This window comes from Coenobita brevimanus, chromosome 5 (assembly GCF_032717465.1).
Source record: "Coenobita brevimanus isolate Jiangsu-jjx chromosome 5, ASM3271746v2, whole genome shotgun sequence".
Lineage (NCBI taxonomy): Eukaryota > Metazoa > Arthropoda > Malacostraca > Decapoda > Coenobitidae > Coenobita > Coenobita brevimanus.
This window is the reverse complement of record NC_136958.1, coordinates 83,889-155,977: the sequence shown is the minus strand read 5'-3', so window position 1 is coordinate 155,977 and position 72,089 is coordinate 83,889. Positions and strand designations below refer to the sequence as shown.

General features: G+C 41.3%; 2 protein-coding genes and 1 pseudogene across 2 annotated transcripts in view; 1 reads left to right on the top strand and 2 right to left on the bottom strand.

Moving 5' to 3' along the window:
- Nucleotides 1–11,630, bottom strand: part of LOC145397479 (uncharacterized) — an 18,511-nt gene extending 6,881 nt beyond the window's left edge. Inside the window, exons 1-5 of the mRNA XM_080270533.1 lie at nucleotides 11,577–11,630; nucleotides 11,047–11,210; nucleotides 7,906–8,100; nucleotides 4,814–4,882; nucleotides 317–419 (exon numbers count right to left, since the gene is read on the bottom strand). Of these exons, the coding sequence (XP_080126659.1) occupies nucleotides 317–419; nucleotides 4,814–4,882; nucleotides 7,906–8,100; nucleotides 11,047–11,210; nucleotides 11,577–11,630 (585 nt within the window). The remainder of the gene's footprint in view (nucleotides 1–316; nucleotides 420–4,813; nucleotides 4,883–7,905; nucleotides 8,101–11,046; nucleotides 11,211–11,576) is intronic.
- A 6,141-nt stretch (nucleotides 11,631–17,771) lies between these two features.
- Tsr1 (Tsr1 ribosome assembly factor) lies at nucleotides 17,772–52,776 on the bottom strand. Its single transcript, XM_080270843.1, has 15 exons — nucleotides 52,768–52,776; nucleotides 49,570–49,679; nucleotides 47,571–47,841; nucleotides 46,919–46,997; nucleotides 43,713–43,853; nucleotides 35,554–35,751; nucleotides 34,720–34,953; nucleotides 32,675–32,837; nucleotides 29,887–30,114; nucleotides 27,623–27,840; nucleotides 24,498–24,761; nucleotides 23,411–23,521; nucleotides 21,937–22,023; nucleotides 20,400–20,520; nucleotides 17,772–18,234 (listed from the first exon to the last, which is right to left on the bottom strand). The coding sequence occupies exons 2-15, from the start codon at nucleotides 49,673–49,675 to the stop codon at nucleotides 17,978–17,980; spliced, it is 2,478 nt and encodes an 825-aa protein (XP_080126969.1). The 5' UTR covers nucleotides 49,676–49,679; nucleotides 52,768–52,776; the 3' UTR covers nucleotides 17,772–17,977.
- Nucleotides 52,777–55,298: 2,522 nt separating this feature from the next.
- On the top strand, nucleotides 55,299–56,808 carry LOC145397470 (uncharacterized; annotated as a pseudogene).
- Nucleotides 56,809–72,089: the final 15,281 nt, after the last annotated feature.

Below are 72,089 nucleotides of genomic sequence, written 5' to 3'. Positions count from 1 at the left end.
CCCTTAAGTACAACCCTTGTTCCAAGAAGTACCTGAAAAATTTCGGTCACAGTGGACAAGACATTGGAAATTAATATCCAGTAACATTTCATGTATGAGTATGTATGTTGTCTTTATCACTACAGCATAAAGAAATTTGTACAACATATGGAAAACAGTACCATAATTTTTCAAACAGCAAGAATGCTCACTGCAACATCAATGATCATCTGCTTTCAGATAATTTTTGGAGTGAGTGTATTTTCATATGGCGGCCTAGCCTAAAACCCCTGCACCAGAAACAGGTAAAGTGGGATTGGCTGTTACTGTTACTCACCCTAAAGGGCTGGTCAAAAGGAATGACAGGGAACTCGTCCTGAGCTAAGACAACACGCTCAATATACTGCAGCTCCCGATCTCTGTTGCCGAATACTGCTCGCCTGATGTCATCGCAACCATGGTAAGATAAACTCAAATTAAGTGTACATCACAAGACAGCTGGCCATTTTTCAATTTGGTAAATCAAACATTATGTATTGCAATATCCACAACAATAAAGTATCTTGTAGTTTGGTAAATAAAGGATATAAACTTGGTTCACTTGATGTATTAAGTGCTAGGGGAGAAGGAAAGACTTAGAAGAAAGTTATATAGTATTTCCATTTACCTTTTTATTTTTTTTAATGGACTTGCTCATGCATGCACATGTAAGCTTTTTTTTGACCTGTTGATAACAACTAACAATGATAATGGGTACCATACAGCTCCACCAATGCTGAAATGTCACTAACAGGGACCTTTTTTTAAGTCGATGTGTGCTTTTACTGTCAATAAACCCGACTGTATCTAAAGCCAAGGGTTTTCACTTCCACTTCTCCTCCTAGGCCACCTGCCACTTAAGGTTAACAATTCCAACATACACAGGAGAAATGGTTGATGTTAGCCATAAGAGATATTTGTATTGTAATCTCAGCCCAGACTTTGTGTAAATGTAGTTGAGTCCTCCACTTGGGAGGGTTGCTAAAGTAAACTACCAGGTTTTTGGCTCTACACCCTTCTCAGTGTCATACTTCCTATGGATGATGGTAATTATCCACCTCCTACTTATTTACAATTCCTACTTATTTATACAGTAATACTAATCAATATTTTCAAAACTTCTGTTTTCAACACAAGTTTATAGTGAATCAAAAAACTTTCAGTGAAGAATACAAGTTAATCAATCTGCAATTCAACCTTTGCCAAGCTGCATACCCCTCATATGAGGCTCAGTGATGGTATACACATGCCATGCTGCAAGCCTCACATGAATTACAAAGTCCTGAAACAGGGATGTGTCATGTCTCCATGGTTGTTCAATCTGTATATGGATGGGGTTATAAAAGAAATACAAGGTAGGGCAGTGGATGTTGGAGTGGCCCTAATGAGAGAGGGCAGTGTTTGGAAACTCCCTGTGCTGTTGTTTGCAGATGATACTGTGTTGTTGAGTGAAGACGAAGGGAAGCTGCAAGGCTTGGTGGATGAGTTTGGGAGAGTGTGCAAGAAATGGAATCTAAAGGTGAATATAAGGAAGAGTAAAGTTATGGTCTTCGAGAGAACTGAAGCCAGTGAATGTAGAGTGAGGTTGGATGATGAGGAAATGGAAAATGTGAGGACGTTTAAGTACTTGGGTAGTGTGATGAGTAAGGATGGAAGTTTGGAGGGTGAAGTGCTTGAAAGGGTATAACAAGGAAGAAATGTTGCTGGTTCCTTGAAAGTAGTGATAAGAAACAGGGAAGTGAGCATGGAAGTGAAAAAGTTACCGCATGACAATATTGTGAGGAAGGTGAGAAGTGTTCATATTGGGGGTGGGGTTATGAGGGGTAGACCGAGAAAGACATGGGACGAGGTCATTAAGTGTGACCTCAGGGTTAAGGGACTGAACAGGGAGGCTGCAATAGATCGTGTAGCATGGAGAGCTGCCATTAGGTGACCAAGGCTGATGCATGCAAGCATGTTGGAGCCTTTAAAAACGAAACAAACTCTTAACTTATGGAAGTGAAGCTTGGACGTTATTGGAGGGACACAAGTCAAGAGTTGGGGTAGTGGAAATGAGTTATTTGAGAGGAGCATGTGGAGTCGCATGGAGAGACAGACTGACAAATGAGGATGTGAAGGAGCATTGTGGTGTGGATGTGATAGGAAGTGTTAGGAGAAATGCATTGAGGTGGTTATGCCATGTGGAGAGGATGGTGAGTGAGAGACTGATGAGGAGAGGGTATGTGAGTGAGGTGGAGAGGGAGAGAGGGAGGGGGAGGCCAAGGATGAGATGGAGGGATGGAGTGGAGAGGCATATGAGAGAGGGGTGTGTGAATTGGGAGAAGGGCAGTGAAATGGCGGGGTACAGGGGGACATGGAGGCGATTTGTTTGTGGCCACCCCATATGGGATTAAGGCATCTGGCAATAGACAGATAGGTAGATGAAATAATGACTCGGGGGAGGAAAACAACTTTACAAAGAATGAAACCAGCAGGGGTTAATTATGAAACAGATTTGAGTGTGGTATGTGAAGGAAAGCATTGAGAAGCTGGAAGGAGGGAAAGGATTAACCATGCAGGAAAGCCTCTTGAGTATGTGGAAGAGTTTTGTTTTTTGGGGGGCATGGTGTGCTGGAGGTGGGGCTAGAGTTAGCTTGGTAGCAAGGTTAAGGAGTGGTTGGAAGACGTTTAGGGAGTTATTGCCCTTTCTAAAGGAGAGCATAACAAGCAAGCAGGAAAGATTAGAATAATCTTGCTGGAGAGACAATTGTGGAGGAGTTTTGTTTTTTGAAGGACATAATGTGCTGAAGGGCGTGATCACTTATACTAGCATTACTTCCATCCTCCACGTTCAACAATTCCTTAAAGTGTTCTCTCCATCTGCTCACTTTTTCTCCCTTCTCCACTAGTAATCTACCATTTTTATCTTTCACTCCCCTGCTAACTTCACTTCCACCCTGTCTTATTCTTTTCACCTCTTTCCAGAACATTTTCTTACAGTCCCTCCACTTTACACTCAAATTCCTTCCAAATCGCTCATCCACTCTCTTCTTACTCTCTCTTACTAATCTTTTCACCTCTCTCTTTCTTTCTACATATAACTCTCTCTTCCGCCTCTCAACTTCTTCCACGCCCCTATTTCTCATCCATTCATTGTATGCTTTCTTCTTTTATGCCACAGCCTGTCTCACCTCCTAGGGTTGCTGACATAATTCATTTTTCCCCATAAGCTCTGTTATTTGTCCAACACATTTTTGGTCCAACACAGGACCCATGCATGACAATATTACCATGTTGGACGTGAGGGTACTGTGTGTATATATATATATATATACAGTACCCTCACGTCCAACACGCGTTAGTCCAGCACGATTCGGGTCCAGCACGGAGAGCAATTAATTAGTATTATTTAATACGATTTAATTACTGCAACACGAGTGTGTTAGCATAACACGCACAGAGCTCCGAGAAGTGGGCGAAATCCGCAGAGTTCACTCTAGCACGATCACCCCCGGTCCACCACGCCCATACTGGACATTCCCATGATGATGATAGCCAGTGAAAACTTCTGATCAAGTAGCCTTCCCCGCCCGCTATCGTGACGTGGTCGTGATGACGCCCAATTAAAAACGCTTCTGGTGTCACGTGATGTTTTGTTTACATTTCTCCCGCCACAGAGCCACTTAGTCGCATAATTGCATTGGAAGGTGCTTTTTTCTTGCTGCATTTTCTGCCCTTGTTACTGCATTTTACCCTGCTCACGATGCCTAGGAAGCCTTCTGAGAACCCCAAGAAGCGTCGGCACCTCCCTCAGGCCACCAAGCTAGAAAGCATTGAGAGGAAGAAGAAAGGGGAGAGGAAAGTTGACATTGCCAAGGCCTACGATATGAATGAAGCCAACGTGATCATAATAAAAAACTTAAGACAAGATCCTGGCAGCCGAAGGCTATCACACGGCACTTCATACCAGGTTTGCTGAGGATACGATGGTAAATCGGAACGGTAACGTGGTAAAATTGCCGACGATACCACGGGCATTTGGAATTCATCTGGATGGATTCCTGCCGACATACGACGGGGAAAACAGTGTGACCAAAACCCAGGCGACTCGACAGAGAATGTATCGTACTACAGCATTGAACATTTAGCCTGACACTGAATACATATTAATATTTTAGAATAAATATCAATCGTTTTGAAACCCTTCTCATCGGCGTGCGTACCAGTTTATAAACAAAGTTGCTTCTCCTTATTCTCTACCGAGTCAGCGACAGCGATCACTTTCCACAGTCACGAGACGGGGCTCTGGCAACAGTGTGAGAAGCATGCACTTTGCCGAGGATTAATGGACGAAGATAGTGATTCTGAATGTGATTTCGAAGGATTTATGAGGGAGGTTGAGGAGGAGCAATAGCTATTACCCGCTAGTGACGCCAGTAGCCATCCTCCGGGGACCCAGTAGGACTAACTACAGCCTTGGATACCACCTTCCATTCCCAGCAAGCCCACCAACACTATCCTAAAAGGTTTGTTATCATTCATAGCACAGTACCATTTATTATAATTACAATAGTACCAATATATGCATACATATATGGTAGGTATTTAGGGTGACTTTTACGAGGGTTGCTGACATAATTCATTTTTCCCCATAAGCTCTGTTGTTAGTCCAACACGTTTTTGGTCCAACACGTGACCCATGCATGACAATATTACCGTGCTGGACGCGAGGGTACTGTACTTGTTTCAACCATGTTGGTGAGAAGGAAAGATGGAGAGCAAGACAGAGGAAAAGTATGAACAAAATGTAACTTACTTTTCATTAAAGTCAAAACTGAGGAAGAAGATTTGTTGTTTGTTGTCCTTAAGCAACTCGATCTGAAAGCTGAAACAGACATATATTATTTAAATTTGAATATTATTCAAAGCAGCATCTACAAGTCAAAGCATGATGTGTGAAAAATACTATATACTGTAATATATAAATCTGGTCTAAAATACAATTACATGAGGTGCTAATACATAATAGAAGAGTTTGTTGCCATTATTGTGGCTCCAAGCTTATCTGAAATGTAAACCCAGTGAAATGACAACAAATGCTTTTCTCATGGAGTCCTCCATCCTCCCTTTGGGGGACAGGGAGAGCTGAGGAATGTTTGTATAACTGGGTAGCAGAGCTGCCTGTTTATATTGGTGCCAGTGCATGAAGGCATCCCTTTCCAGCACCAATAATAATGTTTAAGCCTGGATTATTGTAGGTTGCTGTTTGTTGTTTGCATGTAAAATTACTGTTGACTGAAAAAATACTACCAGTACATATGTACATAAATAGTCATAAATCATGTACTGTTGGTAGCCAGTACCTAACTTCACATCTCCATGTTCATTACCTTGATCCAATCGTAACCCCTCACTCCACTGGAAGAAGTACAATACCAGTAAAGTTCATCATGAGCAACACAGAATTAATCTTTGTCTGTAATCTGTTGACCAAGTTTTTTCTTATTAACCAACTGACAACAGGGTGAAATCATATCACTGGTGTTAGGAAATGTTGTGGAGGCAAAAAGTATCTTGCATATCCTTCACCATAATTGCTTGAAGTATAACTGCGACACTGGTATTACTGCCTGAAGAAGGAAATTAGTATAATAAAAAAATAATCATCAACATCATCATCATCTGGACCTCCTTTCCCACCTTAGGGCAGGGTGAAGAGTAGCAGTGTCCAGACAGCCCAAATTTGCCCAATCCAATAGGCCATGCTTCCATTCGCTCAAAATTCAAGCCCTGGAATCCTGGCTTTATCTGATACGCCAAAAACATTCACCACGTTTTGTAGCTTCACATAAACTTATCTGACAGAGTCAGTCTGGATGCTCTCACGTTAAAAAGGGGTCCCAAATGCCTGATCATGTGCTTCTCCTCACAATATTCATCCAGCCAGCTCGATCTCTTGTCAGTCTCCTAGCCTCACTGACGTTCAAACCTCTCTTCCTCACACACACATCCACTGTATCCCTCCACCTTCTCCTTGGCCTACCTTGCCGCCTCCCTTCTTTAGATTTGCTTAGATATATCTTTTTCACCACTCTATTGTTATCCATTCTCTCCACATGACCATACCGTCTCAGTACACTCGCTTCGATTCTGGTGTCCACAGACTTCCTCACTGCACATCTTTCATGAATCACATTATTCTGTATCCTATCGACTTTTGGTACTCCATATACAATCCTCAGAAAAAAAAAAAAAAAAAGACTGACTGAAAGTTGTTTTAACAGTAATGCTGAAAAGGATGACCCAAGCCACATTTTTCACAAATGTGTACTGAATATCTTGTTTAATCCAACCTACACAACCCCAAGCATTTCTCAATAGCCATTTCTATTGCTCATGCTTTTACTTTTTATGCTCAAGACATTCAAATCTTTCACACATACATTAATGAGTGTAACAGAACACCTTGGTCAAAGTACATTTAATGAAGTGGTTAAGTGAAACCAAGACGATTAGTCACCATCATCTCGTATGTAACCAGCAGGTGGAGAAATTCTGAGAGAAATGGGTCTTCAGTTTCTGCACGGACACTGATCCCTTTACAAGATGATGTCTTTTTTGTATTATCTATTCTTAAAAACAATTCATTCATCCATTCATTCGCCATCCAATCCTACATTGCCCCATGAGGAGCATAGGAGCCCAGGGCTAGGCAGTTTGGTCCTGATGTGTAAGATGAGAGTGACCAGCCACACTCATCCCTGAGTGGCATTACATGAGCAATAAACCCCAACCATCCCTTGGATATAAACCTTCACCAGCTCAATCCAATTAGAGTGCCATAATTACCCACCAAACCACCAGGCACCAAAATTTGTTTATAAGGTTACCACCCAGTGAAGTAAATGGTTTCCTGGTGTACAGGAAATCATTTGGCTTGTAACTCAATGTAGAGTCACTCACAGGCAGAAGGAAGAGAACAGAATGAAGGAAAGACAAAAGAGGGAGAGTAAAGTCATCTGTAGGCAAAAAGACAAGAAAAGAATGAAGGAAAGAAAGACAGAAGAGGATGGAAGGAAAGAAGGATGGAGGAGAGACAAGGCAGACACCCGAGAGCAACAGCACTACATCGAGTGAGTGGATGGTTAAAAACAATCAACAATTTAATTAAGCTCAGGAAATATGTCTGATAGTTAAAGGTTACAAACAATAACCTTTGATCACTTCAGTATGATGTTTTGGTGTTTTATGCTTGATATAGTACTTGTACAAGTGCTCAAAAGCAGAATGTTTGGTTTCAAAAGCTTTATGGGATGTGGAATATTTTGGAATGTTAAATCATGAAAATAACTACAAGAGAATCATGGACTAAACAGTCTAGAGTATTGAGAACAGTAAACAAACTGAAATGCCTTGCATTAGTTATTTATCATTTGCTCTTATACATTTCAACAAAAGAACTTTCTCTTCCTATATGCATTGATTGTCTGGGGACAAGCGATATCAACATCCCTCTATAACGTGATAAAAACATTTTGGGAAGTGGAGGTTTTTTAGAAATTGAATGTTTGGGTTTGGAAGTCTATGAATTTGTACTGTACCAATGGACAAATGTTTTCAAAATTGGGTCTTCTCTTGAGGTGAAGAGGCTTATTAAAAAAAAAAAACTACAATTCTACTTAACCAACCTTATCCAGTTTCCACCTCCCCTCAGCTTCATTTCTGTCCATTTCCTACCCTGTTCACTTTTAATTTACAGACTTGTCCTACCCCTCTACTTCATCCTGCTTCTTTCCTTTGCCTGCTTACCTTATTCAAATGACTTGTACCATTTTCTCTCTTTTTAACCTTACTGCTTCTATTACACATTAAAATATTAATTTAATATTCAATATTATTTCAACTTACTTTTCCTGGCTGTGAAGCTTCATTGTGATCTCTATGTGGACTGATGGAAAGCAGGGTGGACAATCAATAGGTATTGGGACATGGAAGGGAAGTGATCGTGTCTCATCCACATCTTCCTCAACCAAATGTGGCAAGGCAGCTTTCTGGGCAGCAACTGCATTCGCATACAAGTGCCAGATTAGAGGTATGGCCATTCTGCAAAGAAAAGTGTGCCTTATTACATGCAGCTCAATCCTTACATCTCAGGTGAATGATTTACCTTCTTCCCTCCTATTCAGTGAGTGATGTGAAACACTGTATGGTGGCCCTGTTTAACTGGGTGGAGAGACACAAATGCAATGTCCATCCAAGAACCAAACCTCCACACTCTTCCCCACACCTTTTTCAGTCTTTTATGTCCCTTATTGGTGTGATTTGGGTCTTAAATAGGTGCTATGCATGTCCAGAGGGAATTGTATAGGTGTTTTTCTGAGTTAGGGTCCATAAGTACAAGTCCAGAAGGCTGGGGTCCAATATCCGGACGGGATCACTATCCGGACATGCTGTTGGCTCTATTACATCGGATATTGGAGGGACTACTTATATATATATATACTGTATATACACTCAATCCTCGTAAATCGCGTGTTTATAAATCACGGATTTGAATATCACGGCTAAGTGGCTGTCAGACTGCCGGCACCCTTAAATCGCTGTTAAGTCACGAAAATCACGGATCTAGGCACCGAAGTGGGCCTTTTCTGAGGAGAATCGTAAACCGCGGCATTTGAGAATCGCGACCCAACAACCAATCACCACCCGTCCCTGGTGGCAAGTGTGCTTACTAATGCCGCAGAGTTAATGAGAGACTTCAGGAACTCATCACCCACTATTTTGCCCGGGTAAGGGCAGAAGCTAAGCCTGAACCACAGCCTGGCTCTTCACACACTGAGGACATGGATGACGTAGCATCTGTCATCTCTGAGGCAGACTTTGAGGGGTTCCTGAGGGAGGCACAGGAGGTGGAGAAGGGAGAACAGCATCAGGGAGCACCCCCACCTCATGATGAGAGGTTCTATGTTCTTCCCAGCACCACCCCACTCCATTCACTTAAGCAATTTCATCATAGGATTAAGGTGAGATCCCTTAACATTGCTTATTTCTATTAAATACATGCACCGAATATTCCTAAATTTGTATGTGTGTGTTTGATGGTGCCTAGATAGGTGTAGGTAGGGTGCTGTGGGGGTGGGTTGGCCAAAGTCCAGACCGAAATTAATTTTTCACATAAGAGTTATTATTTATATGCCGCGGAATTTGTAAATCACGGCAGTGGTCCAGACCCAAATTGCCGCGATTTACGAGGATTAAGTGTATATATATATATATATTTCCATAATGGTTTATTCACTTTATTTCATTCATCCATTCATTCATCATCTAATCCTCTGTTGCCCCAAGAAGAGCGTAGGAGCCCCGGGCTAGGGAATTGGTCCTGAAGTTTAAGATGAGAGTGACCAGCCTCACTCATCCCTGGGTGGCATTATGTGAGCAATAAACCCCAACCACCCCTTGGACGTAAACCAGCACAGGCTCAATCCGATTGGAGCGCCTTAATTACTCACTAAACTAAATAATCCAAAATGGTAAACTTAAGTATTGTAAGTGACTAAAGTACTGAAAGGGTACAAACTCAGGGTAATTTACATACTCAGCTCTACAGAACCTTGGAAATGAAACAAAGAATTCAGTTGTTTACTTGAAGTTTTCACTACAAAACACAGGAAAAACAAGAGAAAACACTTCTTCATTTGCTGATTTCTGACCGTAAACTAACCGACTCTGCACAGAAATACCATTTATATACCCTTGTAAAACATTCTAGAAATTTCCACTACATTCTGCAAACATCTGTTTTTTTCAATAGCCTTCCATATATTCCATATATTCTCTTGAGTAGCAAAACATTCTAGGATCTTTGTGAAACTTCTTAATTTGTTCATTCTTATATATTGTAGAACTTATTAACTCTTTTTCTGTTATTTTTCTACCTCTAAATATTCTTAACAGGATTTAATTAATTTAATGAGTTGTATTTTTAGTATTATTTTCATTCAAATATTTCATTCTTTCCAAATGGGGGGGTTAACCCCCCCCCCATGTGCAAGGCCTTGTACTCAGTGCAGAGAAACATCACATTCCATGAGACAACAGAAGACATTACAACCCAAACGTTTAAATGGAGATTGTCAGCTTCAGTAGACAATATAACAGACTTAAAGACAACTACCTTTTCCCACACACACAAGACATCATCACAAGGCTCCAAGAACTAAACAGTAAGGTCAACAACAAAATTAGTACAAAGAAAATGGAAGGCCTTTGTTGCAACACTTCATCACTCCAGACACATCTTGACTCTACAAAATACTTGACTGTATCAGTAAATCACAAATAAGCACCTCGAAGACCCATGCCACCATCACCTTCAACAACTAACACATCCCTTCCCACAAGAGCAGGTGAAAATACTTGTGAATCATTATGCAAACATAAGCCACTTAACACCAATGCCTACTGTGTAAATAATCCTCTCAACATAGGCAGTGTTTTCCACTTGATCACAATGCAGCCCTCTTCACTCCAGAACTGACACATAACATTAGTGGTGTTCTAAGTCGGTGGGGTCAGTCTGCCCCAGGTGACAGCCATATAGAGATGCCATGGGACTGAATGGTAAATTTTGCATCCATAATATGCTAAAACATTCAGTATGAAAAAAAATTTCATTAAACAATTCAATAAGCTTAATTTCAGTCATATTAAATTTCCATCATGAATCTGAATTGCATATTTATTCATCTCTGGGAGGAAGGGGTGCCAGGGGACAGGTCCATCTTGGGTGTCAAATACTGGACTGGATGTCTTTTTGCAGTGTTGAAAAATACATGAACTGAACCACTTGCATTTCAGATTGTCGATGGCTGGATCATTGAATGCATGAAGCAAGCAAAGCACAACATGATGGTTTTCCAGGGTATGTACCAAATTCTGTATTGTCGATAGAACAAATCGTCAGTTTTTGAATCGTTGATTATCAGGGTACACCTGCAGTTACTGTGACCATGCAACAGTTATAATGTGACATCAGTATCTACTCACTTGCTAACAAAAAGTAGTTCCTTGAGCTGAACTTCATCAGTCTGAATCACCTTCTTGAGGGCAGAGTAGTTATCAAACCATAGCTCCCGCCTTGAGCTCAGATTTCCAAAGCTCTCACGTAGCACCGATGTCAGCTCACTTAGGCTTCCCTCATCACCACACACCTGATCATCATTAATGTTAGATATATTCAGATATTCAGATTCATGTAATACAGATACAACAATATGTCATACACCTTGATACAGTATGCACATGAATGTTGGGAGTAGGGTTGCATGAGGCACACCCCAAAAGACCTGGGACCAGGTCATAGAGTGTGATCTCAGGGATAAGGGACTGAATAGTTAGAATGCTAGAGATTGACCAGCATGGACAGCTGCCATTAGGTGACCAAGGCTGATCCATGCATGCATTCTGGAGCCTTTGTAAACAATATGAACAATGCAATACGATACACTATAATAGTACAGCAATTCATATTACAATACAGAAAATTCTTTACAGCAGAGGCTTTTGCCAGTGCTTACCTTTGGCAGAAGTGCAGCTGATATAACAAGTACAGTAACAAATATCACCTTCATTTCTTTCTCAAACAGTTACTTGGATCTGGAAATAAATTTAAAAGCTTTGAAAACTGTCAACCTCTTCCCAATCAAAGAGTCATGCCAGGGCAACAACTAATGTCTTGGAGGTTGTAAACAGTTTTGCCCTTCCCACTGAACAGTCACAGGTCAAGAACCCTGAGATAGTCATGATATCTGATGGTCATCATATCTCAAGTGCAGGACGACAAGTATCTAATCTCTCTCCAGGTAGCCAGATCTCAGGATAAATGATAATACTGTAATGAGCAATAAGGAATTATTATGTTTCTTACTGAATAATGTTTATTTACCTCTCATATATGTAATTCACATTAATATGGATTCATAATGTTCCAGAAATCACACCCAAAGTTTGGCAATAAAAAAATATATATATACAGTATAATAACAAAATATGAAAATTCCCCCAAACTCATCATCTTCATTTGCATACTTAGAACTATAATTCTGCCAAAAATAAACATTGTAGCCCAATTAATAACGGAGATACTGTTGCTGGAATTTTGCTGAACTTTGGAGATTTCTGGCATTTTTCATTTTTGGCACTTTGGGCCATTAGGATGCATGACCTACCAAATGTAATATTACAACAGTATAGAATTTATGATAATCACCAATCATGAGTCTTTGTTATTTCATCCATCATCCATTCCCATACTGCCCTTGAGAGAATCCCCTGTTACACTATTTAAAATGACCTATCAATTTATTCGTGTCATGTCTACAATATACAAGCACTATATATGTATATATATATATATATATATATATATATATATATATATATATTTATATATATATACACAGTACCCTCGCGTCCAACATGGTAATATTGTCATGCATGGGTCCCGTGTTGGACCAAAAACGTGTTGGACAAACAACAGAGCTTATGGGGAAAAATGAATTATGTCAGCAACCCTAGGAGGTGAGACAGGCTGTGGCACTAAAGAAGAAAGCAGACAATGAATGGATGAGAAATAGGGGTGTGGAAGAAGTTGAGAGGCGGAAGAGAGAGTTATATGTAGAAAGAAAGAGAGAGGTGAAAAGATTAGTAAGAGAGAGTAAGAAGCGAGTGGATGAGCAATTTGGAAGGAATTTGAGTGTAGTGGAGGGACTGTAAGAAAATGTTCTGGAAAGAGGTGAAAAGAGTAAGACAGGGTGGAAGTGACATTAGCAGGGGAGTGAAAGATAAAAATGGTAGATTACTAGTGGAGAAGGGAGAAAAAGTGAGCAGATGGAGAGAACACTTTAAGGAATTGTTGAACATAGAGGATGGAAGTAATGCGAGTATAAGTGGCTGGGGAATGGCTGGGAGAAGGAGGGAGGTGAGAAGACAGGAAGAAATCAGTAGGACAGAAGTTGTGGAAGCAATGAAGAAAGTTAAATCGGGGAAAGGCCCAGGAATTGATGGAGTGTGTGGTGAAATGCTGAAGCATGGGGGAGAGATAGTAGTAGAATGGATGTGGAAGATGTGCAGATTGGCCTGGGAGGAAGGTAGAGTCCCGGAGGATTGGAAGTCAGGTATAATTATTCCCTTGTACAAAGGAAAAGGGGAAAAAGAAGTGTGTGGTAATCATAGGGGCATTTGTCTTCTTAGTATAATAGGAAAAGTGTATGGTAGGATACTTATAGACAGAGTTAGAGAAAGAACAGAGGAATTAGTTGGAGAAGAACAGGGAGGCTTTAGGAAGGGAAGAGGTTGTGTAGATCAGATATTCATTCTTAGATCTTCAGTGGAAAAGTTTCTAGAGAAGGGAAAGAAGTTGTACGCGGCTTTCATGGATTTGGGGAAAGCATAAATACATAATTTAAAAATCTGCCTGAAACACAAACTATTTACAGACTTCAAAAGAAAATGACAAACATCACTCCATTATTATATTTTATTAACAGAAACTATCAGACAACAATGAAAATAGTTGTTGATAAAATACAGGTACAACACCAATTTTCCAGCACCGGATGGTCTAGTACCTCTTTCAACTGAGAGAAAATTACAAGGGAACACTTAAAATTCCCATGTCCACCAGACTAGTTTACCAGGCAGCCACAGATAGTGTTGAGTGTAGCATGTGATCACTTGGACTGCCTACACTGCATGTCATGATGGTGATCCCAGAACAGTAATTTTTTTATTCTTATTTTACTTACATTTAACACAAGCTAAGGCTTGGAAAGAATGATGCAAGTGTCACTGGTGGTGTCAAGCATAAGCACCAGTCTGCTGCAATAGTCAAACCACCATAACTGTCACTGATTGGTCTGCCAAACTACCATCATGACAAAAATCCATCAATAACCAAATAAAGCAAAAAATGTGAATAAATGTTAATTGGTTCAGGGCCCACAAAACTACACTCAACTTTTTGTATAATATCCCAATAATAACCCCTAAAATGACTGGAAGAACAGGATCAGCAATACTGTACTTCCATTGATTCTGCTGCTCTCGATCATGATACAGATGACCCTTCTCTTTCATATTTCTCCTAACTTTGTGCGCCAGCACTATTATCAATGCACTGTCTGTGAATACAAAATTCTCACAATAAACCATCCCTAACCATCAGTTTCTGTTCTTGAAAATATGATGCTTCTCATCAAATTTCTCGTTGTTTTAATTAAGTTTACTCTTAAATGAAGGTTTGGAAGGAATCTGAGTGTGAAATGGAAGGAGGGTAAGAAATTGTTTTGGAAGGAGGTAAAGTAAGGCAGTGTGAAAGGGGAAATAGTAAGGAAGTGAAAGATGGGAATAATAGATTGTTGGTGGAGAAGAGAGAGAAAATAAGGAGATGGAAGGAGCACTTTGAGGATTTGTTGAACGTAGAGAGTGAAAGTAGTGAGAGTATTAGTGGTTGTGGAATGGCTGGGAGAAGAAGAGATAAGAGGAGGGAGGAAGAGATCAGTAGGGTCGAGGTAGTTGAAGCAATGAAGATCAAAATGGAAAGGCCCCAGGAATTGATGAAGTGTGTGGTGAAATGCTGAAGTATGGGAGTGAGATTGTTGAGGAGTGGACATGGAAGTTGTGTAGATTGGCTTGGGAAGAGGGAAGGGTTCCAGAGGACTGGAAATCAGTTATAACTGTTTGTTTATACAAAGGAAAAGGGGAGAGAGAAGTATGTGGTAACCATAGGGGTATTTGCCTTCTTAGTGTGATTGGAAAAATATATGGTAGAATACTCACTGAGAGGGTTAGGCTTATAACAGAGGAGCTAGTTGGAGAAGAACAAGGGGGATTTAGGAAAGGAAAAGGGTGTGTAGATCAGATATTTGTTCTAAAATGTTTAGTGGAGAAGTATTTAAGAAAGGGAAAGTGTATGCTGCCTTCATGGACTTGGAGAAAGCTTATGACAGAGTAGGTAGGCAAGGTATATGGAAGATATTAAGAATATATGGAGTGGATGGGAAATTGTTGAGTGCTGTGAAGAGTATGTATGAGGGAGCTATGGCTGCAGTGCGAGTGGATGGTGAGCTGAATGAGTTCTTTGATCTAAATATGGGATGTGTGATGTCTCCATGGCTGTTTAATATATACATGGATGGGGTCGTAAAGGAGGTGCAAGATAGGGCAGAGGATGTAGGGATGGCTCTAATGAATGAGGGTGAGGTGTGGAAGATTCCGGTGTTGCTGTTTGCTGATGATGCAGTATTGTTGAGTGAAGGTGAATGGGAGTTGCAAGGTTTGGTGAATGAATTTGGGACAGTGTATAAGAAGAAGAATCTGAAAGTTAATGTACACAAGAGTAAAGTTAATGGTGTTTGAGAGGAATGAAGTCACAGAATGCACGAGACGTTGGATGGTGAGGATATCGTGAGTGTAAGTGCATTCAAGTACTTGGGTAGTGTGATGAGTAAGGATGGAAGTTTTGGAGATGAAGTGCTTGAAAGGGAAGGAAGGTTGTTGGTTCACTGAAAGCAGTGATGAGAAATAGGGAGGTGAGGATGGAAGTTAAGAAGTCACTGCATGATAGTATTGTTATCCCTACCCTGACGTATGGAAGTGAGGTGTGGGTGGTGCTAGAGAGGAATAAGTCAAGAGTGAGAGCAGTGGAAATGAGTCACCAGAGAGGAGTGTGTGGAGTGACATGGAGGGACAGGTTGATGAATGAAGAAGTGAAAGAATGTTGTAGGGTGGACATGGATGTAACTAAGAAAATTAGGAGAAATACACTGAGGGGGTTTGGATATATGGAGAGAATGGAGAATGAAAGACTGACTAAGAAGGTATATGTAGGTGAAGTGGAGGGAGAGGGAGAAGGAGACCGAGGATGAGGTGGAGGGATGGAGTTGAGAGGTATATAAGGGAGGGGGGAGTGAGTTGGGAGGAGGCCAGTCAAATGGTGGGTGACAGCAACTTGGAGGCATTTTGTCTGCAGCCAACATTTGTGGGATTAGGGCATTAGGCTATTGATGGATAGATTACTCCTACATACAATAATACCACCCAGAGACTTGGAGACGTTTTGTCTGCAGCCAACCTTTGCGGGATTAGGGCGTCGGGCTATAGATAGATAGATTACTCTCATATACAATATCACCACTTCAGGTTATTCTTAATTATTACCACAGGCAAATAAAAAGAGTTATTTACATCACTGGTATCTACTGAGACACTTTATGAGTGCAAAGCGCATAAAGTGTTGTTACCTTTCAAGTCTGTTTTGTGTGTAGAAGTCAGTCGTCACAAGGCACTTCATTACCACAGTAAACGGTACTTAGTGACCCAGTGATCCTACCGCATTGGCCACCCGTATCTTCACATATGTCTCGCGCACCTGTATGGTCACGATGGTGTACTAACAGCTATTTCGGAGGATTGAATGCAGTAAGACATTATTATTGTGCTAAAAACAAAACCAGTAAAGCAGGATAAGCTAGAACTGTTGAAAAACTGAACGGTGGTGTTCCCATGTGGAAGCTGAGTGACACATTTGGTACTGGTTCGTCCACTGTATATGATATACAGAAGAAGAAAAAAAATACTGTACTGAAATCCTACACAGACAGTGAGTTGAGGAAGCATATGAACATTAGAAAAACTATGAAAGATGGTAAGAGTCCTGAGCTTGATCAAATGATGATGGAATGGTTTCAACAGAGTTGGATAAAGTGGACTTGTCAGGTAACTTGATACTGAACCAGGTTCAACTGTTCCATAAAGAACTTGGATTAGAATATGACTGTGATTACACTGAACAACAGTGGGTCAGAGGTGCATTGCTGAATTATTATACGTGACCTCTGCTAGTCCCCGTTGAATTATTATATGCGACACATGTGGCTTTGCTTTGTCTGGCAAAACAGTTCATCCAGCAAGACTCTGGAATCAAAGGTGTTGGATAATTGGTACTGTACCTGTACTACTATTCTACCATTCAGAAAAACAGAAGACACAACAACAAGACAGGAGATAGTTCAAGATAATTTAGAATTTCTGTACTAATTTATTATCTTACTATACAATAAATAAATGTCACTTACCAATGACATACCCATTACACATACTGGATTCTAAATACAGATGAGGAAAATAAGCAATTGACCTCAGATTAGCTGTCACCTGGAAAAGGACCTCTTGTATCAAGCGCTCACTAAAAATTTTTAGTCCTCGTTTTTTTAAATCAGTCTGTTAATCTCATTTCAGTACCAGTGTAACATACTTTTAAAATCACTCTGTCAGAATTGGTCATATTATGCTGCACACTGACCCATCATTTAGGCTGATGTAAAAGTTGGAGGAAGAACATCTCATTTCATATGGCCCAGTTCAATGCATTTTCGTCCTCTTTTATCATATCCAAATGTAGTCCAACACAACTGGGTGTTCTTCCAAGGTTTAAACCACCATACATGACTAGATGACTTGAGTCAAAATATGTACAATTCCAACTTCATTTCGATGAGGATCGAAACCTCACACAGTACTAAACTTGCTGAAAGATGAGATATATGGCTATCATAAAAGAGAAATCAGATCACTGCCATGAAGGTATCACCTGTAATTAAAGTATTTCAGGCTTATGTGATTTCTCATCCCAAGACGGTAATTATGGTTGTATTATATTTTTAACCACAGGATGAAGTGTACAGAATTTATTAAACTATTGGTACTGTCAGATATTAATTACTAATAAAAAATATTGTTAAGGAGAAACACAGGCACGCAGATATGATTACTACATACAGCTGTAACAATGATGACGAAGCTTACTATGTCTCTACACTTACGACTCAAATACTGAGCAGTAATTATGAGGTATGAATAATTCAGTTTCTTAATAAATAAAAAATTTATTACATACTGCTACATGCTTGAGTGATGATCAAACTCTTGATGAGAAAAACCCAACATTTTTGGCTCTCTTCATGGCTGGTTCATGCACTTCCTCTTTCTCTTCTATATCATCCTTTTCCTTCTTCTCTAAGGAATACCCAGAGTGGAAACTGTAGAGGGGTGGTGGCCGGGCAACATGTGGGTCAAAGGTCCATTTAGGAAAGACTCGCTTGTATAGGTTGAGTAGTACTGTGTCTTGGGACTTCAGCTGACCATCAAAGTAACACTTCATGTGACCGTGGGTACCTGTTTCAACATGAAATCAATACATGTTGATATCATGAAAATATCTTAAATTGCAAAAATGCTGCACAGCCATGCCACAAGTAGTCTCAGAGGCAGCAAAGCTATGCTGTCAGTTTATGTAGGTGAGTAATGCTTTGGAAATATTTTCATATGAAACCTTTGTTTCTTAGTAACTCTGCCTGCTTCAAACTGATACATAAACAATGTTACCTATCATAGCTTTGGCAATAACTGGCAGCCAATTTGCATCACACAAAATTGAACAAAATGAAACAACAATTTAATTACTGTATAATTAACTCTTAATTGCCACTTTTGCCAGAAATAATTGTTATAAATTTTATGCAGTTCTAGGATATACCATCCATCATCCAATCCTATGTTGCCCCTTGAGGAGTGTAGGAGCTAGGCAAGTTGGTCCTGACATTTAAGATGAGAATGACCAGCCTAACTCATCCCTGAGTGGCATTACGTGAGCAATAAACCCCAACCACCCCTTGGATATAAACTGTCACTGGCTCAATCCGATTGGAACATCGTAATTACCCAAGACACCACCAGACGCCAAAATTTCGTTATATGGTTACCACCCAGCATAGTAAATGGTCCTAGACAAAGGGAATACAACTCCTAAAACAAAATGTCAACAGACAGGACAGTATGAATTAGACAGTAGATACATGGCTACCACTGACCCACAGAGGTACTACCTGGAGAGTGAAATGTGGCTGCAAACGTGGCAGCTAGCCATACAATCATCACTTTGGCATGGAACATTCAGCCACATGCAGTCACAAACTGATCCTTCTGAGTGACTGTTCACAGAGTCAAAGTCCAAGATGAGACTCTCACATTGTGACATATCTTATTAAAGTACACATCTCAAATTCTCTTCCCCACAGTTTCCAGCAAATCTTGGGAAGTAATCAGGTGGTTTTGGGACTTGGTTTAGCTCCCAGTCCATAGAAAATACCTGTACCATGGCCAACCCAATACAGGGATTCTTATAAAAGAAAATGTGGCACCATTTTTGGATTAGATTAGTATGATGATAAGCCTCAAAACTTCATCAATCTATACAAAGCCCATGCCCTTACACTAGTTACAGTTTCCAAATAGAATATAACTACTCCCAGTACTCTACACCTAATATCTCCACCTCTAACTGACTGAGGTCTAGCCCATTAATAGAAACTTTTCTTCCTTCCAATCACAATGATGGCACCATCCTTTTCTTTGGACTCACCTTTAGCTCCTACATCTTATTTCCTGAATAAACTGATCTAGTATCAGTCAAAGTAAACATCATCATCATCATCATCATCATCATCCAGAACTCCTTTCCCACCCTAGGGCAGGGTGAGGAGTAGCAACATCCAGACAGCCAAAGTCTGCCCAATCCAATGGGCAACGCTTCCATTCACTCATCATTCAAGCCCCTGGAATCCTGGCTCTATCTGATATGCCAAAAACATTCACCACGTCATCCTCCTCACCATCAACTCCAATGCTTGCGCTTTCCTCGGAACTCCCAAAATGGGGATGGCTACAACAGAAATGCCTCCAGGCTACTAGTAATTATGCTTTAAAAAGTTTACATGAACTTCATAATGAGTTCTGTGGATTTCCTCAACTACAATACAGTAGGACACAGGCCCTGCAATGAAATTACTTGACTCAAGGCTACAACTCCAGTCCAGTTGTCTGCCAGCAACAACTGGATTTATCAAGAACCTGGAAAGGGAAGAACAGGGAACTCCCACTTAACGTGATCATCCTCTTCTGCAGGAAGCCTCACTGTGTCACTGTTACAAACACATCTTAAGACTCTACTTTTATGTCCAGATATGGATCATCTCACCCTGTATTTGAGATCAAGGTGAAAGAGACGGGAAGGTGTGCCAAATACATCAGAGCTTTTTATATTCTACACTAAACAACAGTCTGATTTTTTTTTTCTCGACAGAAGATAACAAGGGGTAAGATCAAGAAAGCACAAAATGAAGGAGCATGACTCAGAGGGAACTACTGACAGCAACCAGGTGAAATGAGTCACACAAAGGTTCCTGGAATCCTGACTCTAAAATCATCTGAATATTTTTTTTCTTTTCTGGGTGATTTTCATATATGGTATTTCCAATCAACAAACAGTTTCTAATACATACCCAGAGGTTCCTTGATGTGACCACGACGCCCCCACTTGGTGCGCAACTCCACCGGTTTGAACCACAGGACATCCTCACGATTGAAGAACATGTATCGAACCACCGCTGTCTTGCGATTCACCTGTAAAATATTTCACAAGTCTAGGTTATGGTGAATACTTGTTTATGTCAGTTTTGCTTAAAAGTTAACAGTAAGAAAATATATATATATATATATATATATATATATATATATACTGTACATATATTCCTCGCCCTGCCCTTGGGTGGGAAAGGAGGTCCGGATGATGATGATGATACATATATATGTAGTGGTAGGTGGTGGCGACCATCATCCACTCACTTGATGTAGTGCAGCCTACGTCTTCATTAGCCTTATCATCCATTCACTTGATGTAGTGCTGCCTATGTCTTCCTTAGCCTGTATCATTCTTTTTCTGTGCCTGCCCTCCTCTCTTCCTATTTTTCCCATCTTTCCTGTCACTTTTTATTGCTTTTCTTTCCTTTACAGGTGGCTTTACATTGAGTGACAAGCCAAATGGTTTCCTGTAAGCCAAGAAACCATTTACAATGCTGGGTGGTAACCATATAACCAAACCATATGTGCTCCCTACGTGTCAGCAAGTGGGTTGGTGGAGGGTTAGTGCCCCTCCCCATAAAACAAATAACTCAGAGTCAAATGGCCACCCCTTACAGGATTATGCCGTCTGGCTATAGATAGATAGACAGACCTTTTCAGTGTGATGAAATCATAATTTTATTCTTCCTACTGCCAGATGATTTTATTCACCTAATGTGTACTTCTTGCAGCACAGAGGTTAGAAAGTCTCCATTAATGCCTACAGGATTATGACATTTTCATTGTTACTTGTATATTGTTACTAATACCTGATGATTTTATTCAGCAGAGGGATGACCTCTTCTATGGAAATGGTTAATGAAATGTAATGTCCCTAGGTCTGAGAGACCCAGCCACTTTTTGCCACTTACTGGTTTAGTAACTACTATATGCCAGGGACCCCTGTCCTTCTCAATAGCTTCCTAGGTTTGGATGCCGATGCTAAAGGTGGCTGTGTGGTTTTCCAGGTCTCCTTCTGTTTTGGTGTATAACACACTAAAGTATAACACTGGGTCTGTGAGACCCAGGTGTACTAATAGTGTATAGGCACAAGTGGGTGTACTGTTTTAGGGATATATAAACATATGAATAATGTGACACATACAGCAGAGTAAAGGCCTCATCACAGTGGTTAGAACTGGACATATTCTGATCATCCTGTAGGCTGGAGTAAAAGCTGCGATATGAAAAACCTGTTTCATTGTGATATGATCTAGGGATTCCATTTCTTAATGCCAGGCCAGACATTTTGCTGGCGACAATGAAAAATGTTATGACAACTGTGGCCCAATATAACAGGGTGTTCTCATTTCAACATTTACTTTCACCTATACAATCAGACAATTGTGTAAGGATACGTGCAATCACTGACACAAGGGTGACAAGGCTCTTACACTGTAAACAAAATTTGCAACTGACCTTGAATGGATGGCCGCTAAGGACAACCCTTTTTGTGACTATTCTTTTAGGATCCACACTCAACAAGGATCCTGTTGCTACCAGGTCCTGAAAGAGTAAAGAAAATTCTTAAGCATTATATATCAAACCATATAAACTTATTTATGTAAACCGGCATGGTACAGTGTAGTAACTACCACTGAGGTGGTTTGGCCATGTGGAGAGGATGGAGGGTGAAAGACTGACGAAAAGAGTGTATGTGAGTGAGGTGGAGGGGGGAAGAGGGAGGGGGAGGCCGAGGATGAGATGGAGGGATGGGGTGGAGAGGTATATGAGAGAAGGGGGTGTGAGTTGGGAGCAGGGCAGTGAAATGGCGGGGGACAGGGCGACTTGGAGGCGATTTGTTTGTGGCCACCCCAAACGGGATTGAGGCGTCTGGCAATAGATAGATAGATATATATATATACACACACATATATGGATGGGGTGATGAGAGAAGTAAAAACACGAGTAATGGAGAGAGGGATGGCACTGGTAATGAAAGACGATGAATGGAATATCTCAAATTTGCTGTATGCTGATGATGCAGTGCTACTTCCAAATACTGGACAAGAACTTGGTGGACTAGTGCAAGAGTTTTGCTGATGTCTGTGAACGTCGTGCCTTGGGAGCAAGTGCAGAAAGGGGTAAAGTGATGGTAATCGAGAGAGAAGGTGACTTCCAGTGTGATGTTACAGTGAATGGAGAGAGAATGGGATTGGTAAGAGAATTCAAATACCTGGATATGGTGATAGATAAGAGAGGAAAATGTACAAAAGAAGTGGAAAGTAGAGTGACAAAAGGAAGAAAAATAGCTGGTGCTATGATGGCCTTGATAAGAAACAGAGGCTTGAGTGTTGCAGCTGCATGAGGCTTACATGAAGGAGTGTTAGTGCCAACTTTAACATATGGATGTGAGACTATGGTGTGGCATGAAAATGAGAAGTCATGAGTGACAGCAGTGGAGATGGGACAACTGAGGAATGTATGTGGAGTACAGACAATGGACAGGATGCAGAATAATGAGATTAGTGAAAGATATGGAGTGAGGAAGTCTGTGGACACCAGAATTAAAGAAAGTGTACTGAGATGGTATGGTCATGTGGAGAGAATGGATAACAAGAGAGTGGTGAAAAGGGTATATCTGTGCAAATCAGTAGCAGTATTCCTAGAAATGACTTATTTATTGGAGTTTTGTATGCACTTTACATGGTTGACCTGCATGCCACACGACAGTACAGAGTGAATTCAGCAGCGAGGAACATAAGTTTTGGCTCTGTTAGATTTTCCCTACTAGGGACAAACTTTTGCAGACTTCCAGTTTTTGGTTCTTTCTTTCTTTCTGGCAGTAAAATATTAAATACATAAATATAAAAACAAAATAACAGATTTTATATATCACACTTTCGCAATTATTGTAATAAGAATACAATCATGTGTGAAAAGTGTAACTAACCTGAGCCCCATCTGGTCGTTCTCTGAACATCAGCACAGATACTGGAGGGAAGGTGATTGGGGCAAACATAGTAGCCACAACAGTTGTTTTCGGGTGGAAGTAGCGGGCAAACTGAAAATGAGAACGCTCTTTTATTCTCAGCACTAAAAATTAATCATACATATCAGGATTTTACATCTTGCTGAAAATATCAGTCACATTACAACTAGAAGAAGTCTTGCAAGTTGAGCAAAATAATGGCGGCAATAATAAAACAAGTTTTACACATTGATACATACTGTATATATATATATATATATATATATACAGTATATCCATCCGTCCATCCATTAGCCAATCCTATGTTGCCCTACAAGGAGCATAGGAGCCCAGGGCTAGGCAGTTGGTCCTTACATTTAAGATGAGAGAGACCAGCCTCACTCATCCCTGAGTGGCATTACGTGAGCAATAAACCCCAACCACCCCTTGCATAGAAACCTTCACCGGCTAAATCCGATTGGAGAGCAATAGTTACCCACTAAACCATCAGGTGCCAAAATTTGGTTATATGGTTACCACCCAGTGTAGTAAATTTACACCATGAAATGAATTCCTTCACAACATTCCTGAACCAGGTAGTGTGGATCTATGGTGGCCATGTCGGTAAATATCTTGACAACTATTATTGCTGTTACTGGTAAAGTATTGTGTGATGGATTGGTGCGGCAGTATGAATACTGACGTCATCGCCAATATGGCAGCTGCTTCCCTCCAGCCGCAAAGAATAAAAGTTATCACGCCTTGAACAGTGCAACTGATGATTTAAACCAACAGATACATATACCATAAGCTTGTAAGTACATGGCAGTATGCACTTGCCATGTTTACCCAGAACTGGCAACACGTCTTTTACAATGTACCATCAGGTTGATTAAACACCTCTGAGAGTGAGGCCTCATAACCATCTTGCCACTACAGGTCTAAAAAATTTTAGCACACCACAAAATGTGATCTTTCCTTCCAGACTCCCACATCCTGATCCATTACAACAGGAGAATGATGACTAAACTTAAAAAGCCAAATATCAATATGTACCACAGTGTCATACCTTGTGCTTGTTGCCATTGGTGTGCTCTGAGAAGATAGGGCAGTTGGCAAACCTACGAAAGCCCACGTGGAATATAAGACGCTCTTTGGACTTGATGGAGCGATAGTGACCCCCTGGGTATGACTTTATTGCCAAGTTGATCACAGACATCTTCTGTTCATGTGGCAGAAGCCCAAACAACACCAGAGGGGAACCAGTTGATCTGTGCTGGTCGTACAAGTGGCGTGGCACATTGCAAATATGCACCACCACATACCATCCAGGCTGTGATAGTTGAAAGAAAAAATTTTTATTAGAAATCTGGGGATATTAATGTGGGGTACAGTAATATGAGATAGGCTGTCACCATTCCTAAACAATGCACTACCAGAAAACAGATGACATGGCAGTCAATGAAATGGTTTCCATCCTGCAAGCATTTTGAAGTCAGAACAATAATGGAACAGAGCGTCTGCTCACCTCATTAACCTAACCTGGCTGGAAGTCTGTCACAGTTAGGGTTTCAGACCAAAAGAAGGGCCATCAGTGTTGTTGGTGGCTGCAAGTTTTTCTTACACCAGACAAGGAACAGCATCACTTTGATCTGTTTCTCATTCACTTTAACAAACCTTCACACTACCAACTTAATACTATACTGAACAAAAGCCTTTTGTCCGATGTGGAACCAAGCCTGTGTTGTGCCCCTGTGCAAAAATAAAGGTGAGTGAAGTGAGTGGAAGAATTATCGTGGCATAAGTCTACTGAGTGTTGCAGGGAAGGTATATGGAAGAATTACTATGGAGAAAGTAAGAGAGATATCAGAAGTCCTAGTGTGTGATGAACAGGGTGGCGTACAGGAAACCATTTGGCTTGTCACTCAGTGTAGAGTCACCCAAAGGCAGAAGTAAGAGGAAAGAATGAAGGAAAGAATGACAGAAGAGGAAGGAAAGAAGATAGAAAAGGGCAGACACCCAAAGCAGCACCACATTGATTGAGTGGATGGTATGCCTTTACAATTTCCATTTTCCCCTCACAGACATATACAATCACACTCTCCAGCCAGTCATCTGCAACAACACACTCATATATGATCATATTTATCAAATCAGCAACTAAACCCACTCCTATCTCTCCCGAGGTCTTCAGCGTTTCACCAGTCATCCCAGACATACCCGCCACCTTCCCCAACTGCATGCTGTGCATTGCCATGCTCACGGCAGCAGCAGCAATCGAAGACCAAGGACCAAACACTGGATCCACTGACTCCAACCCTTCCTTGTTGCAGTCAAACTCCTTCTTCAGCAACCAGTTATAAATACTCTCTCCAGGCATCTTTTTAATATCCTCACTGTCCACCACTGCCTGTCCTTCATCATTCTTCACACACTGCCAACCTACGATATCCCTGTTTTCCCTCTTCATCTGATTTGCCACCTTAAATACCATATTCCTCCTTCCAACCCTGATTTGGTTATCCAGTAAAAGTCTCTGAGACTCAGAGTTTGCATTGTACACACCCCCTTTCTGGCCCAATGCTTGGTAGCCAAGTATTCCTCTCTGTTATCATCCCTTTTTCCATTCCTGGAAAAGTCTTCATTTCTCCTTAACTGCGGCTTGTACACCCTCGTCCCACCATCGTGTAACCCTGTATCTTGGTGGGCTCCTTGTCCATCCACACACCGAATCAGAAACTCTCAAGAGACTGTTCTTGAGAGCTCTATACTGCTAATTTACACTTCTGTCTACAGCTCTGTTTGGTCATCACTCATCTCGCTATAGGAGGCATCCCTTACTGTTATGCAGCCGAAGATCCTTTTCTTCACTATGTGCTCCTTTAATACCATGTCACATACCAGTAATTTGTGTTGCTGCACACACTCTTTGCTCCCTATAACTTTACCATCCTTCAATAACCTTCCATTAGCTCTCCTGACCAGAAAATAGCCAGTCTGGCTGCTACTACTGTTCCCAGACTCATAAGCAATCAGTCTACTCTCTCTTTTCCTAAAATGCATGTTGCACACAATCATGATTATTGCCTCCCAGAATTCCAATATTCTTTCCTCTTCCACATTCCTCGTACCTTATACACATCTCCCATGCACCCTGTCTTATCCTCGAGATGCTCTACCCACATGACCACATAAATCCACATCCACAGTACAACCTAATCATTCCCAGTACCATCAAGAACATGTACCAAATCATCCCAGAATCCACCCTCTTCTTCCTCATCCAAGCCAACCTGTGAAGTGTTTGCTAATTCTACCGTGATCAGGAGCTCTTCAAACAACATTTTCAATGCTATAATCACTCTTAACACATACATAAGCACACTCTACCCACTCCCCTTCGGGAGGCATGCCCACACCACCATATCTGTCCACACCTGCCTCCCAAAGTATCTTACACCTACCATCTTTCCCAAAATTCATCCTTGCTGACTCCCCCTATACCTAACCTCCTATACGCAGCATCAACCTGCCTTCTGTTTAGGGCCTGCACCACTTATCCCTTTCTACCCTTCAAGCTATAAACATTCCAAGATGCCCTTCTGAACTCCTTGGGTGATTTGGTGTCCTCAGGCTTGCTTTTTACAGTGCTTAGTTTCGAAGTCATGTCAGTAGTTAAAGGAGGAGACAGATCACAAGCCCCACCACACACAACCCCAGGTCCAAGCAGAGGATCAGGGATCCATAGCCCACCAGCCATGGCCAGTGGCTGTGACAGTGGCCTCGGGGACCCAGCCAGGACAGCTACAGGAATACCCTACAGGCACCCCTTGACACTAACTGCTCTGTCATTATACTTTCATTGATAAGGTAGCCTCCTGGATGGCTACTTCCAGGTTTAAGCCCCTCTCTACTGAGCAGAAGCAGCAGCCTAGGAACCACAATGCTCGGTACCCTCTGGCGGGGCCAGATCAGAGCCCTATACCATCCCAGTCTCAATTGTGTGCTGACGAAGCCTGTGCTATGCCTCTCCCCTCAAGTCTGCCACTAGGTAATGGGAACACAGTTTTCTGGTTGCATGCCCTTGCTGGTGTCAACCCCTGTGATGTAGTAGGGTATGGTGTGTAGTATGGAAAGTGTGTGTAGTGTAGTGTATAAGACAGTCAAAGAAAGTTTTTGCAATTAAAAACTCACCAGCACCCCCTCCTTCTCTTCATTCACCATCCGTTTTCTGGTACGGTTGAAGTTTTCAAACTGAAATATCCTGGCATAGTCTTCTGGAAGGTTCTCATCAGGGTTCCATGGGGAAGTGCGGAAGCTCTGGAGGCCACGAAACTTTTGAAAGCGAACCTGAGCCGGAATGGTTTTTGGTGTATCCATTTCATCAGGAAACATGGCATCCTCTCGAGCCACTGTGAATGTAATTGCTCATATTAGCAATGCCCCATGAAAATGAATGTTGTGTCCCAGTTTAGTATGAAGACTATAAATCTCTTGTAAAATATAAGGGCTTTGTCACACCTAATTATTGGCATTTTGCAAACCTAAAAACCTTCTAGCTTTACTATACTCCATTTCACCAAGTTTGGCACCATCTCTGATACCTGAATGCCTGTAGTGTTCATGTAAATCCTCTGTACTAGGTAAACCTCTATGTATTACCTTGAGAACCAATATATAAAGGATATATAAAGGCAATACAAAAGGTAGATCCAGTACGGAGGACCTTCATCAGTGCTACAGGCATTGACAACATCACTGATGGTGCCAGACTCAGTGAAATGAAGTACAATGTCGTTGTTGATGTAGTAATAACCTGGTAGTGACATATGTATTACTGTTGCTAAAAAGTAATGATCTACCCACAGTTTTAGTGCTCTCTAGAAATTAGTACCATTTTAAAAATATTAATTTATGATTCAAATGCACTGGCCTATTGATATCTGTACTGTATTTACCTATTTACCTATTTGTAGTATACAGGAATTGAGCTAAGCTCGTGTTGTCCTGTCTCCATATCTACATTTATCCAATCTAGTTTTAAACACATGAATGTTTTTTGCCTGCACCACCTCCTCGTCTAAGTCATTCCAAATACTTATGCTTCTATTCGGGAAACTGAACCTTTTAAGATTATTAAGACATCTACTTTTCCCCAACTTGAAGTCATGACCTCTTGTTCTTCCATCATCCAACCCAAAAAGATCCTCTCTATCCACCCTTTCCAATTCTCTTACATTTCTAAATATCGTGATCAAGTCACCTCTTTCTCTTCTCTCACACAGCGTTGGTAACTTCAGTTTTTCCAGTCTCTCCTCGTAAGTGAGTTCCCTTAAACATGGTATCATCCTTGCTGCCATCCATTGAACCCTCTCTGGTTTACTAATATGCTTCTTCAAATGAGGTGACCATACCACAGCCAAATACTCTAGCCTTGGTCTTATCATGGTCACTATCAACTCCCTCAGCATTTCCTCGTCCACATAATTAAAAGCCAATCTCATATTGGTCAGTAATCCATAAGTTCCTCCAGTGATCTTGTTTATATGTTTTTCTAGTGACAAATCTGCACATCTTCCACATCCATTCTACTACTATCTCTCCCCCATGCTTCAGCATTTCACCACACACTCAATCAATTCCTGGGGCTTTCCCCAATTTAACTTTCTTCATTGCTTCCACAACTTCTATCCTACTGATTTCTTCCTGTCTTCTCACCTCCCTCCTTCTCCCAGCCATTCCCCAGCCACTTATACTCGCATTACTTCCATCCTCTATGTTCAACAAGTCCTTAAAGTGTTCTCTCCATCTGCTCACTTTTTCTCCCTTCTCCACTAGTAATCTACCATTTTTATCTTTCACTCCCCTGCTAACTTCACTCCCACCCTGTCTTACTCTTTTCACCTCTTTCCAGAACATTTTCTTACAGTCCCTCCACTTTACACTCAAATTCCTTCCAAATTCCTCATCCACTCTGTTCTTACTCTCTCTTACTAATCTTTTCACCTCTCTCTTTCTTTCTACATATAACTCTCTCTTCTGCCTCTCAACTTCTTCCACGCCCCTATTTCTCATCCATTCATTGTATGCTTTCTTCTTTTGTGCCACGGCCCGTCTCACCTCTTCAGTCCACCATTGGACTGGGCAAACTTGGGCTGTCTGGACATTGCTACTCCTCACCCTGCCCTAGGGTGGGAAAGGAGGCCCGGGGAAAAATAAATAATAAATAAATAAAAATAAATAAAATAATGCTGTACATTATACCTAAATATCTCCTCATGTGTTAATGGTGCACACTAACTATATGTAAATAACAAAAGAGAAAGTGAAAGTGTGGCATGCAAAACAAACTCATGATGAAAAGATGCAATGATAACTCCTATGAATATTTCATAAGTGGTACCTACGAAGCCAAACCATATCATTACATGAACTGTCTTTACTGATCAGAGACTTACCTCTTAACTTTTCCAAGGCATCCATCTCGGCCCCATAGTCCATTTTATCATCATAGTTAACTCCCTCGGCATCTGTCATTGTCATTGTCTCGTATTCCTCCTCATCTTCATCTTCCTCACAGGCATTTTGAGAACCATCTTGAGAGAGGGTGTCAACAGGAGCCAATTCATTATCACCTTCCATGATGGCACTATCATCATCTCCATCACCCTCAATACTTTTCTCTTCTGTCAAGAAAAACATAGAATGAAAGCTATTAGTAATGGAATGTTCAAATAATGCAGCTTAAAACAATGTATACATCATCATCATCTGGACCTCCTTTCAGGCAGGTGAGGAGTAGCTGCAGCCAGATTACCAAAGTTTGCCCAATTCAAAGGGCCACGCTTCCATTCACTCATCACTCAAGCCCACGGAATCCTGGCTCCATCTGATAGGCCACAAGGTTTCCACCACGTACTGTAGCTTCACATATACAGTACCTATCCGATCGAGTCAGTCCAAATGCTGTCACTTTAAAATGGGGTGCCAAATTCCTGTCCATATGCTTCTCTCCACAAAATTCATCCAGCAAGCTTGATCGCTTGTCAGTCCCTTAGTCATACCAAATTCCATACCTCTCTTCCTCCCATGCTCATTCACCATATCTCTCCACCTTCTTCTTGGCCTACTTCGCCTCCTCCCTCCTTCATATTCGCTCAGATATTTTTTCACCACTCTACTGTCATCCATTCTCTCCACATGACCATACCATCTCAGTACACCTGTACACTCTCTTTGATTCTTGTGTCTACAGACTTCCTCACTCAGCATCTTTCATGAATAATATTATTCTGTATCCTATCCACTCTCTGTACTCCACATACATTCCTCTTCAGTCTCATCTCCACTGCACTTTTCATTATCATGCCACACCATAGTCTCACACACCCATATGTTAAAGCTGGCACTAACACTCCTTCATGTAAGCCTACAAATTACTGTTAACTATGTTACAAGGAAGTCTTCATGTAACTGAACTTGCTAGAAGCTTAGACATTCTGAAATGATAATGGATATTATTAATATTCCATGCATGGCTTCACTGTACAAAAATGCACGCGAGCAGGTACAAATGCATGTAACTAGTTGTGCAGCACGACATGCTAAGGTGAAGCGGCTGGAGGTAAACGAGCTATTGAAACTTTGATGGTCAGCTGATAACTTAGTGAAAAGTGAAAATACTGATGTCCTGCCAACAAATTTTACTTCTCCTCTGACTGACAATGTGATGATCCATGATAATGATGCATTTGATGATGATGATGTGATGACAATGAGATGATGAGAGATGAAAAGATAATGCACTGGGATAGGATAACGTGTGAAAGGTTGATTTCGGAGGGAGTGTAGCAAAGTGTGCATGAGACACCTACCAGCCAGAAGCAGAAACTTTTGTGGTGCAATATTTTAAATTCAATCAGCAGAAAGAATCCCATCCAGAAAAAAAAAGAAAGAAAGAAAAAAAAAGCAATCAAATTCACAAACAAAATTCCTGAAAAAAATAAGGGATTAGTGTAGTTTTTCAAGTTCTTGTGTTTCCTCAACATCATTCCTCACTATCACACATATTAAACTAGTTTACACTATCTTTTTCTTGGCTTCTGATGCCTGCTCTAACCCATAAACCCTTACGTGCAGCTGCTGTTGTGATCCCATGCTCAACTGAACATGAACCCAGTGAACTGCAGGCTAAGGTTGCCCTTCTAATGCAGTCTACCTTCCTACTGCTAGAGTTAGGATGGGAGATGAAAGATGTTTGTATACCTGGCCAACAGAGCCACCTGATTATATCAGTGCCATCTCATGAATGCATCCTTCTCCAGCGCCTATAATGTCTACGGTAAAGTCCTCATTATGTGCCTCCCTTTTTTTTTTCTTTTTTTGCAATTAGGGAAAAAAATCATCATCATCTAATCCTGTGTTGCCCCGTGAGGAGCATAGGAGCTCAGGGCTAGGCCAGTTGGTCCTGACATTTAAAATGAGAGTGGCCAGCCTCACTCATCCCTGAGTGGCATTACGTGACCTATAAATCCCAACCACCCCTTGGATATATACCTGCCCAGGCTCAATCCGACTGGAGTGCCTTAATTACTCACTAAACCACCAGGCGTCATAATTTGGTTATGTGGTAACCACCCAGCGTAGTAAATGGTTTCCTGGTGTACAGGAAACCCTTGTCACTCAGTGTAGAGTCACTTGTAGACAGAAGGAAGAGGAAAGAATGAAGGAAAGAAAGACAGAAGGGGAAGGAAGGAAAGAAGGAAGGAAGGAAAGAAGGAAGGAAGAGAAGAATGGGCAGTCGGCCAAGAGCAGCACTACATCGGGGGCGGGAAGCCTATTAAAAGCACATTTGCTACCTATAAATCAGATTTACCACTTTCACCTAATGGACAATTGTATGAAAAAAGTATTGATATTCTGTAACACACCACTGATATACTGTATACACTTCCATCATCCTTGTCAAGTCAAATTATATCTAAACAGTATTTGTGAAAATATTAATAGGGTGCAGTATCTATAAACTGTTAACTGTATTTCTGATAACCAAGAGATGTGGCTATTCATAATATACTAAAGACTGACATAAATCAGTACCCATACAATGTATCAATAATACTATACACTACAGAAGTCAACACACCTCTCCAGTGAGAATATTATACCAGTCAACCCTTTTCAGTTGAGGGAGCTTAGACTTACCAGAGTGATTAATCAATAAATCATATTTCTGTGTCACCTTACCATCATCACTGTCAATAATCCATGCTGCCTGGTACTCTGAAGTGCCCCGAGGAACACGTTTGGTGCGGGTCTTGGCTGTGGCGAGAGCAGCTGCCATGACATCTTCAGCCTCAGCAATCTCATCATCACTTGGATAAGTTTGCTCTCTCTCCAATGGATTAACCTGACAAACAAAACAACTGTAGTATGAAACAGGGGCGCAGCCAGAAATATAATTTGGGGCGGGGGGCCACAATGACTAACCATGAGAAATATAAAAACACAATGCACTTCACACACAACGCACTGCACTATACATATTCCGTAGTTAATTAAGAGTTCCGCTAAGTTGCCTGTAGCTATTCATGCTGAAATATTTCACTGAGAAATATACTTTTTATAATCATGAAAGGCTTTGTCCACCTCTTGCATCGTAAAAGGTACAGTTCCTGCTAATAAGACAGGTCCACCAATGATTGATACACTGCTGAAAATCATCATCAGTATACATTGTATCATCACAAACTGGCCAGTTGCATTTCTCAGTTCCTCTCCTTTCCAAAAATTTCATTGTACAGCTCTTTGTCCCTACTTTTAACATTATACCAATAAATTCTTTTTTGCCATAATTCATATCACAGTATTTTCTCTCTTTAGGCATGTATGCAACCTGAAAATGAGAAATATCTACTTGTTGACAACCAAAACCACCAAAAATACTGCAAACTACAAAATATAGTACTGTAGTATATAATGCATGAAAAATAGGTTTTTCCTTCTGAAAATCACAAATGAAATTGTTGTCCCAGCTCACCCTGGGTAAAAAAAAAAAAAAAAAAAAAAAAAAATGGTGGCCGAGTCGGGACAACTGTCTATTAAATCTTCAGCTCTGCTCTGCTGGTTCTGTAGAAAACTAGATTAACAACATTTGTAAAGCTGGGGCAGGGATGTTGAATGGGCACCATAAAATGGAAATGTCTTGGCATCTGGCATTGCAGTGCCCACTGTTCCAACTCATCCCGTGTCCTGCACTGTTCCAACTCACCACACTCAACGCTAATGTCTATGAAAATCCATCGTCTGTTAAAAACTTCACTTAGTTCATACCTGCCACCGAGAAGAAACGATGGCCTCAAAAACAGTGCTGAGTGTGTCACATAGAGGGTATGGCAAAGTTTTCCAGAGAGAACTGCCCTGCCTGCCCTCAGCAGCCTGGTTTGTGTTCAGTGGAGCACTACCGTGCCTGGCACTCCCGGTAGGCACTGTGGCATACCTGGTGCACCTGCCTCGGGGTGCGCCACCTGCCACACCAACCTGCCTCGGTGCGTCTGCCTCGGAGAGCATCACCCCACCCCCACCTACTTTTGACCTGCCTGCCACCTACCTCATTCTTCATGGATCTTCTTCAAACTTACAGGGTAAATAATATAATCAATATTTTCTTCTCTGTTCATTTATTTATATCGCTATCTACTATATTTATCTGTATATCGTAGGTTTACTAAATCAATTGGTTAGACATGTAGTATTATTACTGTATGTACATTATTATAACATATCATAAACACATCTTGTGGTCAAAATTTACTTACCAATACAAAAATAAATAATATAAAGCAAGTAGAACCGATGTAATGATAAAATAAATACTACCCCACGAAAGAGCCATGCCTGGGGGAAATTCGGTTTGGCGGGGGGTGGGGGGTGGGGGGGTTTGCTGAGCAGGGGGGACAGAAATACAGTAATGAAGGGGTTAAGGTGACTGAAATGCAGCATGAATAAAACAGAGATAACATTTTGCTGAAGTAATTATTCTTCACTTAATTCTTTTCAGCCCTCTCCTTTAGCCCTTTATCTCCTTTAGCCTGTTTACAAACCTCAATGATACTACAGAGAGATGTCTTTATCAAATGGCATCTATACAGTCAAGGAATTTTACTGTCTGTCCAGTTATACATTTTTCCTCAGCTCTCTCCCTTTCCCCTGAAAGAGAAGGGTTAACTTCAGACTACAGTTCACCGGGTTCATGCTCAGATGAACCTGGGGCTACAATCACAGCTACTAACCTCATTAGTAGCTGTCAGCGATTCTTGTTTCTCAGGATCAGCCTCCTCCAGTAGATATGTGCTATCATCAAGCCTGTCTTCCTCATTCCGTCTTGGCATTAGAGGGTGAGGGTCCTGGTGAGAGTCTATCCTGGACATTTGATAGTCCCCCCACCCGGGTATATGGATCAATCCATTGACAGACAGCTCTCGTCCACGTACATAACCCTCCATTTTCAGAGTTCCTGTTGACCCCTATGGATACAGGTTTGATTATACACCAGGTATGTATGTATGTATATACAGTATAATGATGATGACTGACAATGACAATGACGATGATGATGATACCTTAGGACCATTTATTAACCTCTTTCATCCAATGATGTGCCTTTTCCAGACAATTTTATTCACTACAAGACATAAGATCAAATAAAGTCATCTAGTGGTGTTCCTATTTACCTCCTTCAATACAGGACACCTCCCCCAGACTGAATAAAATCACTTGGGGGCAACGTAGGATTAGATGATGGATGGATGGATGGATGGTGGTGTCCTGAGTAAAGTGAAACAAGTCACTGGAATGAAGAGACTTAGGGAAGTATTCATCACATCATCATCGGGACCTCCTTTCCTTTGTTGCAGTTGGTTTGAAGGAGTGTATGCATTGTGAAAATTAGGGGCATGAGATGAACGTGCTCTAGTGTACGGGTGTACATTACTGGAGACATGAAAATTTTTGACATTAATTCACACCTCTGAACAACATGCTGAAGTGAGCTGTTTTCTTATAATCCAATAGGTTTGCATCCAGATGAGCCTGGGGCAACAACAGGAACAAAAACAGTAACATACCTCCTCCACAAATTCAACATGCTCTGCCATCATATGAGGCCTGTGATCACGAAAGAAGATTGGCCGTTGCCGCTGCTGTCCAATCTGTCGCAGAACTAGCAGTGCTTCCTGAGGCCGAGTGATGCTCATGACACGACCAGGCCCAGGAAATCGCACCTCTATCTCCCGCGCTAGTCGTTGCCTTGCCTGCTGCTGTCTCTAGAGGCCAAACAGTAAAAATTACAGTTTTCTACTTATTTATTCATTGCAGACATTGGCTGAAAATAAACAGATCTTTTATCTACTATCCTAACCTAAGGGAGTCAACAGGTTACAATGTTGCAATAAGGCATGAAAGGAAGATGTTCAATTGCAGTTTGTACTCTTTATATACTGCTTTATCTTTATATATGATTCTTGGCAATGATGTCCACTGCAAATTACAAAAGCACTGCCCATTAAAGCTCCAATGCAGCCTTTACAAACAATTTAATGTCCCACCAACCCCCCATTTAAAAAAACAGTTTTATAATCAAGTGGTCATAATATTTTGGCATATTTCTGATATATACTGAGGACTGACTGCATATGGATCATTTTGCTCTCTTAAGAGTATTGAAAACATTAAATGTCTACATCAATACACAAATATATACCTATGAAATACAAAAGGTAGTGCTGTAACTCCATATAAACACAAACAGTTTTCTACACTCAGTAACTAAAAGACTGTACCATGAAGTCTCCAGATACAGTAATAATATCACACCGGCAAACACATTAATATACTTCCACCTTCACAGTACTTTTAATATACAGGTATTCAAAAAACATTCCCAAGCTTCAAAATGGTGTACAGAATGTCCTACTATCTGCCTTATCCACCAGCAGTACAGCAATTACTTGCCGATTCACATAAACACTACAGCAAAAGTTCTCATACCTTACTTCCTAGATTGCCAGGTCTAAATCCAACTGAAATGAAGGATGACAAGTCTCAACTGTTAAATTTCATTATATGTCCTTGATAGCATGTTAGACATTCCTGCTGTTGATTAATAACTACATCATAGAGGTAAAGCCAGGGCTCCAAGAGGTAAAGGGGCGAAACTGCCAAAGTGATGTTTTGAGTAAATTGCAATCAAAGTTTAGCTATCGGTACCACACAAAGTTTATGAGATGTCATGTACATGTTTATACTCATTATACTCAGAGTTTAGTGGATTTCAAATATCAGGAAAAAAATTAATGTTGTGTAGGCATTTTTTTTTTCATGATTTTGCATACCCCCATTTGCCTAATGGTAAGTAAATAATAAAAAAGATAAAAAAAAAAATTTGGACAGCCTTACAATCTTCAGTGTATAACAGAACTACTGTATGAACCATTTCCTTCACAACTCAAAAACATATATACATTTTAATTTTTAAAATATTCTTGTATCTTGTATATGGTAAGCTGCTAGGTGCCGTCAAGAGTTTTTATGATGGTAACGAAACATGAGAAAGTTTTAATGGGCATCTAAGTGAATGGTTCACGATTGGTGTGGGCATGTGACAAGGTTGTGTGATGTCCCCATGGCTGTTCAATATATATATGGATGGGGTGATGTGAGATGTAAAAACACAAGTAATGGAGAGAGGGATGGCATTGGTAATGAATGGTGATAATTGGAATATCTCAAATTTGTTGTATGCTAATGATGCAGTACTGCTTGCAAATATCGAACAAGAACTTGGTAGACTAGTGTAGAGTTTTCTTGATGTCTGTGAGTGTCGTGCCTCGAGAGTAAACATAGAAAACAATAAAGTGATGGTTACTGAGAAAGTGATTCCTAGTGTGATGCTACAGTGACTGGAGAGAGACTGGAATTGGTGAGGGAGTTCAAATACCTGTGTACAGTGATAGAAAAGAGAAGAAAATGTGCAAGAACTGGAAAGTCGAGTGACACAAGGAACGAAAGTAGCTGGTGCAATGAAGGCCTTGATAAGAAACAGAGGCTTGAGTGTTGCAGCTGTGTGAGGCTTACATGAAGGAGTGTTAGTGCCAACTTTAACATATGGATGTGAGACTATGGTGTGGCATCAAAATGAAGTCGTGAGTGACAGCAGTGGAGATAAACTGCTGCGGAATGTATGTGGAGGACAGAGAGTGAACAGGATACGAAATAATGTGATTTGTGAATGAAGTGGAGTGAGGAAGTCTGTGGACACCAGAAACGAAGAGAGTGTACTGAGATGGTATGGTCATGTGGAGAGAATGGATAACAACAGAGTGGTGAAAAAGGTATAGCTAAGTGAATCTGAAAGAGAGAGGAGGCAAGGTGGGCCACGGAAAAGGTGGAGGGATGTGGTAGATAAGCGTGTGAGAAAGACAGGTATGGTAGTCGGTGAGGCTAGAGATTGAGCTGGCTGGATGAATATTGTGAGAAGAAGTGCATGATCAGGGATTTGGCACCCCTTTTTTACGTGACAGTGTTCGGACTGAGTCTATCAGATATGTTTATGTGAAGCTACAGAACTTGGTGAATGTTTTTGGCGTATCAGATAGAGCCAGGATTCCGGGGGCTTGAATGGTGAGCGAATGGAAGCATGGCCCATTGGACTGGGCAAATTTGGGCTGTCTGGATATTACTACTCCTCACCCTGCCCTACCGTGGAAATGGAGGTCCAGATGATGATGATAAAATATTCAAAATGAAAATAAATTCCCATTTACTATTTTGTAAATGGTAATTTATTTTCATTTTGAAGATTTCAAAAATTCATAATAAATATGTTTTTGAGTAGATGTGGGTGCCCATCATCCACTCAATGTAGTGATGCCTTATGGTCTCTACACTGAGTGACAAGCCAAATGGTTTCCTGTACTTAAGCATTTCTCTGAAATATCACAAATGTGAAGGAAAGCTACATGACAAACATTGATCCGAGCAATGTTGACCACCACTGTCTACACAAAGTTACGCTTCACTCGACCTTCCCTACCCTTCACTCATGTACGCTTCACTGCACTTTCTTCCAGACAGCGAACAAGATAAGCTATCTGAGCATAATGATCTCTTAATCCCCAGTAATTGTTGAAAATATCTTTAACATTTTCAGCACCGACACATGTAAAACACTGACTACTGCACTTGCAAGGAGAACCCACTATTCTTGCCCTGAACTCCTGCGTACTATGTTGACTAACTTATGCTTCACCACTGTTTCTTTTCTGCTTAGCATCAGCTGTTTCCACTGTTCAGGGTCCCTTTTTCTCTTCCTGGTAACCCTGGGTACCTGAAACTCACCGTCACTGGACTCCATGATTATGCATAGAACTGGATGAAAAAGTAATATAGCACAGCAAAATATTAAATGGCATCTAGACAACTTGGAGCTAGCTGGGTGACTGCCTGCAGGGCAAGTGGCACGAGCGATGATTGGCTGTCAAGCATCACACAGGTAAACACAGGAGGAAAGATGGCGGCCTGCTATTGGCTCGCGTGGCTGGTGACGTCGTTCCCTTACCTCCCGTAAAATGGATCTGACAGCCAGAATGTTTACTAAACTACAGAACTCCTGACCCACACTACAGGTGCTATAAAAGGTGAGTTTCATTTGCTGAATATTACCCTGTGAGAGAAAACAGATCAATCTACCAATTCCCTGGGTAGACTGATATTCTTCATTCTGGCATTTTTGCCCCTTTACCTCCAGAAGCCTCATTATTTAAAAAAAAAAAAAAAAAAAAAAAAAAAAAAAAAAAAAAAAATTATGGAAGTGACCAGTGATAAAATATAAACAAATATAGAGTACAGTATATAAAACTGTTTGGATTATACAGGCAATTAAACTGCCTAAGCCTGATCAGATATGAAGACCTTTACTGTTTGACACATGCACACCACTTTTCTTGGATAAATAAAAATCTCAGTACAACTCTGACATTAAAAACTACCAATAAATACATTGTACACTATACATCACAAAGTGACAACAAACTAAAACTTACCCACAGAATAATAACAGAACTTCTTAAACAGACATGCTTGAATATGTTATGTAAGTTATACGTACATTTACCGAAAATACAGTACTGTTACACGCGATGTAAGAATCAGGCATTAAACTATCACTTTTCTTAAAATTATATATTATGCAATCTACAATATCACACAAACTTGAAATTATTTCCAGGAAGTACAAAAAATGCATTTCATCCTTAAAAATGTTAGTTTCTTATGCATGTTCCATGCAATTCTAAGCTCTCCGCTCAGCTACTTTTATATTAAAAATTCATTCTTAGTTCAGCACTGCAACAAGCCTATCAGTATTTAATTATCTGCACTCAACACAAACTCCATATGTAACACGGGTAAGAGGACAACTCATCAGAGTAACCATCATCAGCAAATGCATACTTTCAAAAACTCTCCCACACATAAAACTACAGTATAAAATCAAGTAAGTGAGAGAATACATGAGCCTTGCTGTGCGTGGGTCGGTGCGAGATTGAGAGTCGGGTACGCAGCTCCTCCTCTAAACGCTCTGCCTCCATCACTTCTGCACTACTCTTGCTGTCCTATTAACATGATGTACCAAACAATAATAATTACACCAATATCTGTTGGAAGAAATTCAGGGAGCTGTTGCCTCTCCTGACACTGAGAAGACTCTCCCTCTGTGCTTAGGGATCTTTGTATGCAGCATGTTAGGAGTGTAATGCTGAATGGCAATGAGACCTGGGCAGTAAAGGAGGAGCATATTCGTAGGCCCAAAAAAATAGAAATGACAATGATTAGGTGGATGTGCAGTGCGTCATTGGATGCGAGGCCAAGGGGGCTAGGTTTATAATAGAAAAGTTGGGAGGAGGGATGGGACTGAAATGTATTGGTGCTGTGATGAGGAGGGGTAGATTATGATGGTTTGGGCATGTGGAGAGGATGGGGGATAACAATTGGGTGTAAAAAGTGAGAAGTGTGAACACTGGGGGATGGGGTTGTGAGAAGCAGTCAGAAAAAAACCTGGGACAGGATCACACAAAACGTCTCAGGGACAAGGGACTGAATAGGGAGGCTGCTAGAGATGGAGAAGCATGGACAGCCGCCATCAGGTGACTACGGCTCACACATGCAAGCATGTTGGAGCATTTATAAAAGAACAAAACAATCTGTGTAAGACAGAATACTGATGCCTGGGCACACTTTCTTTAAACTGGAAAATTTTCAAACTACAGTTTATAGCTTTAGCAGACTAACACTGTCATTTCATTATCTTTTATCCTGGCCTCTATAACCCACAAACGGATGGAAGAAGGCAGGGTCTACAGAGCAAGACTTCCTCACATGGTGGGAGGGATCGGTAATTAACCATTGTCTCACGTCCACCTGCAGCCCCATCCTTCTCCCACGCCACACCTGCCCACCAATTGTATACAGTATCTTCAAACACAATTAACCCCTTCAACACCACGATATATTTTCTAGTACAGTATATGACTGCTCTTTTCTGGCCGTTTTACTTAGTGCAGGATTCTCTTTCTCTCTCTCTCTCTCTCATGCCAGACCTGTGCTGAAATAATATCTCTTGGAAGACAATTATCCTCTCCAACCCCACATCATCCATTCACTTCCCCCATTTTCACTGAGGGACACTTTTCTTTGAAGATGCACTGTACATCTACTATCAAATATTCAATCAAATGACTGCCAGGCAAATAAAGGGTGCTAAACCTTTGCCTACTGATCTTTTGTAAATAATTTATCCATCCAACTCCATCCTCAGTCAAATCCCTGACTTTTTCATCCTCCATACCTCACTTTCTCACACAACCATTTACCATATTCACTTTTTAGGCCTACTATGCATCCTCCCACCTTCACATTAACTGACATAAACCCCTTACACCACCTTATTTATTCTTCATGCAAAGAAGAAAAGAATCATTCTCCCCTTATGATTACAAGTGAACGAGTATTGTTTACGCTTGGTTAAGTCTGGAATGCAGCCTGGCCTGACCTGACCATCAAGCTAAGCAGAAGATAACAACTTTACTCCTATGTGAAATAGAGTTGAAATTCTTTCTGCATGTGATACATTCATTCAATAAATTTTGTTATCAACTAAAAACTCATCCAAAATGATCGTAGGAACCCCTTGGAATCTCGACTTTTCAAAGGGAGTGCATGGCTCTAATTGGTGAATGCCTCAATTATGAAATAAAATAAAAAAAGATTTTCTCTCCTAACACTGTTTTTTGGCATCAACTCTAGCAATTTAATAACAGAGATTCAGCTCATAATTTTACATTAACGTTTCTGCTATGTTTTGATTGTGAAATCACCAAGGGAAAATATCCCATTTCTGGCTTTAATCATCTCATCACTAACCAAATCTTTATCGTCTCAGTTTCATCAACACGGCAGGTTGGTCACAGAGATTGTAGAATTTAGCATTGCTCTCTATCTCTATATACCTAAGCTGCTTCCCCCAAGGAAAGGGAGGTAGCCAAGACAGGACGACACACTCCCCATTTACTCATCCATTCAAACACATTCATTCGCATCTTAGCCCCAAAGGGGCGAACGGACAGATCTTCACCACACCACACCGCACAAGGGTCAACTGCGCAATGCAATCAGTGACATCCGCAGCAGGGCCCGACAGTAGAACTGGTTTACCCCTGCCACATCATAACAGACTCATCCCCTTACCCGCACCTGACCTGACTAGATGATTAGACCAGATGCGGGAGAATATCCCCTCAGGGCTGCGTCATCACTTATTCATTCACAATTTCTCTCCATTTATTTCTGTCACGCACAGCCACTCTTCCTTGCTCAACAGACATCCTTCTCGCATCCAGCGCTCTCTTCACACTGTCCATCCATCCTATTTGTGGTCTCCCTCTCAGCCTTACACCTCTCACATCAGATCTAGTTATCTTTTTCACCAATCGCTCATTATCCATTCTCTCCATATGCCCAAACCATCGCAACACCCTCTGCTCAACTCTACCAGCCATCTCCTGAACAACTCCAGTTCTCCTTCGCACTTCATTTCGCACTCGATCCACACGCGTCACTCCACACATACTCCTCAGACACCTCATCTCCATTACATTCAAACTTTTCCTCTCTGCTACACCCATATTCCATGTTTCAGCCCCATATAATGCTGTCGGTACCACAACACCCTCATACAGCCTTCTCTTTACATCCATTCTAAGCGAATGACATCTAAACACTTTTTTCATTCCTCCCAGCACCTTTCCTACTTCATTGATTCTAAACTTCACTTCTGCATCTATTCTTCCATCCACAGCAACATGTGACCCTAGATATTTAAAACGCTCTACCTCCTCAAGCAACTTGCCATTCAAAACTATATTCATCCCCCTACCATCTACCAACCTCATACACTTCATCACTTTTCTCTTATTCTCATTTACTTTCAATTTCCTCCTTTCACACACCCTTCCAAACTCCTCTACCAACTGTCTCAATCTCTCCTCTGAATCAGCCACCAGTGCAGTATCATCTGCAAACAGCAGCTGCTTCAGATTCCACTCTCCACCATCAACATTCACCAGACTCAGACCTCCACCTAAAACTCTTGCATTCACCTCCCTTACAACACCATCCATGTACAGTCGGCGCAATGGAATTCTGAACCCACTAATTCGCACCATATATTTGGTAGGGTCCAAGAAATATTGTAGGAAAATTCCTATAGTCGGTGGATTTTTTTCTGGTGGCTTCTAGCAACTTTATAGGCTTACCACCAAATGCTGTGAGATTATGTCATAAAACTCAAATTGCATCAACTGATGCAATTAGGACTTTCAGGGTTAATATGCTGAGTTGTAACCAAAACACAGAATAATACATACCTAGCGGCCTTGAGTGTTAAAACGCTTCAATGACTGTGGCCCAGTGGGGATGGCTAAGGTATAATGCTCACAAAATGCAATCTGGCATGGATAACTGGGCCACCTGTTCCTTAAATGTATGGACTGAATAGCCTAGCCCCAGGGGATAAGTTTATACTAGGGCAATAAAGGACTGGATAATGGAGGTATCTTCTACATCTGTAAGAGGAAAATTAATTTTTCTTTATTCATTATCCTATTTAATGAGCTTCTATGGAATTTTTTAGTTATACTATGCAATATTACAATAACATTTGATGTAGTACCTTTAGTGCCATGTTGTCAAGGTCAGTAATGATATGCAAGGGTGTGGGCAGTCCCTGGGCCAGGAGGGATGAGATGAGGACTTCAGCTGCATCTCCCAGCTCCTCCTCAGCAGGCCATAACAGCAGTACAGTATCACTCACCTGCCGCAATATAATACATAGTCTCATGATGTATTCTGCATTATGTTCTTGCTATCCACAGATGATTTTATTCAACTCAGAGGAAGTTTTTTGAATGAAATGGTTATGTTAGAAACAGTATAGGTTCAATTATCCCTTTCACTGATATAAATCCTTAAAAGGTTGAATAAAATAATTTTTTTCACTGATATAAATCCTTAAAAGGTTGAATTAATTTTGAAGAAACCAAGAGTAAAAATAAAAATATTGAATATAAGAGTAAAGTAGCTGAGCCCAGTTCTAAACAAAGTAAGTACATCTGCAGTATGTAATATCAATTCATTTCAGCTGAACATTTATGAAACAAACACAATACTGTATTCTGAAAAGGTTGTTGGGCTCTGGAGATCAAAATCTATCTATCCATCTATATACCCAGGTTGCTTCCCCCAAGGAAAGGGAGGTAGCCAAGACAGGACGACACGCTCCCCATTTACTCATCCATTCAAACACATTCATTCGCATCTTAGCCCCAAAGGGGAGAACGGACAGATCCTCACCGCACAACACCGCACAAGGCCTTAATGAGACTATGCAATGATCCACAAAGGTTCTTTTTGTGTGTGTGTGTGTGTGTGTGTGTGTGTGTGTGTGTGTGTGACCCGACTCTGGGCACAGGCTTCACAGACTGCTTTCAAGGCCCAGTAGTCCTCCTACGTACCGCACACCTCTACATGTCACCACTTCGGCGCTAACACCCACCGTCCATACTGAATACATGCTTAGGGCTGTCTCATACAGGACTGGTGTATTGGTATTAGCGGGGGTATTTTTACGACATGTCGGCGGGCCTTCTGGTAGATCAGTAAAGTCTGATTTTTTATGAAACTCAAATCCTTTAACTGTTCCCTGCCTCAGCGGGATTTGAACCCGGGTCCGTCAGGACTGCAGGCCTAACAATTGAGCCACCGCCTCCCCTATGAATTGTGCAATTCAGTTTTGAAGTATGGTCAAACAGGTTGTCATATCAGGTCTATCTATCTATCTATCTACAGCCTGACACCCTAATCCCGCAAAGGGTGACCGCAGACAAAACGCCTCCAAGTCGCCCTGTCACCCACCTTTTGCTTACCCTACCCCCAACTCACTCCTCCCTCTATCATATACCTCTCAACTCCATCAGGTAACACAGTTATATTAGCAGAATACATCTAGATCAATCACAAAATATCAACAGTGTTATGTAGTATGTGACTAATTAACCCTTTGAGATTTTCGGCCCTCTGCTGATTGTGTCTGTAGATTCAGCCTGGCACACATAGAGTGCACCGTCGTGCAGCGATATTTTACTTAATCGGCCACTGTACACTAACTTTTTATGGTAGACTAGTGAATTTGGTACCATTTTAAAGCTGAATAGTTGCTCTTTATCTAAGTATGGCTGAAAAAGGTAAATACAGTAGCTAAAAGGCCAATAGGACGAGTAGAAGTTAGCTAAAAAGGAAAAATTACACACCCTTCTGTAGAAGAATAATTGTAAAAAAAAGGTACAGTACATCCCCACAGTACGTGAGTTCTGAGTACACGATCTCCCTTGTATGCGAGAATCCTTTTTTTTGTGTGTGTGTGTGTGTGTGAATTGAAATCCTTGTAAGCGAGATGGGGGAAGATGAGTGGCCCAAATCCGGGGTTACCCCGAGTACACGGCATTGCCCCCTCAAGGAGCAATAACGGTTGCTTATGCTCCGCCCACCTTGTGACGTCAATGCTGCTCATTCGTCACGTGATGCCCATATGCACCACTTGGAGGGTGGTGAGGTGAGAGTCCCAGCAGAGGAAACACACGCACACAGAAGGTACACTCGCTGTTCCAGGTACGTCCCCATGTACTCCGAGGCTATTTTTTCTGTGAGCCAAGATGTTTGCCCCCTCCTCTAGGATGAAGTGCATCACCTATGCCATGCCATGATGATGCAAGTCATTAGGAAGAAGGAGAGTGGGAAGGGTAACACGGCCATTGGCAAGGAACTAGGCTTGGCAGAATTGTCCATGCAAACTATACGGGCTAACAGGGAGGCCATAAAGAAGACTGTGATGACATATGGGACAGCGGCATTGGATGGAAGAAGCAGGCTGACCAACCAGGCTATAATTCTTATGGACCGGTACCTGGCTACATTTATCCTGAGGAAGGAGGAAGGAAGGAATTCCACTGAACAGGCATTAAATCAGGAACCAGCCCAAGATTTTCTACAAAGCTGCAGCTCTGAAGCTTGCTGTTAAGAAACCATTTAAAGCCTCCATAGGATGGCTTTGTAGCTTTCTGAAGAGGAAGGAGCTACATCATGCCACACCATAGTCTCATATCCATATGTAGTTGGCACTAACACTCCTTCGTGTAAGCCTCGTGCAGCTGCAACACTCAAGCCTCTGTTTCTTATCAAGGCCTTCATTGCACCGGCTACTTTTCTTTCCTGTGTCACTCTACTTTTAAGTTAATCTTTTATACTATGTTCAACAGATTCAAGTCACCAGCTCTGTTATTAAAGAATGAAAAGCTGTCTTTGTATAGAGCAAAAACACAAAAAACAAAATATTAATGATGAGGAATTAGATCATAGTTGTTTCTAGTTAAAGGAAAGAATATGTTGAGTATATGAGCTCAAACTGCTATGACTGCTATGTGTAAAAACAATTGTGAACACTTGATATGCTGAAATCATTACCTTTCACTGAGAGGCCTGCCTGACCTCATTAAAACACTATGGTATTAGCCAAAGTCCAATTACTAAGCATACCTCAACCACTCTTATGGACACCTAGGAATTACAACTGTAATTAATGAGTATGATACTTCCAAGGATGTGTTTATGAAATACTAAATATACAGTAAATGCCTGAATAAATTTTCATTAGCTATTAACTATGAAAAAAAAATGCATCCATTCGGTTATCCTGCTTAAATATTTATTAGGATCTTTTCATGTGTTGCGTATTTTCTTTTATCATTAAAAAAATGTACACCTGGCTGGCAATGAACTGATTTATAATTACATAAAAATAAAAAATGAAAATAAAATCCATACCTTTATGCTGTCTAATATTGCATACAGATCATTTGCAGGAGGTATAACGAACGAAAATCTTTGCTTGAAACGTGGTGAGCTGCAATAATTAAAAAAGGGACATCTGTCAAAAATCTGACTCACATCATTGTAATCTATCACAATCCAGCAAATATAGTATATGTAATGTATGATACACAGTGATAGGCTTGTACAAATCATATACTGTATTCAAACAGATTGATTTTTTAAGCAATGAATCATGTCAATACTCTTATTTTCACAAACAGAAAAAAGCTTGGGAAACAGTGCTCTCACTTTTAATCTCTGGTAAGCAGGTATCAATCCATATTACTAATGTAATCAGGAAATTTTAATGTAAAAGCTTCATACAGAACATTTTTGTACTGTATTGTACTTCTTAAGCAATGATACTACAAAATGATGTATTATTACTCAAGTGCAACAAGTTTTTGTGATGTGCAGACTAATTTTCTTCTAATTCCATTCTTAAAGAAAAAATAAACAAAAATAAAAAATAAAAGCCACTTAAAAACAAATTTACCAGGTACCCCACTTTACAGCAACAAAGGCACAAAACATCTGCAATATTCCAAAACATCCCTGACATACAGCACATGCAATACAGTATGTAAACTCTAATCATAGAGACCTGATATGTGTGATGCCTTGTGTGGTGTGAGTGGTAATGGCAGCATTGTCGCACTGCTTGAGCGCCTCCAGGACTGTACGAGGGTTGATATCTGGGCTGAGCAGAACCAAAGACACCAGGAAGGGTGGCTGGTGGGCACTACCAAGGGCTCTTTTGCGTGCTGCTGCCTCTTCCCGCTTGACTGCCCGTATCTGCCGGTTCTTGTTTTTACGTTGCTCTCGACTCAACTCAGTCTTGTGTTTCTTGGTCAATGCCTTGACAGTAACACGTCCTGGTGGTTGGGAAACAAAGCAAAACAGTAATAACTGTTAAATACAGTGAAGGAAACCTCATAATTAGATCCCTTAATGGCCAGGGGTCTCTTCACAGAGGAATATAATCATGTGGTGGTTGCAAAAAATAAAATTAGTCATCCTAACAATCAAGGATTTCATGAAGACAGTTCCTGACAACAAGATTCTCTCCCAAAATAAAATAAAATAATTAGTAGTATCAATATCATCTCTCTAGCTATCATCCAATCCTTTTTTGTACCACCTGGAGCACTGATACTTGGGGCTAGGCAACTCAATCCCAACAGATAAGATGAGGGTGACTAGGCTCACCTCTGGGTGGCATTAAGTGAGCAATAAACCCGAACCATCTCTCACATGCAAATCCTCATGGGCCTCATCTGGCTGGAACGCCATAACCCACTAGACAACCATGCATCAGCTAGCATAATGTTACTGCTCAACATGGCACAGTAATGGATCCTTGGGTTCCAGGAAACCATTTGTCTTGTCATTTAGTCACCAGATGGTAGCACTGCATTCAGCAACTGGTTGGTGTGTCCTATCTATCACAATGGGGGGGGGGAGGATACTACACTTGACAAGAAACATTTTGGTGTACAGTATACTCACGTACGCTTTTTGTTTTGGAGTTATGACTGATGAAGAAGAAATAAAGGAAGAAAGAGAGAACAAAACAGGTACAGTATTTTTGCGGTTCGATTTTGCGACTCCTACGAAGGTCAGCAAGACTTTGTGAATAGTTCTGCACTTGAATAGTGAAGGAGTGAAGGTCTTTTACTTCATACGCTTAGAACTGGGCTTTGTGAACATTTTCGTGCAATCGCTCTTATACTCAATGTACAGCACGCCAATTTGAACCTGTGCCATACATACTTGGCGGCCTGCAGTCCTGATGGACCCAGGTTCGAATCCTGCCTGGGGCAGGGGACAGTTTAAGGACTTGAATTTGATAAAATGCAGACTTTCCTGATCTACTAGATCACCCACCGACATGTCGTAAAAATACCCCCGCTAATACCAATACACTAGTCCTGTATGAGACAGCCCTAGCATGTATTCAATATGGACGGTGAGTGTTAACGCCGAAGTGGTGACATGTGGAGGTGTACGAGGACTACTGGGCCTCAGGATAGGCTACTGCCCCCGAGATATAGGCCCTGAAGCCTTTGCCCAGAGTCGGACACACACACACACACACACACACACACACACACACACACACACACACACACACACACACACAAATCTTACAGAGTGGTTACCACACACCGTGATACACTCTGGGTCCAGCCAGAAACACTTAAAGACAAAAATTATCTTTATTCAACTGGCTCTGGAAAAATTTAGCCTACAAACTGCACTCCCATACAGGTGACCATTAAATGCTTTGCCAGTTCTAAGCTGTGCTTTTATCTATTGAACTTCTGAATCATTCCTAACCTAATCATCTGAGAAAAAATAAAATTATGACAAACAATGTTACTACAAGACAAAAATATACAAATACTGTACACCATTATGGGGGTAACCTTGAATGGACACTGATGTACGGTACATACATGTACAGTAGTAGCTATATGAAGTACAGAAGGCCTTTGAAGTCTGAGAGGTTAAATATACATCTGTTCCAAACACAAAAAATGTGACACTTAACAGTTACTGTATTCCTGCCAAAGTTAAAAGATAAAACTAAGGCAACTCACCTTTGTTAGTTTTGCTGATGGCACCTTTGGTGCGGTGGCCAAGAGTTTTGTGCTTCTTGTTCTGCTGCTTCAGAGCAGAAGGCCGGTGAATCTGAGACATTGCCATAGTGCTGAAACAGGAAAAAAGAGCTGTATCATCATTTCCAGCATGACAGTAATCATATAATATATACCATCTATCTATTGCCAGATGCCTTAATCCCGTAAGGGGTGGCCATGAACAAATCGCCTCCATGTCACCCTGTCCCCCACCATTTTACTGCCCTGTTCCCAGCTCACACATCCCTCTATCTCATCCTTGGTCTCCCCCTCCCTCCAACTCACTCACATACACTCTCCTCATTGGTCTCTCACTCTCCATCCTCTCCACATGGGCAAACCATAAGTACCAGTCCAGGAGCCAGTCACCAGAATGTTTAATATTGTATGAACCTACTTCTAAACCCTCATTTTATGCTTCTTTTGCCTTTATTTCAGTCAGTTGTGTGCCTTATTGATGTGATTTGGGTGTTAAATAGGTGCTATGCATGTCCAGAGGGAGTTGTATAGGTGTTTCTCTGAGTTAGGATCCATAAGTACAAGTCCATAAGCTGGGGCCCAATATCCGGACAGGACCACTATCCGGACCTGCCTATGGCTCTACGTCGGATATTGGAGTGATTACTGTACTGAAATGAGTCTTTCACAGGTTACTTGTTATTATTCCTGGATTACCACAGCAGCTGGGGATTTTTATAAACATACCACTGAAAGCTACAAATGAGGATTCAGAATGCATAAATAATGCACCAATCTTTCCCAGTTGCTGGCCATATTCAATGCTCCTAATATGCATTTTAAAATTTGAAAGCTGGCTTTCAAATGCAAGTGAGATAAGGCTGGATTAGGTTTGGTTTGGTTACATCATTAAGTTTCTCATTGCTTTGACATGGGATACACTGACATATCCAGTTGGAGTGATTCTGTAGCTGGTAAACAACACAGCCAGTCAGAGAGATTGTCGGTAAACATTGCCGCGGGCGACCTGGCTGATACCTTAAATGCCTCAAAAGAGGTACAGTCTGTCATTTTGCAATCATTTCTTGCAGTCACAATGGAACGGTTAACTACTTGTGTTACTGTAGTATCAAAATTACTTACCTTAAGACTGTGTTTAATATAGGTGGAATCATCGTACCCATTTGGTAAAGAATTACCTTCTCTCAATCTTTCTACAGGCTCTGATCAGCCTATAAGGTACTGTGGGCCATCACATTACCACATCACATGACGATTTTACAATAAATACAATGAAAAGTGTGGCTGGTGTGCTCGTGTGTTGCTAACGGGTGAGAATTAACAAAAAATAAGGGAGAAGGCTAGACCAAGATCCCGAAAGCAACAGAAAATATGGCAGGGAACGAGAAAAGAGCACCGGGAAGAAAGAAATGCGGTTACTTTGCAGAAGTAAATGGAGAACAAAGATGCGAAGACTGCGAAAGCTTGAGGGACGACGAAGGCTGTGGCAAGTGTAAAAAGATGGTTAGGAACACAGATAATGGAGTGAAGTGTGAAGTTTGTAAGGTCTGGTACCATGCAGGATGTGGCAAGATAATTCTAAAGTTCTACAACAAGAGGAGGGAACAACATGGATCTGCACAAGATGCAAGCCTCAAGTTCTGAAGAACTCTGAGGAAGTGAAAAAACTCAGGGAAGGAAACAGAAAGATTAAAAGAGAGATGGAAGAGGTGAAGGAAGAAAATGAAAGATTGAGTGACAGGATAGAAGACCTAGAACAGAAATGGGAGAGAAGACAGAATGGTAGAGCAGGCAGTAGAAAAGATGAAGGGCACGGAAAGGGAATGGGAGAGAAAAGAAGACAGGCTAGTAGATAAGGCAGTGGAAAGAATGATGAATAAAATGGAGGAAAAGAGAAAGAAAAATGTAGTAATTTTTAATATCCCTGAATCAGAAAAAGACACAGGCAAAGAGAGAGAAAAAGATGATGACAAAATTTGTTCAGATATAATTGTGGAAGAAATGGGAATGCAGAATACTGAAGTAGTTAAGACAATTTGACTGGGAAAGAAAACAGAGGGAAAGGTTACACCAGTTCTAGTAACAATAGGAAGCGAAAAGATGAAATGGGCAGTTATAGCCAAAGCTTCATGATTTTTGTAAACATGCAAAAAAGGTCACGACCAACTCTGTTTAAGATTGACCATAATACTATACGTGCAGACGATCAAGACAAACACACGTGGGAATCTAACAGCAGACGTTCGCCTTGCGCAAGAGTACGAGGTTAGGTTAGGTTAGGTTAGGTTCGGTTTGGTTTGGTTAGGTTTTAGGTTAGGATAAGTTTGAGCTTCGTATTTTACCCACGAAACCTAGTTTTTTCCGATGGATTTTGGTATGATTCATTCGATTTCAGCTTCATTTCAGTGGGAAATTCCCATCTGCTGTGTTTCTCCCCACCCTAAAACCCCTGATTCCCCAAAGATCCCCCATTATTGCAGGGGGATGAGAGGGGGTCATATCTCAAAATCTGGTTATTTTCGATGGAAATGATGCTTGAAATCGAATGAATCACATCAAAAATAATCAGAAAAACCTAAGTTTCATGGGAGAAAGCAGTATGGGCAGAAAACCGATATTTACCAGCAATACTCCTCACCTATCAACTGAACTGATGCTGCTGTTTGAGATGGACATTAATGCAATAAAGCTTTAGTTTAGGAGCATCATCACAAGCTTATAAATCTACATACTATATATGGTAGCTTACTCAGTACAATTTTACCACACAGGCACAGTGACTGGAAGTCTTCTTACCATGTCACCACACACGTGCAGTGATTTTAAGTACTGTATTCTTATAATGTCACTATCCTCAGATAAGTAATCTTTATTAAAGTATGTAACTCACGTCTATCTGATCAAATGATTACGGTAGTAAAGTGTAGAGGATTCACAATTGGGAAGGCAAGACTCACCACTACTCCAACAATAAAAGTGAACAGCAACAATCACTCCACCAGTGGCTATCCCAAAATAAAAAAACGGGCCACAGCAGCGAGCAGTCCGTACGTGGCCTTCTCAATTCGAGAAATCTTACGGTACCTATAGCCTACAGTACCATATCAAAATCCTTGTTTTACATTCCAGTCCGTTCGCAATTTTCTTCAGTGCTATATGTCATACTTTCTAGCTTCTTACCTTGTCTTCTTTTAATCTTCCCCTTCTTACAAACGTCACCAGTCAGTTAAACTTAGGTTATCCACCTCCTAGGCCATACTGCATGGCATGATAGCACTGACGAGTGAAAGTGACGTACGAATGAAGACTGAAGCTGCTTCTCTAAGAATTATTTATTTCTCGTACATCCCCGCCAGAAGGACGTACGTTAGAACTTAGAACGAATCCTGTACTAAAAGCGAACATACAGCTTCATGATTTTTGTAAACATGCAAAAATAGGTCACGACCAACTCTGTTAAAGATTGACCATAATACTATACGTGCAGACGGTCAAAACAAACACACGTGGGAAACCAACAGCAGACGTTCGCCTTGCGCAAGAGTACGAGGTTATCACCTAAACTGAATAAAATCGTCTGGTTGTGGCCAGAATAATGCACAAAAGCTATCCCCTACCAAAAGAAGTTATCTGACTGAGGATTATGCTACTTGTTCTAGGGTCGACTTCTCGTCCTTAGAACTGTTATGCTAGGTGCTTTTAGGTCGACTTCCCGTCCTATGAACACTAACTACTGAGCCGGTGTAGCGTTCATTTCTGACTAATCGTGACTCCTTGCGTTCATTGCTGTTATGCTGAGTGTTTTTAGGTCGACTCCTCGTCCTAAAAACACTAGCGACTGAGCGGGGTCCTCTTTCCGGACCGGAAGTAAAGCACCAACAAAGGAACAGGACATAAAAACTAGGCAGTACACCTTAACACATCTATAACCTTAATTCTAACACCGTTACAATATTACATAGAATGATATTCTGGACAGGGGATACAGATATACAGAGTTACGTTATAATAACACCGGATATTCAACATACACTGTAATCACACTTAACAATGGGTTGGGGTTCTATAAGTGGAGGTGATTGTCTTTCATCAAAGCCCAAAAAGTCTTAGTTCACAGTCACAAGAGGAATATACAGGTTTAATAGTCTAGGGGAGGAATATTACTATAAAAAGGCAGGGGGACGGATCACCACAATTGACTTGTTCAACTAGGCGCGGCGACACTGGCCCGCGCGTACAGTACATTGACAAGAGGGAACTTCTTTATTCTGGGCTGGGGGAATAATACTAAATTCACTATTTCAGAATTACTGTCTTTAACAAGGGGCAGGTGAGTTTGTGGGAATCACGAGCACTTATACAGTAGGTTGCATTCCTCTAGATCGCACTGTCAATCTGTCACTGTTCCGGTTCCACTTTCTCGGGTATAGGAAGGGGTGTCACTGATCTTACCCGTTTTTCTGGGGCGATATCACTATGTCACTTTATAGGGGGGACCTCCGGGGGCTCTACCCGTGGCGGGAATCACCGTACCCGCTGGGGGAAGACTCTACCCGGGTCCGATCCGCTGAGGCGTTGCATGGAGGCCCTCTTGCCTGGGGCCTCGACCTGGTGTAGACCCTCCTCTCGGGGTCTTGTCGTCGTGGTGCAGGGAGGCCCGTCTATGTGGGGCCTCGACCGGATGTAGACCCTCCTCTCGGGGTCTTGTCGTCGTGGTGCAGGGAGGCCCACCTATGTGGGGCCTCGACCTGGTGCGGTGGACCTCGGGACTGGGGCCAAACAGGCGGAGGAGGCGTGTCTGGCGTTGGAGGCTCCGGGGTGGGAGGAGGACAGCGTTGGTAGGCTGCTGGGCTCGCCTGGGGGTCCTGAGGCTGTGGAGGTCTGTCAGGGGACGCGCCGTCAGGTGTGGGCTGCGGCCTCGTCTCCTGCGGGTGCCTGGGGGAGACAAGAATTTCCCGGGAGTGGGAGGTAGGTCCCGACTGGGACTTGGTCTTTGCTCGGGTGACGCCTTCGGGGCAACTCTCCCGAGTGGTGTCCAGCTACTCCTGCAGGAGTTGGCTAAAGATAGAAGACACACGGAGACCGTGTTCTCTCTCTTACACAGGGAGGGTAGCACGGAGGCGACTCTCTCTCTTGTCTCTGACACAGCCGTGGCGCCAGGTTGGTTTACCCTGGGACCCACTTTTGGCTTTATACAAGGGGCTCTTACCCTTGGGGTGGCTGAGGGTGCTGGCCCCTTATATCTCACTATTGGGCCTCCTGCCCTGTTTGTGACAGAAGGTATTACTCCCTCGTAGTTCACTAAAGGACCTCCTGTCCTGTTTGTGGCAGAGGGTATTTCTCCCTCGTGGCTCACTGTGGCAGAGGGTACTAGCCCCTCGTGGCTCACCAGAGTTGTGGCAGAGGGTGGTGTTCCCTCGTGGCTCCCTGTGGCAGAGGTGCGGACACCTCGTGGCTCACCAAGGGACCTCCTGCCCTTAAGGGGTGTAACTATGGTCGTCACCACAAAGCTACCAGGGACTGATTTTATATCAGTCTCACTCCACTGCTGTCGATGGTTAGCCCGATGTAATCAGTGGTTTCGAGATGGTTAAGCCATTGCCAACGATAACGAAGTTGCATAAACTGTTGATCATGGTGAAGCGTAGGTAGAAATGTCAATATATATTAAGTTACTGAAACAGGTTACATATAGTATATATTTAAATGGAATGCCAAGAGATTTTGTTCAGAAACCATTTGACTGTCGATTCAGTGACTGTGGGAAACGTGCAGGTATTACTTTAGAAGTAACCAACGTTACCGATTTTCATTTTATTACGTCCCTGAACTAGTTTAACTTAGACTTACCTTTTAAGCGTAGTTTCAGCTGGGGGAATGAATTTTGGAGGGGAAGTCATGTAGCGACTGATTAGGCTACCGCTTAGTAGCGGATGAATGTCGCGCCATATTTGTTTGTGCAGGCGTATTGACTCGGTCTAAGTCGGCTGGACTCGAGTGTACTCGGCTTGTAATTTCGTATGTATGTGAGTTTTAAAAACAGCCAATCAGGCGTTGCAAAGGAAGAGGGACTTTTGAAACTAGCCAATCACAACAGTCGTAAGTAGAACCAGCCAATCAGCTTCAAGTATTTGTGGGTGACGCAAGGACGCCCGAGATTTGAAAGTCAGTCACAGTCATGGCCTCCGGTGGTGAGCAACGTGTTGTCGATTTCAAAGCTTGTATTGGGTGTTGCAAGGATTACTGGCAAATTATCAAGGACTATCACAGCAATAACGAAGCATCGATTGAACTCCTTAAAAAAACATGGGGTTTTGCCGAGAGAGATACAGTGTAAAGAGCGTTATTTGCCCTTCAAATACCGAGAAGATAGACATCAGTGGTACTGCGGCCGGTGGCAGAAAAGTCGGAAGAGTAAGGGGAAGGTCCAGTGCAAATTCACTGTCTCGGATTATAAAGGAACATTTCTAGATAACTCTCATATACCACCGTGGCAAATAGTGCTCTTCATTAATCACTGGCTTAGGAAACAGTGGGATCATGAAACCGTTATCGAGTGCTTAGGGTGGAGTTCTAGTGCAAGTGTGGACTGGAGGTCTTTTTGTTCTGAGGTTACGTTGTCGTGGTTGGATAACCAACAGCAAATAGGTGGACAGGACATCATTGTGGAGGTTGATGAGACATTCTTCGTACGTGCTAAGTACGAACGTGGACGCCCGCTCAGAGAAGTTTGGCTGTTTAGGGGTATCGAGCGTGAAAGTAAAAGATTCTTCATTGTTCCCCTGGTTATCGCAGTGCTGCTACCCTCACATACTACATAAAAAAAAATATATAAAGGAAGGATCAGTAATCATCAGTGACGGTTGGAGAGGGTACACGCGTCTTCCACTGCAAGGGTACACTCACCACGTTATTAACCACACGGACAGTTACGTGGACCCGGTGCACTCGTTCATTCACACACAAAATGTGGAGCGTCTGTGGAGGGACGTAAAGGAGTGGACCAAGAGGCCGGGCTTGAGGTTGGAGTACTTCAAGCAATACTCTGCTCGGTATTTGTTCCTCCATAGGCCACCTAAGGAAGCTTTACACGACTTCCTCATCGAGGTGGCTACATTGTACCCTCCACAGCAACCTCGAGCGCAGCGACGGTACACTGTGGCAGAAGTGGAGGTGGAGGACCCTGATGACTCTCAACCTGGACCGTCGACTCGGAACTAGACCCTTCAAGGTAGGTCAGGTCAGGTTGGGTTGGGTTAGGTTAGGTTTGGTTTGGTTAGGTTAGTATAATGCAAATGTTTTTTTCCTTGATTTGGGCGGATAATCTCACTTTGGAAATTTTTCCTCAAATTTCCAAAAGGGGGAATTTTCCCCAAAAATCAAGGGGGTGGCTGTAATGAATGAGGGTGAGATTTGGAAGCTTCCGGTGTTGCTGTTTGCTGATGATACAGTACTTTTGAGTGAAGATGAATGGGAGTTGCAAGGTTTGGTGAATGAATTTGGGACAGTGTGTAGGAGGAGGAATCTGAAAGTTAATGTAAACAAGTTATGGTGTTTGAGAGGAATGAAGTCACAGAGTGTGCAGTGAGGTTGGTTGGTGAGGATATGGAGAATGTGAGTGCATTCAAGTACTTGGGTAGTGTGATGAGTAAGGATGGAACTTTGGGGGATGAAGTGCATGAAAGGGTACAGCAGGGAAGGAAGGTTGTTGGTACACTGAAAACAGTGATGAGAAATAGGGAGGTGAGTATGGAAGTTAAGAAGTCACTGCATGATAGTATTGTGATCCCTACCCTGACGTATGGAAGCGAGGCAGGGACCTTGCAAGAGGGGAACAAGTCAAGAGTGAGAGCAGTGGAAATGAGTTACTTGAGAGGAGCATGTGGAGGGACAGGTTGACGAATGAAGAAGTGAAGGAACGCTGTGGGGTGGATGTGGATGTGGTTGAGAAGATTAGAAAATTACACTGAGGTGGTTTGGACATGTGAAGAGAATGGAGAATGAAAGACTGACTAAGAGGGTGTATGTAGGTGAGGTGGAGGGAGGGAGAGGGAGAGGTAGACCGAGGATGAGGTGGAGGGATGGAGTTGAGAGGTATATGAGGGAGGGGGGGTGAGTTGGGGGGAGGGTAGTCAAATGGTGGGTGACAGAGCGACTTGGAGTTGTTTTGTCTGCGGCCACCCTTTGCGGGATTAGGGCGTCGGGCTATAGATAGATAGATAGATAGGATTCGTCCTTAACTTATTTTTGGCCCACCGAATTAGGCTCATTGTACACGGTTCAGAGGAGAAAGAGACCTGATAATGGCAAGTAAGACTAAGTGGTAAAAATTATGGGACTGAACTTTGAAATCAGCACGGATTTAGTTGGCAAAATTCCCGAGTCCACTGACGTACGAAATAACCAATCACCCATAATTGTTCTTCTCTCTGCAGGGCTTTTGCTGCGAATGAGTCGTACGTCTGGCAGCCGGCGGCGCATGCGCAATGAACGCAAGGAGTCCCTACGCCATTTTGGAAGAAGGGAGGACAGTATAGGAAGTATCCGACTTTAATTCTTTTTTTCTTTTTTTTTTTAATTAGTTAATTTACAAGCATTATTATATTTAGTAATTTTAGATAGGCTAATTGTGATCACTTGGAGGTGGGTATGGTAGGGAGATGGTGATCATGTGATGCTTTGAGATTATTTATGGGAATGGGGCAGGCGACACCGAAGAATGTTGGCTTCGTACGTATCTCCTAATTCAAAATTTTGACTACTTACATATATTTTGCCCACTTTATTCTTGTTACTAGTTTTAGAAAAGGTAATAGAGATAACTCTGAATTAGGTATCGTAAGGGTTATTGGTGTTTTGATACGGTAAATGGTGATGAGTGCACAGACGCCCAAGAAGCCGGCGTACCAAGTACGGTACCTAGCATTGATTGAAAACTTATAACCGTTTGCAACGAAGTGAGCTACATTATTGCACTTGTTAAATTTAGGCAAGTTAATAGATTAGTCGTTAGAATGGCCAGGGAATTTTTATTGTTTTATGTTGAAAAATTGATTGCTTTTCAGAAAGGTTGTCCCCATATTTCGTCCCGGTAAGGATGCTCAACAAGTTCCCGTCCTGCCCATGTACAGTACAGGATACAGGTAATTTTCGTACGTTTATCTACTTTGTATAATTAGAAAAGTTGATGTAAATATCGTAGATCAGTGACACTGATCGAAGCACTGAACTCTATTGCAACTCTCTGTCTGTCTCTCTCTCTCTCTCTCTCTCTCTCTCTCTCTCTCTCTCACCCCTTCATTATTCTCTAGATTAGCCTAATTGCCATCTATCCACAACGAATGCTGGATTTATAACAGTAGATTAATACTAGAATATGATGCTAGTCACTAAGAAGTGTCGAGTCTAGCTGACGATCAGGTGTAGTTAGACTATATTTGACTAGTAACCAAGGAGACTTCATTCTTACTTCCTAAGTCTCAACGAATATCATGCCAGCATTAGGCCTATTTGGTAAAATAGTTATGAGAGTGGTGCAGTACTCAGATAAAGGCAGACCGACCAGTAACCAAGGAGATTCATATCTCAAAGCTAAGGCTTCAAATTTTTCCTTTAGATAGATTGAATATGCCAGTACACCACCGACCTCCCCACCCTCCCAATCAGTGTCTGTTATAGTGGAGGGCTGACAAAGGGGAAGGGGTTGCTGTTGCCCCAAGTTCATCTGAAACGTGAACCCAATGGAATGTTGGCTTTAAGTTGCCCTTGTACATCCACCATCCTTCTTTGGGGGATAAGGAGGGAGTTGAGGGACGTTTATATTACTGAGCAGTAGAACCAGCCGGGTATATCTGTGCCAGCACACGTGAAGGTGAGTCTGTTGAACACCATGTTTATTAAGACGTGAGAACATAAGAGAATGCTACCCTCAGTTATGTAAAATAAATTGTTTAGGAACTGAGGCTAAGAAGTGTTCTGTTCCAGCTAGAATTTTGGGTCTTAAATCTCGCCACCTAACTACTCATCCGCCTATAATTTACTTGTTCAGTTAAGTTTTATGCACGTCTGCTTCAGTTTCCTTCTAATGAATTATTTCGCCCTCCTCCCTCTCTCCGCCTTTCTTTGCAGACTGCCTCTCATCTTCCTTTCTCCTTCCGTGTCCCTGCTCTTCTTCAGTCTTGGTTTCACCTTTCCACCCATTCCTCCCTTTCGCCCTGTTTCTTTTCCCCCTGGGCTTTTACCCCCTCCAGTGGTCTGTTCTTTTCTCCCTTGTTCTTACTCTCTTCTCTCTCCTGTCGCTCTCCGCTTTCATTTTCTTGAGCACGTGACTTCTCATTCTTTTGCTGCTCCTGTCTTTACCGATGGTTCCAAATCCCTTTTGCGGTGTTGGTTTGCTGTTGTCTCCCCTGAGTCTTCTTTTTCAGTTCCCTTCCATCTGTTGCATGCGTTCTCACGGCGGAGCTTTATGTCGTTCTTTTCGCTCTGGTCTCTGTTTCGTTCCTCTTCCTCCTCCTTTGTTATCTTTTCCGATTCCCATAGTGCACTTTCTTCTCTACGAGCTTCTTTTCATCCCCTGGTCACCCGGATTCCAGAGTGGCTCTTCCGTTTTTCTGTGCTTAAGAAGTCGACTCAATTTGGCTGGGTGGCTGGACCCTGGTCGTGTTGGGAGTGGCGGAAATGAACGGGCAGATTCACGGACTCTTCCTGCTGCTCTCTCACGTCTTCTCCTTGGCCCATTCCTGCTCTTCTTACTCGCCTCTTCCATGACAAATGGCAAACTTCCTGGGACTCCCAGGTCTCCAATAAACTTCATCTTGTTAAACCTTATGTTCTTCCATGGTCTGTTTCTACTCATCCCAATCGTCAATGAGAGACTGTCCTTGCTCGTCTTCACTTGGGTCACACCCGCCTCACTCATGGTCACTTATTGAATGGTTACCCCCGCCACCCTGTTCACGCTGTAACTGCCTCTTGACTATCAGACACCTTTTTCTCGAATGCCCGTTCATACTTTGCGACCGTCTTCTGCTCTTCCCTTCCTGTCATATATACTCAGCCTCTCGTTCCTTACTGATTTCCTTGGTGATTCTCCAATTTTTTCTGCTTCTAATATTATTGTTTTTTTTCTCTGCTCTGCGTATTTTGCATCTGATTCAATTGTCCTCCATTCATTGCTGCTTTAGTGCCACATAGCCTCTCAAGGCTCGGTGTTACAGTTTTTCTCACCATTCATTCTATAACTTGGTCCAGATTTTCGTCAGTTTGCAGCTTATTTCATGTAACTGAGGCAGAAAGACAATGCTATGACTACTTCGTTTCGAGAGCACTACTTCGTGACTAGCCTCGTATTCTAATGTTACGGTTGCTTCCTTTCCCTAGCACTTCTTCGTGACTAGCCCCGTATTTGTTCATGTAATGGCTGCATCCTTGCCATTGAACTTCCTTGTGATTAGCCTCGTATTCAAGTGTTAAAGTTATGGCTCTGCATCCTTTCTATTGCACTTCGTGAATAGTTTCTTATTCTAATGATATGGCTATGCATCCTTTCCATAGGACTTTCGTGACTAGCCTCGTATTCAACTGTTTATCTGTAGTTAACTCAGCATTAAATATATCAGCTTTAGGTCAAGATAGAATATAAACACTAAAACCTTAAGACATAGGGAGATGTATTTTTTTTTTTTTTTAATCGCAGTTATTAGTCATGGTTTCGTCTTTTCGTCAACCTGTTAAATTATCCTGCAATATCTTAGAATTCATGCAAATAGCTTATTTAGCATAGAAATCTTTTACATGGCAGTTGATCATAATGCAACACTACGAGCTCTTTGGCTCAAATTTTTGTTGCTCGTCCCGTAGCTAAATGGCACTGGCAGAGGGAAAGTGTGCAGCTTTACATTATTTCTACACCGTTTCATGAGTTGCTTCATATTTTGTTATTAATTTATTGCAGTAACTTATCGGTCAAGATATATAGATGGCAGTTTTTGGTGAAATGAGTAAAACAAATTTTAAACTTTTGAAATCGGTGAGCAGGTTCCAAAATTTTTAACGTTTTCAGCAGCTGAGCGTGGATAAGAATGTTTTATTTATTTTTTTCAGTTTTTTCTTACATTGCAACCAAGGTAGGGAAATATTAAACTGAAAAAAAATTGACCAAGCAAGTTTTTTTTGGTTAATAGTAAATTGCTAATGGACGCCAGAAAATCCCAGAAATTTTTTGAAGATGTTTTTTGAATACCGGGCAGATCGGAGAGGAAGTTGTATACCGACGCCATTTTGGAAGAAGAGAGGACGGCATGGGAAGTATCCGACTTTAATTCGTTTTTTTTAAATTAGTCAGTTAATTTACAAGCATTATTATATTTACTAATTTTAGATAGGCTAATTGTGATCACTTGGAGGTGGGTATGGTAGGGAGATGGTGATCATGTGATGCTTTTAGATTATTTATGGGAATGGGGCAGGCGTCACCGAAAAATGTTGGCTTCGTAAGTATCTGTCCTAATTCAAAATTTTGACTACTTACATATATTTTACCCACTTTATTCTTGTTACTAGATTTAGAAAAGGTAATAGAGACAACTCTGAATTAGGTATCGTAAGGGTTATTGGTGTTTTGATACGGTAAATGGTGATGAGTGCCCAGACGCCCAAGAAGCCGGCGTCCCAAGTACCTAGCATTGATTCAAAACATAACCGTTTGCAACGAAGTGAGCTACATTATTGCACTTGTTAAATTTAGACAAGTTAATAGAGATTAGTCGTTAGAATGGCCAGGGAATTTTTATTGTTTTATGTTGAAAAATTGATTGCTTTTCAGAAAGGGTGTCCCCATATTTCGTCCCGGTAAGGATGCTCCACAAGTTCCCGTCCTGCCCATATACAGTACAGGATACAGGTAATTTTCGTACGTTTATCTACTTAGTATAATTAGAAAAGGAGATGTAAATATCGTAGATCAGTGGTTCCCAAAGTGTGTTACGCGATTCCGTGATAGGTTACCAAGGGTTCCGTGTGTCAAAGCTCGCATCCAATACGTGTCTGAATTATCTGATTACTGACAGGTACATTGTAGTGACGGGTAGAAATTGTAGAATGTTTGAATTTTAGATTCGAAGTCATTGGTGTAACTATACAACATACCTGAGGGAACTTCATTAGCAAAAATCAGTAGCCTATTCGTACAGCCGTTTGCACTGATGTGGAAAAGCAATGACAGGCCCAGTAAAAGGTGTTTTGGCTCATTAGAAACTTTGCTCCATCAGGCAGACGCTGTTGCCTTCATAGACGAGCACTTGCTACTAAGATGCCATGCGAACATAAAGTTATGCTCGATGAGGTATTCAAGGTGGTAAATTTCATCAAAGCTAGACTACTAAATTCGCAACTGTTTTCGGCTCTGCTAGGACGTGGGATCCAATCATACTGCCCAGTTACTGCACACGAAGGTGCTCTAGTTATCCCGCGGCAAAATTGTTTGACGTGTGTGTGATACGAAAGATGAGATTAGTATCCTTCTCACAGGAAACGGCTTTTCTCTGTCAAATAGGTTCAGTGACGAAGTCTGGTTAATGAAACGGCTATCTTACAGATGTTTTTAAAAAACTAAATGATCAGAACTTGTCATTGCAAGGCTCAGATGTGACATACTGAAGGTTCAGGACAAAATTGAATCTTCTCAAAATAAACTTTTAGGTTGATTGTGCAAAGGAAAAACAAAGTGAATGTTTTCCAAGTCTTCATCAGTTCCTGACTATTCCTTGCAGTTGGATGGAAGTTCAGGAGAATGCATTGTTCACCATTTAAGGCAATTAAGTAATACTTTGAGGGAATAATTTCCCAGGCAGGCAGACTCTGTTCATTTATGTGTTCAGGTTCTGTAATAGGACATACCCTGTCTATGAAGGAAAATTAGCAGCTGATTGAAATTTCAACAGAAACGCACAGAGCAACATTTGATACTCACAGCTCACCTTTTGGGCAAAGGTCTTGCACGAGTATCCTGATATTACAAAACGAGCAGTGAAACATCTGATGCCATTTGCAACACCGTATAGGTGTGAAGCTGGTTTCTCACACTACATATCCACTAAAAGCAAATAGCAGACACAAGTTGGATGCAGAACCTAATAAAGCGCCTGCAGCAAACAAGGATCCTTTCTGATATTGATGTCTTTGTGACCAAAAGCAAGCCCATACATCACACTGAAGACTGTAAGAATGACGCAGCTCTGCGGTGATTTTCAGTTGATTCACATCATTGTGTGTGTGTGTGTGTGTGTCGAGAAGCAACAGCGATTGAGAAAGGGTTCCGGCAGATGTTAAATTTGGGAACTATTGTCTTAGATTTCAGTTAAGGAACTCTTAGTGTTTTTGTGAGAACAATGTAAGAAAGTTTGGATAATTATTGGTTCTATATATATTGACTTCTTACAGGTAATTTATGTACAGTAAAATGCCTGCTAGTGTTAGATAAGCAAACGGAGATAACTAGGATATAAATGTCAAGGGAATTTTTGTTTTAAAATGAAATTGTGTTATTGTGAGGTGATGCAAGTTGTCTGGATCTAACTCCATTTTTTACCTACTTACAGTCTCTTTATTCACATTTTTCTATTTATCTATCTATCTATTGCCAGACGCCATAATCCCGTTAGGGGTGGCCATTTGACTTTGAGCTATTTTTTGGGGGGAGAGGCACTAACCCTCCACCAACCCACTTGTTAACAAGCAAGGAGCACGTATGATTTGGTTATATGTTATCACTCAGGGCTGTAAATGGTTTCTTGGCTTACAGGAAACCATTTGGCTTGTCACTCAATGTAAAGCCACCTGTAAAGGAAAGAAAAACAATAAGAAGTGACAGGAAAGATTGGAGAAATAGGAAGAGAGGAGGGCAGGCACAGAAAAAGAATGATAAAGGCTAAGGAAGAAGTAGGCAGCACTCCGAGCACTATTTATTAATGTTAAATAAATTAATAGGGATAAGGAGGATGTGAGTATGGTAAAGAATTTGGTGTTTTGTGAGATATATTATTGACAGCTTTTAGGTCTTTTTATTTCATTTTGATGTTTCCGTTCTCAGTTTTTTCTCGTTGCAGCTATTTTATGAACATTTTTCTGTTTACTAGTAATATATAAGTAAATGGAGATTAGGATTGTTTGAGGATATGATTTGGTGCTATTGTAAGGTGAAGGCTAAGAAGGTTGTTAAATCCCCATCTGTAATTCCACCTTTTACTTACCGGTACAGCCTATTTATCCAGTTATTAATGTTAGATGAGTTAATAGAGGTAAGAAAGAGGTGAGTTTGGGTAGGATATTTAGATGATTGGTTATTCTATCTATCTATAGCCCGACGCCCTAATCCCGCAAAGGGTGGCCGCAGACAAAACGCCTCCAAGTCGCTCTGTCACCCACCATTTGACTACCCTCTCCCCAACTCACCCCCCCCCTCCCTCATATACATCTCAACTCCATCCCTCCACCTCATCCTCGGTCTACCTCTCCCTCTCCCTCCCTCCACCTCACCTACATACACCCTCTTAGTCTTTCATTCTCCATTCTCTTCACATGATTGGTTATTAATTGTTTTTAAGTCGTGTCAGATTTTGTCCTGTTAGTTACTCTATCTTTATTCTGTTCTTATGCTTCTACGTATAGGTATTTTCCCCACATTATTATGCTTGCTAATGTTTGAGAAGTGAATGGAGATTAGTAGGATATATGTGAAGATAATCTTGGTGTATTATGTGATGATTTATTGTGAGAGGTACACAGAAGATGGTTGCCTTGGTAATTTTTATATTCTGATCATTTTTTACCACTTGTGAATAATTTACATTAATTATACTTATTAATGTTAGAAAAGTTAGTGGAGAGAACTGGGATATGAGTATACTTAGGCATTTTTGGAAATTAGGTTAAGTGGTTATATTGTGAGACCAGATACCAAAGAACGTTGCCATAGCAAATACTCTGAGATAACTCAATTTTTTTTTCCTCATCACAGGCTATTTACACAATTTATTCAACTTATTAATGTTAGATAAGTTGGTGGAGGTAACTAAGATAAAAGTATGGTAAAGGAATTTGCTGATTTATATGATTAATGGCTGTCGGTTTTTGAGAGTTTATACCAAAGTTTTTAGACAAGAAAATCCTGCTCTGATTTTGCCCTTTTTTTGCCACTTTAATTTCCTTCCATTATTCTACTTATTAATCTATAAGTTAATAAGATAACTAGTTTTTTTTTTTTGGGGGGGGGGGATTTTGTTGTTTTTGGATAGTTAATAGTTCTCGGCTGTTGATAGGAATTTTTGAAAAGTTATCCTTTTCCAATTACACGTTTTGTCTACTTGCAGCTGATTTTCTTATATTATCTTTTATATTGCCAGGCACCTTAATTCCGTAGGTGTAGACCGTGTAGAGGATGGGCAGAGACACCACGTCGCCCTGTCCTGTGCCATTTGGCTGTCCCCTCTCCAACTCATCCCTCGCTCACGTCGCCCTGTCCCTGCCATGTGACAGCACTCTCTTACATCACTCCGTCCCTCCATCTAGTTGTCAGTATTAGGTAAGCCAATTCTAGTTGCTAATATTAAGTATGTTAAAGGAGGTAAATAGGAGTAAGGTGGTTTTTAATGGTTTTGTGTTGTGATCCTGTATAAGAAATAAACTGAAAAATGTTAACTTGCACTAATTACTGGGGACACCTTTACCTATCTATCTATCTATTGCCAGACGCCTCAATCCCGTTTGGGATGGCCACAAACAAATCGCCTCCAAGTCGCCCTGTCCCCCGCCATTTCACTGCCCTGCTCCCAACTCACACCCCCCTCTCTCATATACCTCTCCACCCCATCCCTCCATCTCATCCTCGGCCTCCCCCTCCCTCTTCCCCCCTCCACCTCACTCACATACACTCTCTTCGTCAGTCTTTCACCCTTCATCCTCTCCACATGGCCAAACCACCTTTTCCATTTGCAGCTAATTTTCTTACATTGTTCTGTACTCTTCACTTAACTTTGTCTAGTTTGTTGTCCTTTTGCATCCTATTAATTTCATGTAGCTTAGTGCCAGAATAGGACAGTACTACTGCTTTACATTCTTTCCAACCTGATGAAGCAGATATTCTGGTAGGTCTGATGGTCCCCCCATGAAGTGGGATATGAGACACATAATAGAAAATAAATGAGTAAAGCAGCAGGTTCTAGTACAGAAAATGAAACGCCCTATTTTACACTGACTTGGCCTATAATGTCACACCCTTGCAATGCTGTTCTTCATGACTAGCCCAAACAGTAGGGAAGAACCGCCACCAGCATCGGTGTGTCCTACACTCCTTGTAATTGATAGTGTATGTTTTAAATTATAAAAAAGTGTCCGGAGGGTCCAGAGTCGTTCGGTTGGTCCACATGGTTTGTCCCATATAACTGGATGGTATCTGGTATGTACAGTGGTTTGTCCAGGGATCTCAAAGTGTTCATTAAATCCAGTATCCAGTACAGCGAGGTTTTAGTGTAGTAAAAACAGCTTCAGTACATGTATGTGGAAGTTTAAGCTTGGTATTTGGTGTAGTGGGGTATGGGAAAGCCAGGGTTGACTGTTCTAAAAACGGCTTCAGTATATGCATGTGGGTGTGACTTTCTTTGATGGTAATAAGAAACATAGTTTACTTTCACCTATCTCTACTTGTTCCCTTCACGTAGCGGTACATGATTACATGGTAGAATGTGTTATGCAGAGGATGGGAACAGAATGTGTTACTCAGAAGATTGGAGTGTTATTATTGTTACTCAGAGATCAGAATATGTTATTAGCATGTTACTATAAACATCGGAATGTGATAAAGCGTTAGTCAAAATATCGGATTGCGGTGTAGCTCAAAAGACTGTGCTGATGGTGCGTTTCTGAAAAGATCGAACTGTGTTAGTGTGTTACTCAGAAGATCAGTGTGTTAATGCACTGTATACTGTTACTGAAAAGATCAGAATGTTTTACTGATGTGTTACTGAAAAGATTGGAATGTGTTAATAATGTGTTACTGAAAAGATTGAAAGGTGTTATTAGTGATACGCAAAACATCGTAATGTGTTATTAATGATATGGTACGCAGAAGATTAATGTGTTATTAGTGATATGGTACGCAGAAGATTGTAATGTGTTATTAATGATATGGTACGCAGAAGATTAATGTGTTATTAATGATATGGTACGCAGAAGATTAATGTGTTATTAGTGATATGGTACGCAGAAGATTGTAATGTGTTATTAGTGATATGGTACGCAGAAGATTGTAATATGTTATTAATGATATGGTACGCAAAACATCGTAATGTGTTATTAGTGATATGCAGTTCGCGATACGCAAAAGCTCGTGATGTGTTATTAGTAATACGCAAAAGATCGTAATGTGTTGTTAGTGCTATGCAAAAGATCGTAAAGTGTTATTAGTGATACGCAAAAGATTGTAATGCGTTATTAGTGATCTGTTTATCTATTGCCAAACGCCTTAATCCCGTACGGGGTGGCCACAAACAAAACGCCTCTGTGTCGCCATGTCCCCTGCCATTTCACTGCCCAGCTCACACACCCCTCTCTCATATACCTCTCCACTCCATCCCTTCATCTCATTCTTGACCTTCCCCTCCCTCTCTCCCCCTCCACCTCACTCATATACACTCTCCTCGTCAGTCTCTCACTCCATCCTCTCCATATGGCCAAACCACCTCAGTGTGTTTCTCCTAACGCTTTCTATCACATCCACACCACAACGCTCCTTTATATCCTCATTTGTCAGTCTGTCTCTCCATGTGACTCCACATGCTCCTCTCAAATAACTCATTTCCACTGCTCTCTTGTGTCCCTCCAACAACGTCCAAGCTTCATTTCCATACGTTAGAGTTGGTAACACAATTCTGTCATGTAGTAACTTTTTCACTTCCATGCTCACTTCCCTGTTACTACTACTTTCAAGGAACCACCAACTTTCTTCTTTATTGTACCCTGTCAAGGACTTCACCCTCCAAAATTCCATCTTTACTCATCATACTACCCAAATCCTTAAACGTACCGGTACTCACATTTTCAATTTTCACCTCATCCAACCTCACTCTACATTCACTGACTTCAAGCCTCTCGAAGATCATAACGTTATTCTTCCATACATTCACCTTTAGATTCCGTTTCTTACACACACTCCCAAACTCGTCCGCCAAGCATTGCAGCTCCCCTTCATCTCCACTTAACACAGTATCATCTGCAAACAACAGTACAGGGAGTTTCCAAACACTGCCCTCTCTCATTAGGGCCACTCCAACATCCACTACCCTACCTTGTATCTCTTTTATAACCCCATCCATATACAGATTGAACAGCCATGTAGACATGACACATTCCTGTTTCAACCCAACCTTCAGATAGAAAAACTCACTCAGTTCACTATCCACAAGCACTGCAGTCTTAGCACCCTAATACATACTCTTCACTGCATTCAACAACTTCCCAACAACTCCATATATAATACTTTCCACAATCCTTGTCTATCCACCCTGTCATATAGTTTCCCCAAATCCATGAAGGCCGCATACAACTTCTTTCCCTTCTCTAGAAACTTTTTGACTAAAGATCTAAGAATGAATATCTGATCTACACAACCTCTTCCCTTCCTAAAACCTCCCTGTTCATCTCCAATTAATTTCTCTGTTATTTCCCTAACTCTGTCAATAAGTATTATACCATATACTTTTCCTATTACACTAAGAAGACAAATGCCTCTATGATTACCACACACTTCTTTTTCCCCTTTTTCCTTTGTACAAGGGAATAATTATACCTGACTTCCAATCCTCCCGGGACTCAACCTTCCTCCCAGGCCAACCTGCACATCTTCCACATCCATTCTACTACTATCTCTCCCCCATGCTTCAGCATTTCACCACACACTTCATCAGTTCCTGGGGCTTTCCCCATTTTGACTTTCTTCAGTGCTTCTACAACTTCCATCCTACTGATTCCTTCCTCTCTTCTCACATCCCTCCTTCTCCCAGTCATTCCCCAGCCATTTATACTCACATTACTTTCATTCTCTGTGTTCAACAATTCATTAAAGGGTTCTCTTCATCTGCTCACTTTTTCTCCCTTCTCCACAAGTAATTTACCGTTTTCATCTTTCACTCCCCGACTAACTTCATCTCCACCCTGTTTGACTCTCTTTACTTCTTTCCAGAACATTTTCTTACAGTCCCTCCACTTTACACTCAAATTCCTTCCAAATTCCTTATCCTCCCTCCTCTTACTCTCTCTCACCAATCCTTTCACCTCTTTCTTCTTTTATACATATAACTCTTCCGTTTCTGAACTTCTTCCACACCCTATTTCTCATCCACTCACTATATGTTTTCTTCTTTTGTGCCACAGCCTGTCTCACCTCTTCATTCCACTATGCTGTTCCTTGCATCCCCTTTCGTCTTCTCTTCATCCCACACACCACCTCACATGCTGCACAGATTTCTTCTATAAATATCTTGCACACACCTTCCACATCCTCCATCTACTCCAATCCATATTTACCCAATCGCTCCTCCACTTCTCTTTTATATTCTGCCTTTTTCTCATCCTCTTGTAACCTTTCCTCTCTCCTTGTGCCTACTCCTTCCTCCTGTCCTTCCCTTCTTCTATTTCTCCATTTTACTTGGACCTTAATTCTGACCACCACCAAGTAGTGGTCAGAAAGTCCACTCCCCCAGCCTCTATATGCTCTTGCATCCATTACACACCTTCGCATCCTTTCATCCACACACACATAATCAATCATTGCCTTCCTTTCATTCAGTTCACCACCCACCCTTATCATCACTCGCCATGTATACCTGTGGATCATTTTGTGTCTGAAGAGGGTTTTGGCTATCGCCAACCCCCTCCCGGGCACAAATGTCCACTAAAACACTGTCATTCTCATCTGTCTCAACAGGCACACCCTATGCAAAAGATTGTAATGTGTTGTTAGTGATACGCAAAAGATCGTAATGTGTTATCAGTGATGCTCCAAAGATTGGAATGGGTTCATGTGTTACTGGAAAGATTGGAATGTGTTAATGTGTTACTCAATGATCGGAATGTGTTAATAATGTTACTCAAAAGATTGTAATATGTTAATGTTACTGAAACGATACGATTGAATGATGCCTCCACTGCTTACAAAGTTATTGTTTGTTTATAATGTTCAATAGATGAATTGATTGTTAGAAGATAGGTAGAGTGATTGTTTACCAGATAGATACATGAATAGATAGATAAGGTAGATCAGATGGATAGATAGATAGATAGATGGTTAGATAAAACCTACCATGAGAGAGAGAGAGAGAGAGAGTTCCTTAACTTGATATCGTTTGCTAAAATCAGATTATTTTTTTTCAGTTGTGTTACCCCAGTTGTCTAAAGGAGCAGACCCATCAACCACAGGCAAGGAGCACTCCTGCAAGGCCATCCTGTGTAGTGACGATGGTAGGGAAATTGTCAGCACTACTACTACTATACTACTACTACTGCTCCTGTTACTACTACTACTACTGCTGCTGCTACTACTACTACTACTAGTACTGCTGCTGCTGCTACTACTACTACTACTACCACCACCACCACCACCACTACAATGCATCAAAATCGTGAGTTATTCAATATTTCTTTCAGTTTAACTTGGCCAATATATTTTAATTTTGTGGCAATATATCCCCACATAGCACTTCTTTGTGACTAGCATCATATTCCAGTGTTAATACTATGCTGTACATCCCCACATAGCACTTTTTTGTGACTAGCATCATATTCTAGTGCTAATACTATGCTATACATTCCTCCATAGCACGTCTTTGTGACTAGCATCATATTCTAGTGTTATTACTATGCAATACATCCCTCCATAGCACTTCATTGTGACTAGCATTTTCTTTGACCAAGTTAAAGTATGTTGACAGTTGCACCACCACTTATGATAGATATATTGATAGATAGATAGAAAGATGTTAGTTTCTCCACCATATGAGCTCCTGTGAAATAGGTATGTTAAGTTGCTGCACCTGTTAGATAGACTGATAGGCAGATAGATAAGTGTAATAGATTGACTGATAGATTGGTGGATAGGAGAGATAATGTTATAGATACATAGTGATAGATTGGTGGATAGATAATGTGAAAAGTTTCTTCATCTTTTAGGTAGACTGATAGGCAGATAGATAAATGTTATAGATAGATAGACTGACAGATAGTTGGATAGATATGTTGAGAGTTGCCTCACCACTAAATTGAGTTCCTCTGATAGATTGATAGATAGGTGATAGATACAATTGTGATGGATAATGATGGATAGACAGTTGTGATGATGGTGATAGATAGATAGATGGTGATAGACAATGAGGGACAGTTGTGATGATGGTGATGATAGATACAATTGTGATAGATAATGATGGCTAGACAGTTGTGATGATGGTGATGATAGA

Coding starts and splice junctions, on each gene's coding strand:
- Tsr1 (XM_080270843.1), bottom strand. CDS start 49,675: ATGGCAATGTCTCAGATTCACCGGCCTTCTGCTCTGAAGCAGCAGAAC. Junction 30,115..32,674: donor GATTATTGACAGTGATGATG/GTAAGGTGACAC, acceptor TTTTCTTGACAG/AAGAGAAAAGTATTGAGGGT. Junction 18,235..20,399: donor TCACATCAAGGAACCTCTGG/GTATGTATTAGA, acceptor ATGTTGAAACAG/GTACCCACGGTCACATGAAG.